Source organism: Theropithecus gelada, chromosome 7a (assembly GCF_003255815.1).
Source record: "Theropithecus gelada isolate Dixy chromosome 7a, Tgel_1.0, whole genome shotgun sequence".
NCBI lineage: Eukaryota > Metazoa > Chordata > Mammalia > Primates > Cercopithecidae > Theropithecus > Theropithecus gelada.
In genome coordinates, this window is record NC_037674.1 from 20,807,981 (window position 1) to 20,878,204 (window position 70,224).

The 70,224-nt window shown below is 42.0% G+C and overlaps 1 protein-coding gene and 1 non-coding gene across 3 annotated transcripts; both read right to left on the reverse strand.

Moving 5' to 3' along the window:
* Positions 1-13,501: 13,501 nt before the first annotated feature.
* On the reverse strand, positions 13,502-59,908 carry SLC30A4 (solute carrier family 30 member 4). Of its 2 annotated transcripts, XM_025390711.1 has the most exons (8): positions 59,694-59,908; positions 59,051-59,555; positions 48,256-48,402; positions 24,723-24,876; positions 23,031-23,232; positions 21,752-21,857; positions 20,839-20,973; positions 13,502-19,214 (listed from the first exon to the last, which is right to left on the reverse strand). In XM_025390711.1, exons 2-8 carry the CDS (start codon positions 59,439-59,441, stop codon positions 19,060-19,062), a joined length of 1,290 nt encoding a protein of 429 aa, XP_025246496.1. In that variant the 5' UTR covers positions 59,442-59,555; positions 59,694-59,908; the 3' UTR covers positions 13,502-19,059. The 2 variants fall into 2 exon arrangements, with proteins under 2 accessions (XP_025246496.1, XP_025246497.1); XM_025390712.1 differs by lacking the exons at positions 13,502-19,214; positions 20,839-20,973; positions 21,752-21,857; positions 23,031-23,232; positions 24,723-24,876 and adding an exon at positions 36,600-37,161.
* Positions 25,584-25,687, reverse strand: LOC112628200. Its single transcript, XR_003120368.1, has one exon. It is a non-coding gene; the product is annotated as a small nucleolar RNA U13 (small nucleolar RNA).
* Positions 59,909-70,224: the final 10,316 nt, after the last annotated feature.

Here is a 70,224-nt window from a genome sequence, read left to right on the forward strand (position 1 = left end):
GAAGGTTGGAGATGGAGGACGATGGAGCACGGAGGGGTGGAACTGAGAGCCCAAGCAGCCCAGTGAGCCCTGCTGGGGCCGGGCATAGGGTGGCCTGAGGCCTGGATAGGTGTGGAGTCACAGGGACAGCCCAGGATTTTTGGATTTTGGGATATTTGTGCTTTGCGGAGGGTTGTGCAGATAGCTTCTGAGGCCCCTGCCCCTGTTTTTCTGTGATTCTAGAGCAGTGGTGTTCAACAGAACTTTCTCAATAATGTTAATGTGCTAAACCTGTGCTGTGCAATATGGCAGCCACTAACCACATGTGACTGTTGGGTGCTTGAAATGTGGCTGGGGTGACTCAGGAACTGAATTTCTAAACTTATTGAATGTTTTTAACTCTTGTTTTAAATTGAGATATAACTGACATATCAGGGTCTGCACATATTTAAAGGGTACAGTTTGGTAAGTTTTGGGACATGAGTGCACCCCTGTGAAACCATCACCACAATCAGGACAGTGAACACATGCAGGACCCACACGGGTTTCCTCCCGCATCTTTGTAATCCCTCCCTCCTGCCCTTCCCTGCTCCCACTCATCCCCAGACAACTACTGACCTGCTTTGCGTCACGATAGATTGCATTTTTTAGAATTTTACTTTTGCCCCGTCTTACGATGCTGAGCATTTTTAAGAATTGTATGTAAGTGGAATCCTATGGTATTTACTCTTTTTTGTCTGTCCCTTTTGCTCAGCATAATTATTTTGAGATTCATCCATGTCGTTGTGTTTATCAATAATTAATTCCTTCTTATCACCCAGCAGTATTCCATTGTACGGATATGCTATGATTTGTTTATCTGTTCATCTGTGGATAAATATTTTTTCCCCAGTTTTTAGCCATTGTGAATAAAGCTGCTATGAACATCATTATATAAGTCTTTGGACGTATGCTTTAATTTTTCTTGGGTAAATACTGAAGAATAGAATGGCTAGATCATTTAGTAGAATTTAATTTTGATTAATTTTAAGTAACATTTAAATGGCCAAATGTGGCTAGTGATTACCATATTGGACAGCACAGCTCTGGATATTCCTTAATCCAGTGATTCTGTAACAGGGAAAGACTTCCACTCCTTCTCTAAAATCTGAATTTATTTGCTCATTATTCACTCAGCAAAGATTTATTGAGACTTACTTTGTGCCCTACATTGTGGTGGTTACTAAGGATGGGATGGGGCAAGCTGGACATGGGCCCTGTTCTCAAGGTGCTTATAGTCTAGTGGACTCAGTTTGGTTGGGCTATGAGTGTGTTCAACATTGAAGTCAGCTGAGAAATGGGAGGATGAATCCAAAGCAAATTTATAAAGCGGAGTGATTTCTGTTTCGGCATTGAGATGTCCCCAGGAGAGGTGTGGGGTTTGGTGAGGGATCCAGGCTCTCCCACTCCTACTGAGATAATCTGTAAAATGAGAAGCAGGTACAGGGATGAGGGAGGTGAGTTTGGAGGATGGGGTGTAGCTGTCAGTGAACCTGGTGTTTCAGGTGTGTGTGGGGTGCTTATTGAGAAGGAAAGGGGGGAGGAGGACGTACTGTGCTAGTACAGCTGTGCCTGTCCTGGGGATGTGGTGGGGGAACAGTGGGGGAAGATTCAGCTCCTGAGAAACTCCTAGCAATCCGAGCTCTCATTCTGTCACTGTGACACGACATACACACATCTCTTGTTAGGTCTCTCCCTAGAGAAAAACTATTTTTAGGCCATGATTGAGTGGGTGTGGATGCATTGAACCAAGAAGCTTCCGAAGAATTTTTAGGTCCTTCTGCTCATGACTCATCAGGTTCTGCTCCTAATTCTGCAGAAGCAGCTCCAACCATAGGCTTTTGGTGGAAAGATGAGGGAAGGGGCTGTGATAGGATGTCACTCCTGAGCTGATGACACGTTCTGAGCTGGGATGATTATGAGTGATGGCTTCTGAAGCAGACCCTGCATCCTACTGGTGTATTTAAGTCCGTGATTTTGAACCTGTTAGAAAGGTGCTTGGAAAGATGGTGAGGCCAGGGAAGCTTCTAATGAGGCTAGGGAAGCTCAGGAACCCTCAGTAGGAATAATGACAACCATAGCCACCATTTATTGAATACTAACATATGCCAGGCATTTTGCATGCATTATCTCATTTAATTCTCACAACAGTCCGATGAGGTCAGCTAATATTATGAATCCCCATGTCACTGAGTGCCCGGAAATGAGCTGTCTTCTCTCCCCATTCCCCCTGTTCTCTATTTTCTACTTAGCCCTTCAGAAATGCAAATACAACCTTTCACCTCCCCCTCACCAGACACTCCCTGCAGACAAGTTCTTCTGTGTGCTCCAAGACAGATCTCTCTTGAGAGTTGGCAGATTTGCAGACTGTGTCATGCCCACCACGGAACTTTCACCTCCAGAGGGTTGTCTTGGGACATTCATCCACCAGGAGGGCACAGCAAAAGCACATCCTTTTCCCACTTGGCCATTTTACAACTTCTGCCCAGGAAGGTGCCAACTCAACTGGATGGTAAATAAGGCACCAAAGTAGCAGAGGCACCCCCTGCCCTTATGCATTCCTCTCTTACTTTATCAAAGTGTCTCCTTTCCGCTCCAGAGGGGAAGCAGCACATTTGAAGGCAGGACACTTGGTGCTCCTCCCCAAGCTAGTGTGAAAGGAAATTAAATCTTGGGACCCTCAAATCATGAAGCTAAAGGAAAAAGTCAAGCCGGGAACTGCTTAGGGCCCTTTGCTCACTGAAATAAATGCATATCTGATTGCCTCCTTTGGAGAGGCTCGTCCGAAACTCAAAAGAATGCCGTTTGTCTCTTTTCTACCTATAGGACCTGTAAGCCCCCTCCTCCCCGCTTCCCCCTTTCCAGATCGAACCAGCGTTCATCTTGCACATGTCAACTGCTGTCGCATGTCTCCCTAGCAGGTATAAAAGGGAAAACTTTGCTCTGACCACCTTGGATACATGTCACGGGCGCACATCCTCAACTCTGGCAAAATAAACTTTCCAAATTAACTGAGACCTGTCTCAGATTTTCAGGGTTCACACCAGCTTTGCAGTAAATTCACTTTTTTACTCTTAGGCCTTGCTCTTGTTGGACTGTACATGCAACGAGCAACCAACCTGCATTTCAGTTACACCCACTTTACCAGTGAAAAATCTGAGCCCAAAGAGGTCAAATAATTTATCCAAGGTCACACCAGCTGAATCTAAATTCAAACTCAGGGTCAGTTCTTCCCCATTGCGAGGCTATATGTATGAAATGACCTGGCCTAAAACCCCTGATAACAGTTTCTTTCCATTGTCGACGAAAAGAGTCAAAATATGTAAAATATTTGAAGAGATTATTCTGAGCCAAATATGAGTGACCATGGCCCATGACACAGCCCTCAGGAAATTCTGAGAACAGGTGCCCAAGGTGGTTGGGGGATGGCTTGGTTTTATACATTTTAGGGAGACATGAGACTTCAGTCAAAAACATTTAAGAAATACATTGGTTCAGGCCCGGCACGGTGGCTCACGCCTGTAATCCCAGCACTTTGGGAGGCTGAGGCGGGTGGATCATCTGAGGTCAGGAGTTCAAGACCAGCCTGGCCAACATGGCAAAACCCCATCTCTACTAACAATACAAAAATTAGCTGGGCATGGTGGTAGGCACCTGTAGTCCCAGCTACTTGGAAGGCTGAGGCTGGAGAATCACTTGAATCTGGGCGGCAGAGGTTACAGTGAGCCGAGATCATGCCACTGCACTCCAGCCTGAGCAAGAGACAGAATGAGACTCCATTTCAAAAAAAAAAAAAAAAAAAAATAGAAATACATTGGTTCAGTCCAGAAAGGTGGGCCAACTCAAAGGGGTGGGTGGGGATTCTAGTTTATAGGTAGATTTAAAATTTTTCTGGTTGAATATTGGTTGAGTTTATCTAAAGACCTGGAAGCAACAGAAAGAAAATGTCTGGGTTGCAGTAAGAGGTTGTGGAGACCAAAGTTTTATCATGCAGATGAAGCCTTCAATTATCAGGCTGCAGAGAGAATAGGCTGTAAATACTTTTGATCAGACTTAAGATATGTGTTAATGTTTAATGCTGACAGGTATAATGAGGGGTATATGTCCCCCACTTCCAGTCATGGCCTGAACCAGTCTCTCAGGTTACATTTTATGGGTCCTGGCCAGGCGCAGTGGCTCACGCCTGTAATCCCAGCACTTTGGGAGGCCAAGGCTGGTGGATGACTTGAGGCCAGGAGTTTGAAACCAGCCTGGCCAACATGGTGAAATCCCATCTCTACTAAAAATACAAAAATTAGCTGGGTGTGGTGGTGCACACCTGTGATCTCAGCTACTTGGGAGGCTGAGGTAGAAGAGTCGCTTCAACCTGGAAGGTGGAGGTTGCAGTGAGCCAAGACTGTGCCACTGCACTCCAGCCTGGGCAACAGAGACCCTGTCTCCAAAAAAAAAAAAAAAAATTTATGAGTCTCTTGGCCAAGAAGGAAGTCCCTTTGAGACAGCTGGGTGGGAAGGGCTCCCTGGCAGAACCTCTGACAGCCCGCACACTGGGAGAAATGCACACTGGGGTGGAGCCCTAGGAAGTTAGCGCCCTTGGCAGGGAAGGAGCCTGGCCTCTCTCTCATTGCGGGATATGGTACCTGGGATTCAATCTGCGAGGCAGGAAGCACACTAGCAGGACTCTGGCTTTGCAGATTCCCTGTTTCCCTTTTTTTCCTTTTCGCCCAATAAATCCCATTTTTCTCACCCTTCAAATCGTCTGCGAGCCTAATTTCTCATGGTCGTGTGACAAAGACCCTGCCTGTATCTGAACTAAGGAAAAGTCCTATAACACATTCAGATGGTTGGCCTTAGAATTTCATTTTTGGTTTACACCATCCTTAGATTAATCCCTGAGGAGAGAATCTACCTGAATTAGACTAAATTAACTATGTGTCCAGTAGGGAGGCCCTCAATTTCTCAATCATAGAGTAAGGAGTGCCGGGGGTTGGGGGATGGGGAGGTGGGGAGAGATAATGTATCAAGAACTATGCTAGATGCAGGTTTTTTTTTTTTTTTTTTTTTTGAGAGTGAGTTTCCCTCTTGTTGTCCAGGCTGGAGTACAATGGCATGATTTCAGCTCACTGCAGCCTCCGCCTCCCAGGTTCAAGCAATTCTCCTGCCTCGGCCTTCTGAGTAGCTGGGATTACAGGCATCCACCAACATTCCCAGCTACTTTTTTGTATTTTTAGTAAAAACGAGTTTTCACTTATGTTAGTCAGGCTGGGCTCGAACTCCTGACCTCAGGCGATCCACCCATGTCGGCCTCCCAAAGTGCTGGGATTACAGACGTGAGCCACCGCGCCTAGCTATGCTAGATGTTGTATGCACTTTTAGTTAATCCCTAAAGCAACCTTGTGAATGAAGTTCAGGGTGTTATTCTGTTGTACAACTGAAGAAAAAAGGCTTAGAGAGGTTTCGACCCTTCCCAAGATCACACAGCTATTAAGTTCATACAACTGAAACAAAACCCACTTCAGCCTGGATCCAAACCCTCTCCTTAACATCCTACCATGCTGGTTCACTAACAAAGTGGACAAGAGAAGAGACGGTAAGAGCATAGCCCCCTCAGGGTCTTTATTTGCAGAAAAATTCAGAAATCCTCTGGTAGTTCTAGGAGAGATGGGGACAGAGTGAAAGTAAGTGTACATACAGTTGGGCCATTATTGATAGAGCAGGCTCCTTCCCACCGGGCCCTCCTCACTCACATCCGCCCCATCCACACAGCTTCCCCTGGAGGCAGGTTCTGTCTGTGGCCTGGGGCAGCCACCCAGCCTCCTCAAGAGGCTTATGAGAATGTCATGCAATTCTGCACTAGATCATGGACAGTGTTGGTCCCAGCTGGAGAATCTCACCATGAAGGTTAAGACTGGGAATGCTGGAGCCAGATCAATTTGTATTGGAATCCCAGCTCTGCTACTAATTAGCCAATCTTGGGACGTTACCTAACTTTTCTCTGCCTCAGTTTCCTCATGCATACAACAGGGGTGATAGTAATTCATAGGACTGTTTGGTAGGATTCGCTGAGTTAACACCAAAAAAGCTTTTAGAACAGTGCTTGGCAAGTACAGTGTGGAACACTCAATTGACATTTATTATTATTATTATCATTATACAGACAGCTAGACTGAGCCCTAGCAAAACAGAGTAACGTGTCCAGCGAGACACGTTTAGCAAAGCTGGGACCAGAACCAGTTCTTCTGTCTCTTATTTCATTTTATTTTATATTTAGATACAGGGTCTCACGATATTGTTCAGGCTAGTCTCGAACTGCTGGGCTCACGTGATCCTCCTACCTTGGACTCCCAAAGTGCTGGGATGACAGGGGTGAACCACTGTGCCTGGCTGTCTCTTAATGCAGTGTATATGTATATACTTGGTTAAATATTTTAACAGTGAAGATAAAGATTATTGATTTTTAAATCCATTAATACTTTGAAAGTATTGTCAGCCACTTTCATGTTGGCTCACACCTGTCATCCCAGCACTTTGGAAAGTTAACGCAGGAAGATCACTTGAGCTCAGAAGTTCAAGACCAGCCTGGGCAACATAGGGAGACCTCATCTCTACCCAAAAAATAAATAAATAAATAAATCAAAAAAATTAGCTGTGCATGGTGGCACATGCCTACGGTCCCAGCTACTTGGGGGGCTGAGGTGGGAGGATTGCTTGAGCCTGGGAGGTCAAGGCTGCAGTGAACCATGATCCCACCGTTTCACTCCAGCCTAGGTGATGGTGAGACCCTGTCTCTTTAAAAAAATAAAATAAAAAAAGTAGTAAGTGAGCTCTCCCACAGTTTCAAGCTGCAAAGAGTCACCTTATTAATTCATTTAAAAAATAGTCTGTTATTAAAAAAACAAGCTGTTATTAGCAAGGCTAGAATTGTTGTGAACCAGCTCAGCGCTACCACTGGGCTGACAGGGAGATGATCATGTTCTGTAAGGGACAATAACTGCTGGCCATTACCACTTTTAGTTGTAATTATATTATTGTCTGGAGTGTTTCAGAAATGTAGCTAATTTCTGTTGTAAACTTAAAGAGATAACACAAACCGTAAAGACTTGCATAGATACAGTATATAACTACACATAATCTAAGTATAAAAACCCAAGTCTTTGTAATTGGGAGATGGCAAATCTGGAATATTTTTATAGAAGGGCAGTTTTATGTTAGGGTTTCAGTTACATTACAGGAGACAGGTTAGAACCTTGACAGTGGGGGTTCTTAGGGCTCTTTAAAATTTTTCTGTGCAGAGATAGATATTTAATGAATCCCCAACTGTGGGGACATTCATGTAGCCTATGAGTGTTCACTGTCTCCCACACTGGAGATTCAAAGACCTAGGTCCTGCCCCAGTGGCTGTGGGTAATCGACACCATGGCTCTCCATGGTGACCAAGTGATGGAGGCACCAAACCATGGAGGCCTCCTTCACATGCAGGAGCAAGAAACCTTCTTGGAGATGATTCTGGAGGGAAGTCATTAAGGAGCCGTTGGTTTCAGTGAGGTACAGAAGTTGAGGAATAAGATCTTCTACGTAAAGAAGGGAGCAAAGATGAGCTGCAAGATGAGCAATGCTCACTTAGTCCAGTAAAAATAACAGCAGGCAATGCATTTGTGAAAATTAACTTGTGGCTAAGCACAGTGACTCACACCTGTAATCCCAGCACTTTGGGAGGCCGAGGTGGGTGGATCACTTGAGGCCAGGAGTTTGAGACCAGCTTGGCCAACATGGCAAAACCCCATCTCTACTAAAAATAGAAAAATTAGCCGGGCATGGTGGTGTGTGCCTGTAGTCCTGCTACTCAGGAGGCTGAAGCAGAAGAATTGCTTGAACCCAGAGGCGGAGGCTGCAGTGAGCCAAAATCGCACCACTGCACTCCAGCCTAGATGACAGAGTGAGACTCCATCTCAAAAACAACAACAACAAATAACAACAAACAAAAGAAAAATCAACTTGTAGTAATAATAGCTAACATTTGAGTTTTGTGTGTTCTCAGTATATTTGTGATATAGCTCAGTTAATCCTCGTAAAAGTCACATTAGAGACAGTTATTATCCCCATTTTCCGATGGAGAAACTGAAGCACAGAGAAGTTCAGCAACTTTCCCCAAATCTCACTGCCAGGGAGAGCCACAATGGAAACCCAGGCAGCCTGCTGAGTCCCTGACTCTGTGTGATCTCACAAGGAAAACATCTAAGTATTTGGTTTGGAGCTACCTAGTAACTAACCCAGATATCACCTGGATCTTACCCATTCCTCAAACAAGATAAGATCAATTTTAACCTCCAATTCTGTGACTTGTAAAAACTTCAGTGCCTTCCTGGGTGTTTCTGTGAATTACCAGAGGCTTATGTTTTTGTTTTGTTTCCAGTGGGTTCATATTGTCTATGCAGCATTTCCTAGCACTTTGGGAGGCCAAGGCGTGTGAATCACGAGCTCAGGAAATCAAGACCATCCTGGCTAACACGGTAAGACCCCATCTCTACTAAAAAATACAAAACATTAGCCGTGCGTGGTGGTGGGCGCCTGTAGTCCCAGCTACTCGGGAGGCTGAGGCAGGAGAATGGTGTGAACCCGGGAGGCGGAGCTTGCAGTGAGCCGAGATGGCACCACTGCACTCCAGCCTGGGCGATAGTGGGAGACTCTGTCTCAAAAAAACAAACAACACAAACAAAGTGCGCAGCAGTGTCTGGAATGCAGTCAGGGCTCAATAAGTGTTAGCAGTTATTTATTTCCTTGGTTAACCAAAAGCTGCCTATAGTTTGGTACGGCTGACACATGGGAACTAGGCTAGTGGTGGTGGGAAAGGCTGGAACTGCAGGGTGTCGAGATAAGCAGTGACCAGACCAGGACTTTGCATGTCATTACCAAGAGGATGGACTTTATCCTCCTGGTCACAATTTCTGAAGCCATTCCTAACGGGAGACAAGTGTGATCTTCCACCTACAGGAATGGGGCTATGGCCCAAGAAGCCCTCCAAAAACATAACAGTGTTTTGTTTCTTGTTTAACTTAAAAAACCCCACAGCTATTGTGTGTTCTATTTCCCAGCATGTTCAGTGGCAGGCAGATGATCTTCCTAGGTAATTCTTGGTTGAATAACTATAAAATGGATGACATTTGGAATAATCTCAGTCCACTTCAGAAAAAAAATTCCCGCTGGGTGCCGTGGCTTATGCTTATAATCCTAAGCACTTTGGGAGGCCAAGACGAGTGGATTGCTGGAGCCCAGAAGTTCAAGACCAGCTTGGCCAGCATAGTGAAACCCTATTTCTACTAAAAATATAACAATTACTTGGGCGTGATGGTGCATGCCTATAATCCTAGCTACTCAGGAGGCTGAGGCACAAGAATCTGTTGAACCCAGGAGGATGAGGCTGTAGTGAGCCAAGATCACACCACTGCAGCCTGGGCGACAGAGTGAGACTTTGCCTAAAGAAAATAAAAAAAAGAAGGAAAAAGAAAAAAACCATTTCCAACCTCTTGACCCAACCTTTTTTTTTTTTTTTTTTTTTTTTTTTTGAGACGGAGTCTCACTGTCGCCCAGGCTGGAATGTAGTGGTGCGATCTTGGCTTACTGCAACCTCCGTGCCCTGACCCCGCTCCCAGTTCAAGCGAATCTCCTGCCTCAGCCTCCTGAGTAGCTGGGATTACAGGTGCATGCCACCATGCCCAGCTTATTTTTCTTTATTTTTAATAGAGACAGGGTTTTGCCATGCCATGTTGGCCAGGCTGGTCTCAAACTCCTGACCTTAGGTGATCTGCTTGCCTCAGCCTCTCAAAGTGCTGAGATTACAGGCGTGAGCCACCGCATCTAGCCTGAACCAACTTTTTGAGATGTCAAAATTTCAATATCATGGTATCTTAAAGATGAGAAACACTTCTTTTTCTTTTTTTGAGACAGGATCTCACTCTGTCACCAAGGCTGGAGTGCAGCAGCACAATTTCAGCTCACTGCAACCTCGACTTGCTGGGCTCAAGGGATCCTCCCAAGTAGCTGCGACTACAGGTGCGCACCATCGTGCCTGGCTAATTTTTTGTAGAGATGGGTTTTACCATGCTGCCCAGGCTGGTCTTGAACTTCTGAGTTCAAGCGATCCTCCCTCCTGAGCCTCCTAAAGTGCTGGGATTACAGGGGTGAGCCACCACGCCCAGCTGAGAAACACTTCTAAAACCAAATACACGTCAATGACTAATACACTAAATTATATAACACTCTGTTTTAAGGTTTAAAAAATATCCAAAAAGATGATGGAATAGACTTGTGCTAACACTGAAATTCCAGTCAAGCTGTAAACTGAGAAAGAACGTGTTGGAACTAGGAATTGCCCCATAGCCTTCACAGGTGAGTATGATAGATTAATGAATGGAAGTCCAGGAAACACTTCTTACTTTCACCTCAGTCCTTCATGCCCCGACTGAAGTCAAACATTCACTGTGATCACTGTTCAAAGGTAACTACTGGTGTAACCATTGAAGGTGTTAGCAGGTTTCCTCTGGAAAGGAAGTGGGGTCAGATCTTCAAATGCTAGGAGAGTCAAGGGAGCAGAGATGGTCTGTCTTGCTTCAGGGCTAGCCTTGCTTTCATGAGGTCTCCAAAATTTTCCTACTATAAAAAATCCTACTCTCTTACCAAGAAATAGCTTGGTGTATTTTGGAGAAAAAACAATCCATACATATTTTTCCCATAGCATTAGCATTTTGTTGAAGTGACAAAAGTGTTAAACAAACAAACACCAACTAACCACAAACCAATGTGCAGAAACTGGCAAGTGAAACACAGACAATAGGAATTTGAAAATCAAACCAGAAAAAAAAAAATTTTAAGTCCAGGAGACATGGAAGCAATTTGATAACTCACACAGTATCCCCTTCATGTTTGTAGGGTAAGACCCATGGCCAACTTTAATTTGTAGTGCTCTGTAAAAGTTACATGAGAGCCTGTTAAACCAGAATGCTGCTTGAAAATGTTATCTTTGGTGATAAGACTGGATTTTTAAACCTCCTGTCTTAAACACATGACTCATGTACAGATTATATTTTGTCATAGGTTTCATACTTTCTATTTGTGCCTAGTCTATTTCATCATAGCTTATAGCAATTATTATGGGATCATAGGTGAAGTCGAAATATAACCCAATAATACTATCCTACGAATATACTAAAGTTTAGCATAAACAAGAGCTTGTAAGACCACAAATTAGTATTTAACATCTGACATGGACCAAAAAAATGACACATCAAAATAGAAATATGGCTAGGTAGATAATCAAATAATATGTTAACATCTCAGCCTTTACTAGTATATATATATATATATTTTTTTTTTAAACAAGGTCTCACTCTGTCACCCAGCAGGCTGGAGTGCAGTGGCATAGTCTTGGCTCCCTGCAACATCTGCCTTCCAGACTCAAGCAATTCTCCAGCTTCAGCCTCCCGAGTACCTGGGACCACAGACGTGCCACAATGTCTGGCTAATTTTTTTATTTTTTGTAGAGATGGGGTTTCACCATTGTTGCCCAGGCTGGATTCAACCCCTGAGCTCAAAGTGATCCATCTGCCTCAGCCTCCCAAAGTGCTGGGATTACAGGCTCAGTCTTTACTAGTATGTTTACAACTATATTTTATTACAATACGTGTTAAATATTGTTGTCCTTTGCTAGGAAACTTAAAAACCTTAAAGAACATCATTTGTGAGCTCTCAGTTGGCACAAATTACCGTTTCTTAACTTTTTGTGATAACAAGTGAAAACTCTAAAAATCAACTGAATAAGCTTTTATGTTGAAAAGTATTCTTAGGCCGGGCGCGGTGGCTCATGCCTGTAATCCCAGCACTTTGGGAGGCCGAGGCGGGTGGATCACGAGGTCAGGAGATTGAGACCATCCTGGTCAACACGGTGAAACCCCGTCTCTACTAAAAACGCAAAAAATTAGCCGGGCATGGCGGCGGGCGCCTGTAGTCCCAGCTACTTGGGAGGCTGAGGCAGGAGAATGGCGTGAACCCGGGGGGTCGGAGCTTGCAGTGAGCCGGGATCGCACCACTGCACTCCAGCCTGGGCGACTGAGCAAGACTCCGTCTCAAAAAAAAAAAAAAAAGAATACTTAAATGATCCTGCTGATCACGGTGTTCTAGTAAGAAAGTGCTCTGCTAGTGATGTTACAGCATATTGCACATAAATAATATTTGATATCTTGCTACTCTTTTCTTATACTCTGCCCCAAACCCAAAGGAAGATTAAAAAGAGAAAAAAGGTAAAGGTATGAAAGAACCTTTGGTGACTCAGGTGGCTTCAGATTTACGAGTCACAAAAACTTGCAAGCAGGTTCTAGGAGACTTCACTGCATCCATATATGCTGTTATAGTTTTTTTTTGTTTTTTTTTTTTTTGTGAGATGGAGTCTCACTCTGTTGCTTGGCTTGCTGCAACCTCCACCTTCTGGGTTCAAGTAATTCTTCCACTTCAGCCTTCTAAGTAGCTGGGACTACAGGCACCTGCCACCATGCCAAGCTAATTTTTGTATTTTTAGTAGAGATGGGGTTTCACCATGTTGGCCAGGCTGGTCTCAAACTCCTGACCTCAAGTGCCCACTCCGGCCTCCCAAAGTGCTGGGATTACAGCCATGAGCCACCGCACCCAGCTTGTTATAGTCTTAAAACAGCCTACACCAGGGGTTGGTAAACGTTTCCTATAAAGGGTCAGATAGTAAATATTTTATGTCACTATGCAACTCTCCACAGTAGCATGGAAGCAGTCATAGATAATACATAACTAAATTAGTGTGCTGTGTTCCAGCAACGCTTTATGGACACAGAAATTCACTTAAAATCCATATAATTTTCACATGCTATGAAATATTACTCTACTGTTTTTTTTTTTTTTTTTTTTGGTGGGGGACAGGGTCTGTCACTCAGGCTAGAGAGCAGTGGCACCATCACAGCTCAGTGTAGCCTAGACCTCCTGAGCTCAAGCGATCCTCCTATCTCTCAGCTTCCTGAATAGCTGGGATCACAGGCACATGCCACCATGCCCAGTTAATTTTTGTATTTTTTGTAGACATGAGGTTTCACCATGTTGCCAAGGCTGGTCTTGAACTCCTGGATTCAAGCAATCCACCTGCCTTGGCCTCCTGAAATGTTAGGATTACAGGTGTGAGCCACTGCACGCAGTGATTTATTTCTAATAGATGTAAAAATCATTCTTAGTTGTTGGGGCAAATAAAACAGGCTTGCAGGCCAGATTTGGCTTGGGAGGTATAGTGCGGACTGGTCCACATGATTGGAGAGTCAGCAGGTTCTTACTCTCAGACTTCCTGGTCCTCACCAGTCTATTTTGTAGTGGCTTCTTCCTTTCAGCCACTGTTGATGGGACTGTAAGGCCACTGCATGTGACTGACACCAAAAGAGAAAGGTTCTTTTAATAAATCTTTCCATACTATCTAGAAGATTTTTTTTCAGTTTTATTTCTTAAACATATAACAGGGCATCATAAAATGACATAATAAAACTAGATAGGTTATAATAGATTTTCTTTTGTTTTTAAGAACAATGTTTTTAGGCCTAGTAATATTACTTAATAAAAAGAACAGATATTTAAGGGACTGTACATTTTTATTTAATAAACCACATGGCAAAACAACACTTTAATAAATGTATAGGAAATTACAATTTGTAAGTTGCAAATACAGTACATATATATATATATACTTTGATCTTAATTAACATGGACAAACCCCAGCTTCAAAATCTTTCTAAAATCAATTATATGCAAAATACCTGGTTTCTGAAAGGGTGTATGATAAAGTATATACAATTTCTTAAACTGTGATATGGCTTATTTAATAACATGTATTTATTGAGAGAAGCATAAACTTTCCAAATATACAGTATCTTCCAGGTAGAAAGACGACATACTGGCACATTTCAATTTTGTGTTGCAGTTATTTGAGAATATACTAAATTACACTATTTAAATGGACATTGTCATAGATTTAACTGGGAAAGTCTTCATAAATGTTTTCCAGTCTTATCAGAAATCAAATTGGTCCTCAGTGATTGGAAGAGCAGGTTAAACCCTTTATAAGCGAGAATTCAATGACGGGTGGGCCCGAGTGCACACATGTAATTCAATACTGAGGAACTCCCACAACACTGTCTTCTAATTTGCATGCTCCCACGAACATCACAAATAATATACCTGATTGGCAATCAGTAAAACAAATCTCAAGCCCTGGCTGTCAAGATTCACACGACACATCTGGAGTTAGGTTTTGCAAACTGTATTTTGGCTACAGAGATATTGAGCTTTATCAATTATTTGGAGATCAGACTTGCCTCCCCTCAACATAGCATATAGTGATGTGTGTTCATTTATGACTAATAACCAACTGGCTCATGAGCTTGGCTTGGTTCAAAGACAAACTGAACCAAATGAACTAATCTTATATCTAGGAAACACTCTGTAACTTTAAATTTGCTATATACAAATCAGAGCCGACAGCAAAACCACCTAAAACCTTATTTCAAAGGGGCTCATATTCTGTAAGAACACCATATTATGTTGAACCAATAACATATATGCATAAAAGGAAAACAGATTTAGCTAACTGCTTGTTTCAGAATCAAATGATTAATTCTACAAAAGCTGTGAGAATGGCTGTTTTGAGAAACATGACGCAGAGTCTTCTTAGCAATGATATTCACTGGTGGTTGCGCAGTGTAGTCTCTTTGTCTACCACACTTACTCTACGAAGTCCAGCATGCAGAGAAATCTGGATCAGAAACAACCAGCCATTTTAAAAAGGTTCTTTCCTACCTGGAAATACATTTCTAAGTGCCTTGTCTCTGAAAGATGATTTTCCTCACATTAAAATGAGAGAGAAGCTCATGTGTCTGATCTTGATTATGTCTATTCTGGAAAGTCTACCAAAGACAAACACTGTCAGGTGGGACACCTGGGTTCAAGAGGAACACTAAGTCTCATAAGAGCAAGAAACTTGGTTTTAGAGAATGGAAATAAAGCACCCAAAGTTGAAAAAGAAAACAGTAAAATAAGAAAACTGGTGATGTTGCAAAAAACACTGATGGGAACTCTTAAGTTGTAAAAATCTGCACTCACATTACATAAGGCATAGCTAATGGAAACGTATGTAGGAATTACAATAGCTTCCAGTTCTGCGTATCAAAACCTTCTGAGATATGCTTTCTTCAATTACACTCCCATTACCTTTCTAAGGCAGCATATTTGTTAGTGGAATAATAGATCTTTTCCTGAAACAGATCAAAAGGCTGCATCTGGCCATAGTTGTAAAACACAGGTTTATGTACACAAGTAACTCTGATTATTTGCAAATATTAATTAAAATATGTCACACCAAAGAACTGCCAAGTTTTTATATTGTGGTCTGTGGCCCTGTCGTAATCTGTTTTCCCAGTGCAAAATTAACAATGCTATGTGTTCATCCAACTTAGTCACTGCTTTTCACAGGGCATAGAGCTCGTTGAGAGCTCAGCTGAGAAGTGTAATGAATGGTTGTAACTCAACAAGTGAAGGGTAGACCAAACGCTTTTTGTCAGAAGTCATTCAGTCCTTGGTCCTATCTGCTTTTAACGTCCTTTTCTGTGGGTTTTGTTAAGTTACAAAAAGTGAAATCAAATTCTCAAATCTCATAGACTCAGTAAGGTACAGATATAAACTAGGTAGTTCTTGCTACAAAAACAAAGTACAGGAAACTTTATGTGTACCTCACTTTAAGCAGAACACAATAGTTAAGATTTACAAAAGTTTAAATCTTAAACTTTTGGCCGGGTGCAGTGGCTCACACCCTGTAATCCCAGCACTTTGGGAGCCCAAGATGGGAGGATTTCTTTGAGCCCAGGAGTTCAAGACCAGCCTGGGCAACATAAGGAGACCCCATCTCATTAAAAAAAAAAAAAAAGACTTACAAAGGTTTGCAGTGTTTCTGTATTTTACAAAAGGATTATTTTTGGCTGGGCACAGTGGTTCATGCCTACAATCCCAGCACTTGGCAGGCCAAGGCAGGCAGATCACTTGAGCTCAGGAGTTCAAGACCAGCCTGGGCAACAAGGTGAAACACTGTGTCTACCAAAAATACAAAAAATTAGCTGGGTGTGGTGCTGCATGCCTGTGGTCCCAGCTACTTGGGAGGCTGAGATGGGAGGATCGCTTGAGCTCAGGAGGTGGAGACTGCAGTGAGCCGAATTGTGCCACTGCACTCCAGCCTGGATGACAGTGAGATAGCATCTTAAAAAATTAAAAAAAAAATTCTTTTCAATACTCAAATGAATTTTAGCCTGTTTTATCAAATACATTTTAAAGGAACAGGTCGATATAAAAAGCGAGATATGCCTTTATAAGATAAAGAAAAGTTTATAAGAAGCTCAATAGATATAAAAAAAGATTAGAGTATGATGAATATTTTTTTCCTTTCTACTTGCTAGATACTCAAAAGTTCATAAATATGTCCAGATGTCCACTGAAATATCTCTCATTTATTCTTACTTGGTTTCTATATGTAAGAATATTTTGATTTAAATAGTTTATATGCTCCTGAAATTTCTGAGAAATTCAAGTCATTATTTTAAATGACTTTTCAATAGGAATCCCATCATGTACATTTTCTTTTCCTTTTTTTTTTGAGATAGGGTCTCATTTTGTTACTCAGGCTGGAATGCAATGATGTGGACATGGCTCACTGCAGCCTCAACCTTCCGGGCTCAAGCACTTCTGCCACAGCTTTACAAGTAGTTGATACTATAGGTGTGCATGACACCTGGCTAATTTTTATATTTTTATAGAGACAGGGTCTCCACAAAAGACCATGTTGGTTGTGAACTCTTGGCCTCAAGTGATACTCCCACCTTTGCCTCCCCAAATGCTGAGATTACAGGCATGAGCCATTTGTGTCTGGCCACATAAATTTTCAGTTCAGTTCAACAAACATCTACTGGGTTTCATTAGAGAGACCATCAATCCTTTTATTGACACCATTAACTCCCAACAATCTTATAGGTAAATCTGGGTTTTCTTATCTTAGGTTTGCTGATAGTAAGGTACTTGGTAAGAAGATAAAATGTTTCCTATTCTTCATTTATATTGTAAGTCATCTGCATCCTTATCTAGAATTTCAACTCACAATTTGCCTGGTACATTGTTACCCTACTCTGATTCTTAGAGGAGCCCAAGAACCATATCCATTTTTGGTGTAAGAAACTGTCACTGTTGAAAAGGGACTCCAAATGTACATAAAAGATAATCTTAAAACCAATGGTTGCAAAATGAAAGATGAACAGTTAAGCTCCTTCTTTAACAGAGGCATTTACAATCAGGTTGCCTTCAGTTTGGAAACCTCTATGTTTAGTTTCCCTGCAACACAGATTTAATGTCCATCCCTATCTAGTGCTTTAAAACACACACATACAGGCCAGGCATGGTGGCTCATGCTGTAATCCCAGCACTCTGGAAGGCCGAGGCAGGCGGATCACCTGAGGACCTGAGGTCAGGAGTTTGAGACCAGACAGGCCAACATGGCGAAACCCCGTCTCTACTAAAAATACAAAAAAATTAGCTGGGTGTGGTGTACCTGTAGTCCCAGCTAGTTGGGAGGCTGAGGCAGAAGAACCACTTGAACCCAGGAGGCAGAGGTTGCAGTGAGCAGAGGTCACACCACTGCACTCCAGCCTGGGTGACAGAGTGAGACTCTGTCTCAAAAACAAAACCACACACATATATAAGGTCAAAAATCCTTTACATTTCTGTTTTCTCAAAGTAATGTCTTCCCCCCAACCCCTTGGACATTTCTGCTATGGTATTATTGGAAGACCTCAAAATTGTATTTTAGGGTTTCTGGAGTCCACGGAGAATCCTAACCCATATCATAAAACATTAAATATATAATAAAACATAACCCACATCATAAAACATAAAATTCTCTCTGGAGTAATGTTGTGAAACTGTATGTGAAAGGTGGGAATTATAAACTGAACCCTCTAGCGTTTACCCTGAAAGGCACACACAGATGACCTGGTGTGGAGGCAGGAACCAACGTACCACACTTTTTGTACAAATTGTTGGCAGTTCTTAAAGGGACAGAAGATTACTGTTTACATTTTGCAGTCTCTTGCCTTTTTAAGACAATTCCATGAATGATAAAAGTGATGTCGGGAAGACATAAACCTGAAACTTCAACAGCCATCCTCGCTCCTTTATTTTGTTTTAAATCATTATATAGTAATTTAAGTTTAAGACTAACTTCAGCCATTCAGAATAATATTGAAAGTATTTCCTAAATCATTTAATAACAGCGACCACAATAAGTAAAGATTTGGTTCTAAGATTACAAATAATCAAAAATGTTAACTTTGAGGTTCAAAACCCTGTAGCATCTGGAAAAGGCTGTTTATAAAGTATAACCATAACAATAACATTAAAACTTATTTGTGAAATAAAACATTTCTGAAACACTTCGAATACATGCTTATTCCACTTTTGGGATAACTACTAGTACTTTCTGAAATATGTTGGGTAGTGATTTCTGTAAAAAGAAAGCAGCAATTCCAAAGCTGGGTGTCGAGATTATTGTACATAATAAAAAAATTCAGTTTTCCAGCACTGGCTTAATATAAAATGGACTTAAAAAGTATTTTTAAATGCAAATATTGAATTCTTGATGCTTCCTTTAAGATATGTACTCTGTCAAATTAATGAAGTATGATCTTGGATTGTCTTCTATGAGGTATCTGTAGAGTCACATCTCATTCTGTAAACAGTGTTTGGGAAACATCTTCATCTGAAAATTATGGCAAAGTCTCCTTTTACCATTAAACAGAGACTAGCACTGTCAGGCTGGGGTGACTGTTTGAGAGACTGATGCTTGATATGGACACAGCTGTCAGGGATTCCATTTTCTCATTTAGGTTTGCATTTATTGCTCTCAAGTCTGTGACTGCAGGATAAATAAGGCGGGAGTCCCCAAAATGTATAAAATTAGGGACTAGAACTCTGACAATTTGCACAAGTTCTGTCCACTTCTTGCCTGTAACTCTGAAGCTGAATAGTACATCTATACATGCCAAATGTGTTCAATAATAAATGGTTTGCTTTGGACTGTACTTCCTCCCATTTAGATGAACTTCCAGGAACTGCAATGTCAAGAAAGTATCATTACTATCCATTGTACAGTTACATCTTGAATAAGATACAGGGAAAAAAACAACTGAAACATACTGGGAATATATTTTAATTAGTCTGATTTCTACCCCCTCTAAGCTATTCTGTTAGATAAGTATGTCAATTTACACATCCTTAATGGCTTCTCATTATTCTAACTTCTCCAGTCTACTCTCACGTAGAGAAAGAATACCAGACATCAATTACAATCCTGTCATTAAAAGATCTTATGCACATTAAAAGTAAAACCTCATGCATGTATTATTTTGATTTAAAAAGCATCAATAGCATGAATCTGTGAAATGACTCGAAGAAATAAAAACGTTAAGAATCTAGCTTTTCCGCCGGGTGCGGTGGCTCACGCCTGTAATCCTAGCACTTTGGGAGGCTGAGGCGGGCCGATCACCTGAGGCCGGGAGTTCAAGACCAGCCTGACCAACATGGAGAAACCCTGTCTCTACTAAAAGTACAAAATTAGCCAGGCATGGTGGTGTATCCCTGTAATCTCAGCTACTTGAGAGGCTGAGGCAGGAGAACCACTTGAACTTGGGAGGCGGAGGTTGCAGTGAGCAGAGATTGTGCCATTGCACTCTAGCCTGGGCAACAACAGTGAAACTCTGTCTCGGGGAAAAAAAAAAAAAAAAAAAAACTAGGTTTTTCCTTTTTAGAAAAGAGCATGGGAAACATTCTTTCTTTCTTTTCTTTTTTTTTTTTTGAGATGGAATTTCGCTCCTGTTGCCCAGGCTGGAGTACAATGGCGCCATCTTGGCTCACTGCAGCCTCTGTGTCCTGGGTGCAATCAATTCTCCTGCCTCAGCCTCCCAAGTAGCTGGGATTACAGGCACATGTCACCACGCCCAGCTAATTTTTGTATTTTTAGTAGAGATGGGGTTTCATCACATTGGTCAGGCTGGTCTTGAACTCTTGACCTCTGGTGATCCACCTACCTTGACCTCCCAAAGTGTTGGGATTATAGGGATGACCCAACGTGCCAGGCCAGGAAATATCCTTTTTTTTTTTTTTTTTTGAGATGGAGTCTTGCTCTGTCACCCAGACTGGAGTGCAGTGGCGTGATCTCGGCTCACTGCAACCTCCACTGCATGAGTTTAAGCAATTCTCCTGCCTCAACCTCCCGAGTAGCTGGGATTACAGGCATGCACCACCACGTCTAGCTAATTTTTGTATTTTTAGTGGAGACGGGGATTTCACCATGTTGTCCAGGCTGGTCTCGAACTCCTGACCTCAGGTGATCCACCCGCCTCAGTCTCCCAAAGTGCTAGGATTACAGGCGTGAGCCACTGAGTCGGCTGGGAAATATTCTTAATGCCTTTAATCTGAAGGTTAAAATCAATTTGTAATATCTCTAAGAGACAGAAAATTATTGTTCTGGTATCAATACTGACCTGCAACTTACCCTTTAAAGAGCCTTTTGTTTAAAGGCTCTTAACAAAAGCCTTTGTTTTTTAAAGACAAGGCTTTTGTCTTAAAACAAATCTTTTCAGCAGAAAAGTCTTCCTACATAATTATAAGCAGGGATGTTTAGTTTCAAAGGCAGAAGTCCACCAACCCCAGGCCCATTTACTACCAGCAACATACTTAGCTGTATGTGAACTATGGCAGTAGATTTTCCTGAAGTGAGAGACCAGATATTTAAATCTTCGACTGAATATACATCTTCTATTTTCATCAAGGCTTCTTTGACATAGTCTACATTCAAATGGCTTGGCACACCTATTAGGAATATATAATTTAAAAGTAAAATTTATTTTAGAAAAAAGGAACTTTTACATTACTGATAAGACATTTCTCAAAGAAAACAAATGGCTTTGCTAAATTCAGTTTAAACAAATACTTTAAAACATTAATACTTTAAGATAAACCATGTACACATATATTTTTATTGAAAATGTAAGATATATACAAGAGGGTAATGCATACTTTAAAGACATACTCATTCTCACTAAAAAGGAATGCCAATCAAACCAGAATACTTCATTAACAGATAAGCTAAGACAAAAAGGAAAAAAGAAGGAAAGAACATATAATGATGATAAACCTATTGTTAAGAACTTTTATTTTCATGCTTACACATAATATCAGTAAGGGAAGGAAGCAGTAAATACAACAAAGTCACAAGTTAAGTGGGAATTAAGGAATTAATACATAATCTAGAATTGCATTTTTGTCCTAGTGCTACAGTTTATTAGCAACATGACCTTAACCAAAGTATGTTATCCCTCTGAATCTCAATTTTCTTATTTGTAAATAGGGATAATTTACCACATTATCTGCCTTACCTACTCTGCTTAGCTATTATAAGTGTCAAATGGGTAAAAGATGGGAGAGTGCATTGATTCTTAAATGTTATATACATGTAAGGTACTGTTATATAGCCTAATAGGTATTAGTAGAAAGTAAAAGATGTAATTCCTATTCAGAATGTCCCCTGACTCCCAATCTGCTTTAGGGATGTAATAAACTCATAATGAGGATATTAGTGAGATCTTACCTTCTAGTATTATAACTACTGTATCCCATATGATTCGAAATGTTGTAAAAGCCACAAGTAATGAAAATACGTATGTACAGATGGGATCAGCAATCTTGTATTCTGGCTAAAGGGTAATAGATCAAAATTTATGATTAAATATAGACAGACATAAAACAGACTACGAAGCAAAGCAAGGAATATGTCCCTTCTTCCTTGATTTTCTTTAGCAGAATTATAGAATATCTTTAAAACTTGGATATTGTAATTGAAAAGCATCTTCACTCTATCCTAGACTATTTACATTACTTGCCTCATAGGACTTATTTCCAGAAATGTAATCACTTGTTCTATTGCTCCTTGTGCCGTCTCTAAATCTTCTAGAATATCAGAGCGGGAAAGAATTTTGCGTCTGTGTGTGTGTGTGTGTGTGTGTGTGTATTTTTAAAGACAAAGTCTTGCTATGTTGCCCAGGCTGGTCTTGAACTCCTGGGCTCAAGTGATCCTCCAGCCTCAGCTGGGATTACAGGCACAGCCACTGCACCCAGCTCTGGAAAAAGTTTTAGCAGCCACTAGTCTAAGCCCCTTACAATAAAGAAGAGGGAACTCAAGTTTAGAGTTGAGGCATTTGCTCTCAAGGTGAAAGCATTAATGGCAGAGCCAAGACTAGAACCCACCCAGGTCTCTGGATTTTTAGTCCAGTGCACATTTTACTACTAGCAATTCAATCACGAGTTTTAAAATTGAGTTATCTGGGCAAGCATGGTGGCTCACGCTAGTGATCTCAGCACTATGGGAGGCTGACGTTGGTGGATCACTTGAGGCCAGGAATTCAAGACCAGCCTGGCCAACATGGCGAAACCTTGTCTCTACTAAAAATATAAAAATTAGCTGGGCATGGTGGTGTGTACCTGTAATCCCAGCTACTTGGGAGGCCGGGGCACAAGAATCACTTGAGCCTGGGAGGCAGAGGCTGCAGTGAGCCAAGATAGTGCCACTGTACTCCAGCCTGGGCGAGAGACTGAGACTTTGTCTCAAAAATAAATAAATACATAAATAAGAAAATTGAATTATCCAGTGAAGGCACTACAAAAGCCAAATATAGATAAGTTACCCTGTGATGTGATATCATCTTGTTTACTGCTAACAAAAGAACTATAATGACTGTCAAGTAAACTTATATCAATGTAAAATGAATAGAACTGGCATTGATGTCCAGTATACTGATAAGACAATCAGCCTTAGTTTTCATGTTGAAATTAAATACATTTTAAAATAGAAAAATTACCAATCATATTACCTTGAATCGTATGATGTATGCAGCTATTAGCACACCAACACTCTGTACCAAATCTCCCAAAGCATGTACAAATGCAGCTCTCACTGCCAGGCTATCCTGCCCATGGTTGCGTTCACACCCAGAACCTGTGGTAGGGGAATTTGAAGGCAGGGAGTGGGAATGGGAGTGATGGTGACCAGACTGGTTCAACAGAAACCCCATTCTGTTAAAAATAAAAGAAAACATTATTATTTTTCCTAATATTGACAAAAACATTTGTTACTAGTCAGAAACTAATGAGGTAACATGGAACTCATTTATTTAATAAATTTGGAGCAACTATTATTTATCAGGTACTGTTCTAGGTGCTGGGGTCAAAACAGTGATAACACAGACATATCCCTATCCCCATGGAGCTTATGTTATAGTAGAGAAGGCAGAGAAGCCAACAAATAAATACATAATGTACAGCCAGGCAATGTGAAATGCTTTGGAGAAACATAAAGCATTGTAAGGGAATGGAGTATGATAGGCAGAGTGGTAAGGGAAGGCCTCTCAGATTATCTCTGAGCAGATACCTGAAGGAGGTCAGGGAGCAAGTGGTAGAAGAGTGTTCTAGGCAGAAGAATAGCAGAGCAAAGGCCCTAACATGAAAATGTGCTCCGTGGACTTGAAAAAAAAAAAGACAGCCACTGTGGCCAGAACAAAGTGAGCAAAAGTGCTAGGAGATGAGTTGTAGAGGTACACAGAGTCTTATTAACAAGGCTGCAGTAAAAATTTGATTTCATTCTAAGTATAAATAGAAGCCACTAGGGCAGGGATTGGTAAACTGTGGCTGGTAGATCAAATTTGGCTCACCGATTTTTTTTTTTTTTTTTGTACATAAAGTTTTATTGGAACACAGCCATGTTCATTTGTTTACATGCTAAGTGTGGCTGCTTTTGTTTTATAACAACAGTGTTGAGTAGCTTTGAAAGAGAATATATACATCTCAAAGCTTAAAATATTTACTATCTAGCCTTTTACAGAAAAAAATTGCTGACCCTAGTCTAAATGATTAAATCTGTAACTTCAACTTTATTATTTTTTGTTTGTTTTTGAGACAGGGTCTTGCTCTATTGCCCAGGCTGGAGTGCAGTGGCCCAATCAGAGCTCAATGCAGCCTTGATATCCTGTGCTCAAGTGACCTTCCCACTTCAGCCTCCCAAGTAGCTGGGACCACAGGCACGAGCCACTGTGCCAGGCTAATTTTTATTTTTAGTAGAGATGAGGTCTCACCATGTTAGCCAGGCTGTCTTGAACTCCTGAGCCCAAGTGATCTGCCCGCCTTGGCCTCCCAAAGTGTTGGGATTATAGGTGTGAACCACTGTATATGGCCTAACTTAAAACTTTAAAAAGTTTCTCCCCTAAAAAGTTTTAAGGGAAAAAAATTGATAGCTTAAGAAAAAAAATCTAGTTAACACAAAAGTATTCTAAAAGTTAAAAACAAAAAACTTTGTCCTACCTAAATTCATAATTTTGACTCAATCTCCAATATACCTGGGTAAACTAATGAGGAATTTATAATGTCCATAGTGTTTTATTTATCAGAAAAATTAATGAGCTATATCATTTTAAAAATATCAAAATATCACTGAATATTACTGAATGCATATGCAATAGTCTCTGAGTTCTCAGTACTTGAAAATATTAATGTGAAAAAATACAGCTTACATTACATTAACTGCAACTCCAACAGCTGCGGTGATGAGCATTATATCTCCATTTATTTCATAGTTCATATGGATAGTTCTTTGCACAGCTTCATATAAGAGGAATCCCATAAGTATATACACCAACAGCACACTAATCATAGCTGACAAAACCTCTAGAGGGAAAAATACATATAACAAATACATTTTCAGCATGGTTATTACACTTCATACCAACTAAACATTATACAGTCTTTTTTATATTCTTTCCTCTAAGGAGATAAAAGCACTATATCGTTTCTGTCACGTCAATTTTCTTTTTTATTTTTTTGAGACAGGGTCTCACTCTGTCACCCAGACTGGAGTGCAGTGACCTGATCATGATCATGGTTCACTGCAGCCTTGATCTCCCAGGCTCAAGTGATCTTCCCATCTCAGCCTCCAAGTAGCTGGTACTACTGTAGGCACAAGCCACCACACCTGGCTAATCATTTTTCTTACTTAAAATGTGTTTAGCACTTACAGAAAAAAAAAAATGTTTAGCAGCTTGACTGATCTAGATCCTCCACTAATTTACCCTTACCTCTCCCTACCCTCCACTCATCTCTCTCCAGGGTCAAATTATGCATATTTACAGACCATGCACAAGGTAAAAAATGACAAAATGAGAAAAAATATTTGTAACATATGTGATCATGACTAATTTCTTGATATAAAAAAGTACACTCAAAAGTCAGTAACAGGCCAGGTGTGGTGGCTCATGCCTGTAATCCCCTAACACTTTGGGAGGCTGAGATGGAAGGATCCCTTGAGCCCATGAGTTTGATATCAGCCTAGGCAACATAGTGAGACTCCATCTCTCTTTGTTCTTCCCTTCCCTTCATGTCAAATGGGTAATGTGCCAACATTATAACAAGGTTCCAGGGTGGCACATGTCACACATGTATGCGAACACTTAATTACCAAGCTCATGAACTACAAGAGGATCAAGACTCTATCTCTAAAAAAAATTTTTTTAATTAGCTGGACATGGTGGTGAGTGCCTATGGTCCCAGCTACTCGGGAGGCTGAGGTGGGAGGATTGTTTAAACCCAGGAGGTCCAGGCTGCAGTGAACCATGTGCTACTGGACTCCAGCCTGGTCTCCAGAGTGAGACCCTGTCTCAAAAAAAAAAAAAAAAAAAATCAGTAAGAAAATTCATAGTAAACAGAAATGGCCAAATTCTCAAAATCAGTCATAATAAATGAAATTCAAATAGGAATAAGATTTATTTCCTCCTACAAAACTGGCAAACTTTTTTTTTAAAAATCAAGTTTGATAATAGCCAGAGTTAGCAAGGATCTACTGGTGGAAGTATCAAATAGTATTACCTTTTTGGAGAGCCAATTGGTAAAACTAATCAAAACTTAAAATGTATACATTCCTTGATCTAACAACTGTACTCTTAGGACTCTACCTGATAGAAACACCTCCACGTGTGCAAAGATACCTACAAGGCTTTCACTGTAGCATTGTCTGTAGTATCCAAAAAAAAAAAAAATCTGGAGACATCCTAAATGTCCACCAAAGAGGAACTTCATAAGTTATGATTTATATCTATATATAGTGGGGATACCACACAACCATTTATTTTTCTAAAAAGGAAAAAAAGAAAAATATCAAATTGATAATCACAAGAAAGTATTACATTTGGGAAGTGGTACTAGAACTTTAGGGGATTTATTTTTCACTGTATTATTTTTGGTAATATTTGAAGTGTTTTAAGTTTTTACCATAAACACATATTACCTTTAAGCTAAAAAAATTTTTTTAAGGCATGCAAATATTCATGCCTTCATGAAGGCTATTAATTAAATGCTGTATATAATAGCAAATTATTGGAAACAACCAAAAAAGTGATTAGTAGGGACCCTGTAACATGGAATATTATGCATGTATAAAGAAGAAAAAAGCTTATTCTGGTAAGGAATAATGCCCAAGACATAGTATTATGTGAAAAAAAGCAAAGTACACAACTGTGTATGATATATTACCATTTGTGTAAAAAAAAAAAAAAGAAAAAGAAAAAAGAGAATATATGAATAATCACCTGTAAATGCAATCTCCAGAAGGATTATACAAAATACTCATAAAAAACTGGTTATCTCGGGTGAGGAGAACTGGTGGCTGGGAGACAGGGATGACCTTGCCCTATATATGCTTTTGTACCACTTGAATTTTCTACTATGTAAATATAAAGCAAAATAATTTTATATATTTTCAAAACAACAAAAAGAGCAACGTGAAGTATATTTAAAAACAATAAGGCCAGATGCGGTGGCTCATGCCTGTAATCCCAGCACTTTGGGAGGCCAAGGCGGGCAGATCATCTGAGGTCAGGATTTCAAGACCAGTCTGATCAACATGGCAAAAGCCTGTCTCTACTAAAAATACAAAAATCAGCTAGGCCTGGTGGTGGGTGCCTGTAGTCCCAACTACTTGGGAGGCTGAGGCAGGAGAATCGCTTGAACTCAGGAGGCGGAGATTGCAGTGAGCCGAGATCATGCCACTGCACTCCAGCCTGGGTGAAAATTAACATTATTATGTGAAACAAGCATTAACCCTCAAACAATAAAAGCAAGAAAATAATTTAAGGAATATTTTTCCTTTAGAGAAACCTGACGCTAATCCTGTAAGTGTTAATAGGTAAAATAATCTGGAAAACTGTTACGTAGGACAAATCATTGCTCAAAAGTTGTTTAAGTATATTGGACTTTGACACATTTTCATTCCAACTTATAAATTATAACACAAAACAATTATCTAGCAATTATAGGCTATTTCCTGAAGACACCTAATGTAGCTAAAACTCCTATAAAAACTGCCAGGCACGGTGGCTCACGCCTGTAATCCCAGCACTTTGGGAGGCCGAGGCGGGTGGATCACAAGGTCAAGAGTTCGAGACCAGCCTAGCCAATATGGTGAAACGCCATCTCTACTAAAAATACAAAAATTAGCCGGGTGTGGTGGCAGGCTCCTGTAGCCCCAGCTACTCGGGAGGCTGAGGCAGGAGAATCGCTTGAACCCGGGAGGGCAGAGACTGCAGTGAGCCAAGATCATGCCACTGCACCCCAGCCTCCCCGACAGAGCGAGACTCTGTCTCAAAAACAAAAACAAAGAAACACTCCTATAAAAACCTGTGCATCAACAGAACAGATACTAGAATAAAACAAAGACATACCATTTCTATTCAAAAATCATGGAACACCTATTACTAACATACAGATAATCATACTTTGAAAGAGATATATTAATATACTTTTAAAAGAGATATAAGCTGGGCTGGGCGCGGTGGCTCAAGCCTGTAATCCCAGCACTTTGGGAGGCCGAGACGGGCGGATCACGAGGTCAGGAGATCAAGACCATCCTGGTTAACACGGTGAAACCCCGTCTCTACTAAAAAATACAAAAAACTAGCTAGGTGAGGTGGCGGGCGCCTGTAGTCCCAGCTACTCCGGAGGCTGAGGCAGGAGAATGGGGTAAACCTGGGAGGCGGAGCTTGCAGTGAGCCGAGATCGCGCCACTGCACTCCAGCCTGGGCGACAGAGCGAGACTCCGTCTCAAAAAAAAAAAAAAAAAAAAAGAGATATAAGCTGAAAGAGAAAAGATCAAATGAAATATACAAAGTTATGGAGAGACCTCTATATTAAGTACAGACTATACGCTTTTTGAGGATATGGTCCAAGTCTTATTCCATGTCATATTTACTGTAGTACTTAGGAGAGTAGTTCACATATAGCAGGTATTCAAATATTTATAGATGATTTTGTAGAATGAAATTAGTCAAGGGTTAAGCAAGGGAAGATGATAAAAGGCTATACAATTAAGAAAATGAAGCTAAATATGAATAATAGGTTATTACTTAATCCCCCAAAAAACAAAAAGTAGTAAGTTGAAAGAGAAGGCGTAAGCCAAATAAAAAAAAGAAAATACATGGGATTTCTTGTCGAAGTTATAACTGCTGATGGTAAAGTACACATATAAAAATACTGTAAAGAGGTTGGTGGCAGTGGCTCATGCCTGCAATCCCAGCACTTTGGGAGGCCGAGGTGGGTGGATCACCTGAGGTCAGGAGTTCAAGACCAGCCTGGCCAACATGGCAAAACCCCATCTCTACTAAAAGTACAAAAATTAGCTGGGTGTGGTGGCAGCCACCTGTAATCCCAGCTACTCAGGAGGCTGAGGCACAAGAATTGCTTAAACCTGGGAGGTGGAGGTTGCAGTGAGCTGAGATTGCACCACTGCACTCCAGCCTGGGTGACAGAGTGAGACTCCGTCTCAAAAAAAAAACCACAAAAAACAAAAAAAACAAAAACAAAATAAAACTGTAAAGAAGAAATAATTTTAAAAATTCAAAACTGTAGAATCTCGTGTGCTTGTGGTAGCCTCCTACCACCAGGAGAACTTTAACCAAGTATCAAGGCTGAAGCCAGCAGTTAGCTCACCATAGTTTTTAAGGTGCCCTAATCAAAATTTTAATACAAAAATTATAAAGCATGTGGTGGCTCACATCTGTAATCCCTGCTACTTGGGAAGCTGAGGGGGCAGGATAACTTGAGGTCAGGAGTTCAAGACCAGCCTGAGCAACATAGTGAGACCCTGTCTCTCCACCCAAAATTGGCCAAGTGTGGTGGTGTATGCCTGTTGTCCCAGCTACTTGGGAGGTTGAGGCGGGAGGATCACTTGGAGTTTGAGGCTACAGTGAGCTATGATAGTGCCACTACACTCTAGCCAGGGTGAGAGTGAGACCCCTGTCTCTCAAAAAAAAAAAATTACAAAGCAATACACTTTACATTTACAAAGATTCACAGCCACACAAGTTAATGACATAGAGATGTGCTTGGTTATGAAAATTTAAAACCCATAATTAAAAATTAGTTCAAAACCCCTTATATAAATTAGGTTGTCTATACTTTCCAATTTTTCTGGGATAGTCCCAGTTTATGTTTGCTGTTCTGGCATAATTATGAATAGTGCCCCGTTTCACTCTCAAAACTGTTCTGGTTTGGATGATAAATTACAGTTACTCTAGTAGGTCTGTCAGATATAATATTGGATGCCCAGTTAAATTTGTATTTCAGACAACAAATAATTTTTTAGTGTAAATATGTCCTATTCAATATTTCAGATATATTAGGCATGCTGTGAGTATGCTAAATCTGGCAAACCCCACACTCCAGTGATTTTACTAAACCACTTAAAAATCACCTTTTTGTGAATTCTCAGATAAGGCAAACCTACATTCAAGATAAAGTGAAATGAAAGTCAAACAAAAAGCATGAACAGAGCTCCCTGGCAGAAGGACTCCCACCCTTACAAGGCCCACTATATTCTGGCAGCCTGCGGCTGAAAAGTCAGTCCTCTATGCCACAGTTTTCACCCACATGAGCAGGATAAGAGATTCTAATACCTGCCTACAGTTAACAGTAAAGGAATTCAGCTGATTTCTAGAAACTCCCAAAATAGCATATTAAGATACTGCTATCAATGATATTCCTTTTCTAGTCATTAATAAAGAATATGCCTCATTAATAAGGAATATCGTTCCCTTGGTGAAAAGCAAAGACACTCGTCTGTTATCTTTTATTCTAATCACCTGCCAAAATGTCTTCTGGGATACAGTAGTAATAAATGCAAAAGGGAAAAAAAGAAAGTAAACTTTTAAGTAGATTTTTAGGGCTAAGACTTATAATTGGAAGTGTAAAGCACAGACAATACTATCTAAAAATTCTAAGAGCAGAAATATAATCATTTATTCTGATAAAACAAAAAACTCTTTCATTTGAATACATTAAGCTTTGGTGAAATACCATAAATAGGACTAACTTAGGGTTTAAAAATTTTTCCTTCATGATATTCTTAACATGATGGAATGCAGATAAAAATAGGCAAGATTCTGCTCCCTCCCACTCCCCTATTTAAGAGAGAGGGAAGCTTTCAATCAACAACCAAATTATATTATTTTATATATATAATAATATAATTATATATATCCAATTTTCTCCTTCTTGCTCTGGGTTGGTCTTCTGTCACATAACTTACAATAAAGTTTTCCACGACAAAAGGAGTACATATCGGATGACTACTTCATTTTCTTAAAAGAGATGCAGGAACTTTCACAATTAAAATTCTGGATTTCGGCCGGGCGCGGTGGCTCAAGCCTGTAATCCCAGCACTTTGGGAGGCCGAGACGGGCGGATCACGAGGTCAGGAGATCGAGACCATCCTGGCTAACACGCTGAAACCCCATCTCTACTAAAAATTACAAAAAACTAGCCGGGCGAGGTGGCGGGTGCCTGTAGTCCCAGCTACTCGGGAGGCTGAGCCAGGAGAATGGCATGCACCCTGGAGGCGGAGCTTGCAGTGAGCTGAGATCCGGCCACTGCACTCCAGCCTGGGTGACAGAGCAAGACTCCGTCTCAAAAAAAAAAAATTCTGGATTTCTGTGAAAGCTACCACCCCATTAACTTCAGGTAAATTCGTTTTTTTAAATAGAGGCCGGGTATCACTATGTTGGCCAGGTTGGTCTTAAACTCCTTGCCTCAAGCAATCCTCTCACCTCAGCCACTTTAGGTGAACTTGAATGGTCATATTTCAGTCAAAATAGAAATTTAGCATTTAAAAGTCTTGAAAAATGGCCGGGTGTGGTAGCTCATGCCTATAATCCCTGCACTTTGGGAGGCTGAGGAGTGCAGATTGCTTGAGCTCAAGAGTTTGAGACCAGCCTGGGAAACATGGTGAAATCCTGTCTCTGAAAAAAAAAAAAAAAAAAAAAAAAAAAGTCAGGTGTGGTAGCACGTGCCTACAGTTCTAACTACTCGGGAGGCTGAGGTGGAAGGATAGCTTGAGCACAGGAGGTCAAGGCTGTAGTGAGCCTTGATCATGCCACTGCACTTCAGCCTGAGCAACAGAGAAAGACCCTGTCTCAGAAAAAAAAAGATTTTTATGAAAATACTACAAAACCCATTAGTATAGTTTTGTTTTGTTTTGTTTTGCTTTGCTTCTGTCTGTCACCCAGGCTGAAGTGCAGTGATGCAATTTCGGTTCACTGCAACCTCTGCCTCCCAGGTTCAAGCAATTCCCTTGCCTCAGCATCCCGAGTAGCTGGAATTACAGGCACATGTCACCACGCTCGGCTAATATTTTTTGGTATTTTTAGTAGAGACGGGGTTTCACCATGTTGGCCAGGGTAGTTTCGAATTCCTGACCTCAGGTGATCCACCCATATCGGCCTCCCAAAGTGCTGGGATTACAAGCGTGAGCCACCACACCCAGCCTAATATAGTTTTAAAATATATTTTGCCAACTAAGTCTACACATATATATAATTAAATCACTGTACTTGGCTGAACTGGAGCATGAAAGGAGGCAGTAAGATGAGTGATTATGTGTATTTGCTACAAGATCACGGGTCTTTTCATTCAGCTGAAATATAAACAAATGTTTATAGTCAATGATCTAATAAAAACTAAAACACACCCTGAATTTCATATATAGAGAATAAACAGTTTGAATGGCTAATAAATGCTAAAAGAAAAAGTTAAATAGGAGAAAACATAGATGATTATCAAGTTTTAATAGTGCCATAAAATATGAAAATTGTTTACTGTATATTTTAAAACATCAATACATTGCCAAAACTAGGAGTTTGCAAGGTTCACATGAAAAACACTGGAGTCCTTCTCTGTCATCCTGTTATTTTCCATCAAGTACCTTATTCTTCCTCTTCCTAGCATTTATTACAATTTGTTATCATTTTTATGTTTGTATACATACGTACTACCTATTTCCCCACCTATACTATTATTCATTCATTCAACAAGTAACTATGAGGCACTATAACAATTTGCTTCAACTAGGTAAACCACACACAACCCAAGCATATTTATTTTCAGGGGTGTTATATAAATGTACTGACCTACCATAACTGTTAACTTTGCTAACGCTATGATGCCAGTAAGGAGTACCGTTCACTTAACAAAACTCAGTCAGTTTCACTTAAACTATGTAACACTTGTCTTTCCATTGCTGAAAAAAACTATATATAGCAAACATTCAGAGGTCTATAAAAATGAATAGGGAAGGAGAGTGGAGCTATATTCTCTCTTCTACTTCCTTCTGCGCTATTTTTCTTTTCTACCTTCTTCCAATAGAGGATAGGAAGGAAACAGAAGGAAAAAGAGTGGGCTATATTGGATTTGCCTAGGACTTCTAAACTAGTACACATTTGTGCACCCCTAATGAGAAAATTCAAAACTCGAAATGCTCCAAAATTTGAAACTTTTTGAGCACCAATATGATGCTCAAAGGGGCATTTTAGATTTTGAATTAAGGATGCTCAACCTGCATTTGTATTTCAACTCAGGCTAAAGACATCATATAGGATTTCCAGTGGCCCACTGTCACCACCAGAATGGCAAGCTAAACTCCAAAGTTTGTCTTTCGATCTTCTCCCCTTCCATTATAAATAATCTCCTACTCCTGCCTTATTGCTCCCCCTACACCACACCCAAGGTGCCTTCTACTCTCAAGGTGATGTCTAGCTATCCATCGTGGACTACCTCACTCATGCCTTCTTTCAGTTTCAATAAAAACTCCCATCCCTAGGAAATTCTAGGAATTTATTCTTTTCCTATAGATGTTTATTTGATGTGATTAAATTCTCACTAAGACGTGAATAATTAATAGGCATAACTTTTGTCAGTGGTGGGAGGAAGTTTGTCAAAATCAATCACTAGGAGATTATGGGTTTTTTTTTTTGGCTGTGTGTTTGTGGGAAGACTTTTTAGCTGAATACTTTTCTATTCCTAGAGCATGAGGGGATTAAAAAACCCAACTACACAGAATTAGCATTGTAACCAGGTACCTAACCCAGGACAATGCATCATCTAGCTAGCTCTGCCAGGGTTTCTGCTCAGTAAAACTACACATCATTAGGAAAGACACCTATCCTATACTGTCACTTAGCCATGAGCCGAGGTTTTGGTTTTTTTTTTTTTTTTTTTTTTTTGAGACGGAGTCTCACTGTGTCACTCAGACTGGAGTGCAACCTTCAGCTCACTGCAACCTCCGCTTCCTGGGTTCAAGCGCTCCTCCTGCCTCAGCCTCTTGAGTAGCTGGGACTACAGGTGCATGCCATCATGCCTGGCTAATTTTTTGTATTTTTAGTAGAGACTGGGTTTCACCATGTTAGCCAGGATGGTCTCAATCTCCTGACCTCATGATCTGCCCGCCTCGGCCTCTCAGAGCGCTGGGATTACAGGTGTGAGCCACTGTGCCCGGCCCAGGCTGAAGATTTTTATTACCATAGTGCAAATCTTGCTTTTTATTTCAAATACAAACAACTCTGCATGCTACAGTCCTTTCACATGATTGTTATCTTTATCTTATCTAATTCGCACAACCTCTTCAGCCCACCATCTGGAAGAAAAACCATATAAATATAGTCAATTACTTTCACCAGAAGGACAGAAGGATAGAAGGATAGAGGCAGAAAGTAAGCAAGGGGGTGGAGCCTGTTCTCTTTAGAATGGCATCTCCTCTTTGTCTGGAAGAGAATGCTATTCCTCCTGAGAACTTGTGGGATTTCTCCTGCAGTGTGGTTTCATTACATTCAAAATTATATTAGCTTCCAGAATAAGATTACATGCCCACAATCAAATAAATCCAGGCATTTAAAAATAACTCACATATGGCTCCTACCCTGCTCTCCATCTTCCTACACAAAGCTGTGATTGTAATTCATTATAAAACAATGAAATAAAATAGATGAAAAATAAAAACCTGAATGATTTTATACAATCTGTAGTCTCACATGAAGGAAAAGTAGCAACAAAACAGAACTGACTCCTGGAATAGCCACTGTATCCCACAAATCTAAGACTACCCTTCTTTCACCTTGACTGATTTTTGCTAAAATGAACTGTTATATTGCAAATAAATTACCAAAGACTTACAAGTTTAAAAAGCATGTCTTTAAAAACTGTTATTTAATCATCAGAGTGAATCATCTTTTTTCCTACTATTTAGCTGAGATAAGAATTCTGATTGGGGGAGAATAACAGTAGGCCATTCTGGACCATGGTGCATCTTGAGAGATACGAAAAATCTGGGTAAGATGATATACAGGCAGGAAGAAGAGGTAAGGAAAACCAGAAGGCTGAAGTTAACTTTTATTGGGAATTTACTCTGTGCCAGAACCATGTTAGGTACTTTATTTTCCTTACCACATTATTTACTTTTCACAATTCTGCAATACAAATATTATCACCCCTAGTTTACAGAAGAAGAAACCTCTAGTTCAAGAGAGTAACTTACTCTCCAAAAGGTCATATAGATGGATCTCAGATTTGAACCAAAGATGATTTATTTAACCACGAAGTTCTAAGTGGTAAGTACTAAAGCAAACAAACAGGACCCGCCGGCTTGAGTATTTTTAGTCTATTCTGTGAACATGACCACAGTTTTAGAATTAAAGAAAAATATTTTCAAGTTCCAAATATTTAGTCCCCAAATTACAAAAACACCACTACTCCAAGTTTGGCAACTGGTTTCATTTACTCCCAAAACAAATGATTTAAGGATTATGCACTGTTCTAAATTGTCTGTTTCACAGCTTTCATGCCCTTATTTATTCAGCCTGAATACGCAAACTTACGTTTTTGTCCTGTTTTAGACAGTCTTGCTCTGTCCCCTAAGCTGGAGGGCAGTGGCATGCTCATAGCTCACTGCAGCCCTGACCTCCTGGGCTCAAGTGATCCTCCTGTCTCAGCCTCCTGAGTAGCTGAGACTATAGGTGCGTGCCACCATGGCTGGCTAATTTTTTAAAAAGTTTTTGTAAAGATAGGGGTCTCGCTTTATTGCCCAGGCTGGTCTCAAACTCAAGGGCTCAAGAAAACTTCCTACTATGGCCTCCCAAAATGCTGTGATTATAGGAGCGAGCCACCACGCCTATCCAACAATTAGTGCCAGACACAGAGAGTTTAATATTACCTGTTCCTGTCCTGATTTACTCATCATCAAGGAGACAGAGTTTCACAAAAATAGCTACAAAGGCCGGGTGCGGTGTGGCTCATGCCTGTAATCCCAGCATTTTGGGAGGCCGAGGCAGGCGGATCACGAGGTCAGAAGATTGAGACCATCCTGGCTAACACGGTGAAACCTTGTCTCTACTAAAAATACAAAAAAAATAAAAATTAGCCAGGCGTGATGGTGAGCGCCTGTAGTCCCAGCTACTCGGGAGGCTGAGGCAACAGAATGGCGTGAACCCGGGAGGTGGAGCGTGCAGTGAGCCCAGATCGTGTCACCGCACTCCAGCCTGGGCAACAGAGCGAGACTCTGTCTCAAAAAAAAAAAAAAGCTATAAAAGATGTGATAAATGCTGTTAACCACATATAAATTGTTATGAGAACATGAAATAAACTTAGAGGATGATACTACTAATATCTGTCATTCACAGACACAAATCCTTTTTTAAAAAAAAATCCAAACTTATAAACAAATCAAACAGGGGTGATTTCATTCTAAAAACAATTCTTCATTACATATTTTTACATTAGTGACTTTTTACTTTTCTTTTTTTTGAGACGCAGTTTCACTCTTGTTGCCCAGGCTAGAGTACAATAGCACAATCTCGGCTCACTGCAACCTCCACCTTCCAGGTTCAAGCGATTCTCCCGCCTCAGTCTCCTGAGTAGCTGGGATTACAAGCATGTGCCACATGTATTTTTAGTTGAGATGGGGTTTCTCCATGTTGGTCAGGCTGGTCTCAAACTCCAAGCCCAGGTGATTTGCTCGCCTCGGCCTCCCAAAGTGCTAGGATTACAGGCATGAGCCACCACGCCCAGCCTATATTTTTTTGTTTTTTTGAGACAGGGTCTTTCTCTGTCACCCAGGCTAGAGTGCAGTGGCCTAAACATGGCTCACTGCAGCCTCAACCTCCTGGGCCCAAGCAATCTTCCTATCTTAGCCTCTCAAGTAGCTGGGACCACAGACGTGTGCCACCACATCTGCTAAATTTTCTTTTGGGGTCTCACTATGTTGCCCAGGCCGGTCTCCAACTCCTAGGCTCAAGTGATCCTCCTGTCTTGGCCTCCCAAAGTGCTGGGATTAGAGATATGAGCCACAGTGCCTGGACTATTAGTGACTTTAAAAGGTTCCATTCATCAGGCCTGGTGCAATGGCTTATGGTTGTAATCCCAGCACTTTGGGAGACTGAGGTGGAAGGATAACTTGAAGCTAGGAGTTCAGGACCGGCCTGGGCAACAAAGCAAGACCATGTCTGTACAAAAAATTAAAAAATGAGCTGGGTATGGTGGTATGTGCATGCAGTCCTAGCTACTCTGGAGGCTATGAGGGTAAGATTTCTAGAGCTCAGGAGTTCAAGGGTGCAGTGAGCTATGATGGTGCCACTGCATTCCAGCCTGGAAAACAGAACAAGCCCCTGTCTCAAAAAAAAAAAAAAAAAAAAGACTCCATTCATCTAAAGATAATTTACACAAAAATTTCAGAAATACATCTGCCTGTTTGTCTACTATCAGTTTCTATACCCCTTCACATGTATAATATACTTTTATTGAATACTACTAGATAATCCAAATTAGATACATGTATCAGCTATAATTTGACATTAACCACAATATTAGAAGTAAATATTAAAAACTCTTTATTACACAAGGAGAAGCAAAGGTACAGTAAAACTATTTACCCTAGATCAACAGGACAAAAGAAAACCCGAAATTAAGTTTCATTTCCTCATTTTGTATTTTATTCAATAAAAGCTAATCCTTTTAGAATATCATGGACTCACTGGGCACGGTGGCTCATGCCTATAATCCCAGCACTTTGGGAGGCCGAGGCGGGCGGATCACAAGGTCAGGAGTTTGAGACCAGCATGGCCAATATGGTGAAACCCTGTCTCTACTAAAAATACAAAAACTAGTTGGGCGTGGTGGTGGGCGCCTGCAGTCCCAGCTACTCGAGAGGCTAAGGCAGGAGAATCGCTTCAATCTGGGAGGCACAGGTTGCAGTGAGCCAAGATCGAGCCGCTGCACTCCAGCCTGGGTGACAGAGCAAGACTCCATCTCAAACAAACAAACAAACAAACAGATCGTGAACTCAAAACAAAAAAACAAACAAAAAAAAAACCAGGCCGTGCATGGTGGCTCACGCCTGTAATCTCAGCACTTTGGGAGGTGGGAGGCCGAGGTGGGCAGATTACCTGAGGTTAGGAGTTCAAGACCAGCCTGACCAACATGGAGAAATCCCATCTCTACTAAAAAGACAAAATTAGCCAGGCGTGGTGGTGCATGCCTATAATCCCAGCTACTTGGGAGGCTGAGGCAGGAGAATTGCTTGAACCCAGGAGGCAGAGGTTGCAGTGAGCTGAGATTGTGCCATTGCACTCCAGCCTGGGCAACAAGAGCAAAACTCAATCTCTAAAAAGTTAAAATAAAATAAAATAAAAATAAATAAAAATTTAAAAATAAGAAAAAATAGCTAATCTTTGGGTTACAGAAGAAACAAAAATGATTCCTTCTTCACTCCAGACCATTTGGAGGAGCTGAGAGGGGAAGTCATAGTCTCCAGAGTAACTAAATGGACAGTACTTGATCATGTAAAGCTAATTCTCTATTAAGAAAATTCCAGCCGGGCGCGGTGGCTCAAGCCTGTAATCCCAGCACTTTGGGAGGCCGAGATGGGCGGATCACAAGGTCAGGAGATCGAGACCATCCTGGCTAACCCGGTGAAACCCTGTCTCTACTAAAAAATACAAAAAACTAGCCGGGCGAGGTGGTGGGCGCCTGTAGTCCCAGCTACTCGGGAGGCTGAGGCAGGAGAATGGCGAGAACCCGGGAGGCGGAGCTTGCAGTGAGCTGAGATCCGGCCACTGCACTCCAGCCTGGGCGACAGAGCGATACTCCGTCTCAAAAAAAAAAAAAAAAAAAAAAAAGAAAATTCCAGATTCAGTTTAAACTATACAGAAAGAACTAATGGGAAGAGGAGAAAACTAAAAGGTGAATAGCACATAACAACATCACTGTTTTACCATCAAGTAGAATTGCCCCTTCAATTTCTTTTATTTCTACCTTTTTAGCAAAACTATTCTCACTTGGGTGAGAACCCATTTTTATTGGTACTTCAAAACTATTCGTAGGCAAAAGTCAGTGTCAAAAACATTTAGTAACTCAAAAGAAACAAAAGGTGAAAGTAGAGACTGACAAGAATCTCTCCGGCTTTCTCCCACTGGGCTCATCGTATTTCTCCGTTCCATTACGTAAGGGACTAAAACTGACAAACTGTTTTATCACTAACACCTAAAAGCAATAAATGTGATTTGTTACCATATTATGATGAAATTTAACCAAAAAATTTTAAAGATCGGATATCCTACAGTTTACAGTGACATTTATGTATATATGCCTAAAAGCTACATATAAACCTTGAATTCATTGAAAATTATTTCCAAAGAATAAATGAAGGCTGCTTTTGAAGTGCCAGGCATTTTTCTAATTACTTTACAAATATTAACTCATTTAATAATTGTAATAACTCTATTTTGAGGTAGGCACTATTATTAGCTTCCTTTTACAAATAGAAAATGGAGGCACAAAGATGTCAGGTAACTTGCCCAAGGTCAAACTGGTAGGAAGTTAGGGGGCCAGGGCTTGAGCCAAACTATTAGTCTCAGGGTCTGTTCTCTCGACGACTTCTCTGTTGTTTCTCATGGGTCCTTGTCAATACCAATCAAAAGTCTATAATCAGCCAGGCGCGGTGGCTCATGACTGTAATCCCAGCACTTTGGGAGGCTGCGGCGGGCGGATCACCTGAGATCAAGAGTTCAAGACTAGCCTGGCCAACATGGTGAAACCCCATCTCTATTAAAAATACAAAACTCAGCTGGGCATGGTGGCACACGCCTGTAATCCCAGCTACTTGGGAGGCTGAGGCAGGAGAATCGCTTGAACCCGGGAGGTAGAGGTTGAGGTGAGCTGAGATCACGTCATTGCACTCCAGCCTGGGTGACAAGAGCAAAACTCCATCTCAAAAAAAAAAAAAAAAAAAAGGAAAACAAAAAGTCTACAATCAATAGTCCATACATAAATATAAACCAATCTAAAGCCTACAGAGGCCGGGTACGGTGGCTCAAGCCTGTAATCCCAGCACTTTAGGAGGCCGAGATGGGCGGATCACGAGGTCAGGAGATCGAGACCATCCTGGCTAACATGGTGAAACCCCAACTCTACTAAAAAATACAAAAAACTAGCCGGGCGAGGTGGCGGGCACCTGTAGTCCCAGCTACTTGGGAGGCTGAGGCAGGAGAATGGCGTAAACCCGGGAGGCGGAGCTTGCAGTGAGCTGAGATCTGGCCACTGCACTCCAGCCTGGGCGACAGAGCGAGACTCTGTCTCAAAAATAAATAAATAAATAAAGTAGAAAACACATCCATATAACAACTAAAATGGCAATTACAGCTAAGCTATGGTTTGATATTTACTATTGTCAGATAGAGTATAAAATTTCATTCTTCAGTATAGAAGAAATTTCCAGGAAATCTAATTTTCTGCTTCCTCGTGCAGAATGCCAAGACAATATCCTGTGTTCAATTTTTATTCAAAAGGAGCAACGGAATATTACTTCTTTCTGAAGAGTTAAGTGGTTGTTCTCCTTCTTTAAGCTCTGACATTTTCAAACCAGAAGCTTCTATATACTGTTATAAAGTGATCTCCTGGAGGTGGAACTCTATATAGAATCACTGCCTCCAGGTCTAGAGTTGGGTATACAGTATACTACCTATTGCATAAAAAAGGGTGGTAAGAAGCAGGATATGAACATATATATGTATTTCCTTATGTTTTCAAAAGGAAGTGCTGGAAGGATAGGCCAGAAACCAATTAAAAGGGTCTACTCCTATGGAATGGGATGGGGGGATGGAGTGGAGGGGAATGAAAGCAAGACTTCTCTGTGTTTTCTTTTAAAAAATAATTTTTGGCCAGGCACGATGGCTTATCCCTGTAATTCCAGCACTTTGGGAGGCCAAGGTGGGTGGATCACTTGAGCCCAGGAGTTTGAAACCAGCCTAGGAAACATGGCAAAACCTCGTCTCTACAAAAAGTACAAAAGTTAGCCAGGCATGGTGGTGCACGCCTGTGGTCCCAGTCCCAGCTACTCGAGGGGCTGAGGTGGGAGGATTGCTTGAGCCTAGGAGATCAAGGCTGCAGGGGGCTGAGATCACTCCACTGCACTCCAGTCTGGGCAACAGAGTAAGACCCACTCTCAAATAAATAAATTAATTAATAAAATAAAATTTGACTTTTGCAACATGTTTTGCATATTTACAAAATAAGTCAACAGAGAGAAAACCCATCCCTGTCCCACGCTGCCATGTCATCAAAACAAAATCAACAACAATGGTAACAAACCAAGTTTCTTTTTTTCTTTTTTTTTTTTTTTTTTTGAGACGGAGTCTCGCGCTGTGTCACCCAGGCTGGAGTGCAGTGGCGCGATCTCGGCTCACTGCAAGCTCCGCCTCCCAGGTTCACGCCATTCTCCTGCCTCAGCCTCCGAGTAGCTGGGACTACAGGCGCCCGCCACCACGCCCGGCTAGTTTTTTGTATTTTTAGTAGCGACGGGGTTTCACCATGTTAGCCAGGATGGTCTCGATCTCCTGACCTCGTGATCCACCCGCCTCGGCCTCCCAAAGTGCTGGGATTACAGGCTTGAGCCACCGCGCCCGGCCTCAAACCAAGTTTCTTGTAGGGATTCCCTCTGTAAAGTTCTTCAGGACCTGAATCTCCAAGTCTGGAATTAAAGATCACATAAGCTACCCTACTTAAGTGTGTCCAAATGTAAATATATCTCTCTCCATAGAACTTCAAGAGATTACTCTGAAGCAATGGTACTGTGGAACTCAGGAACACCAACTGCTTTGGTTTACAGCTTTATTAATCAAATTCTATGTATCTTTGAATCTTCCTCAAGCAAACTAAGTTTTTTCTCCCAAATCTCTACCATTACTTCATAGAGCAGAATAAGTGAAATAAGGTCTATATCTAGATATCCCCTCATATCTAGAGGGGATACAGGGGATTTAGAATACAAAACAGACAAAAGAAGATCCCAAAAGTTTCAGTGTGAAGCTTGAGTACCTCCTTAGCTCTGGAAATACCCATCTATCTATATCTTTAACAATTCCCTACCTTTCATTTTTTTAGATGACTTTAAAAAATTGAGATAAAATTCATGTAACAAAATTCACCATTTTAAAATGTACAATTCAGTGGTTTTCAGTACATGTACAAGGTTATGCAGCCATCATCACTACTAATTCCAGAACATGTTCAACACCTCAAAAAGAAATACCATATGCATGAAGTGGCTACTTCTTTTTATTTTTTAAGTTATATTTTTCTGAGGTTCTTAATAGTAAGACTTGGCTGGGGGCAGTGGCTCATGCCTATATTCCCAGCACTCTGGGAGGCCGAGGTGGGTGGATCATGAAGTCAGGAGATCCAGACCATTCTGACCAACAATGTGAAGCCCTGTCTCTACTAAAAATACAAAAATTGGCTGGGTGTGGTGGCGTGTGCCTGTAGTCCCAGCTACTCAGGAGGCTGAGGCAGGAGAATCGCCTGAACTCAGGAGGCGGAGGTTGCAGTGAGCCGAGATGGCGTCACTGCACTCCAGCCTGGGGGACAGAGCGAGACTCTGTCTCAATAAATAAATACATAAATAAATAAGGCTTTGGATTTCCTAGATTGTTCTTTTATAGTTTTTAACTTTTTCACTCCAGCCTGGGGGACAGAGCGAGACTGTCTCAATAAATAAACAAATAAATAAATAAATAAGGCTTTGGATTTCCTAGATTGTTCTTTTATAGTTTTTAACTTTTTCCTCCTGTTCCTATCACATCTTCTTGTTCTGTAGTCTGGAAGACTTTCTTGACTATATTTTCTAGTTTTTTTTTTTTTTTTGGTGATGCGATCTGGCTGTCACCGAGACTGGAGTGCAATGATGTGATCTCGGCTCACTGCAACCTCCACTTCCTGGGCTCAAATTATCCTCCCACCTCAGCCTCCCGAGTACCTGGGGCTACAGCGTGTGCTACCACACTCAGCTAATTTTTGTATTTTTGGTAGAGACGGGGTTTCGCCATGTTGCCCTGGCTGGTCTCAAACTTCTGGCCTCAAGCGATCCTTCTGCTTTGGCTTCCCAAAGTGCTAGGATTACAGGAGTGAGGCCTTTTTTTTTTTAGAGGTAGAGTCTTGCTCTGTCCCTCAGGCCTGAGTACAGTGGTACAACCACAGCTCACTGCAGCCTCAAACTACTGGGCTCAAGCAATCCTCTTGCTTCAGCTGGGACTACAGAAACATACCACCATACCTAGCTAATTTTTAAAATTTTTGTAGAGATGGGCTCTCACTTGGTTGCCCAGGCTGGTCTTGAAGTCCTGGCTTCATGCAGTCCTCCCACCTCAGCCTCCCAAAGTGCTAGGATTACAAGTGTGAGACACTGCACCCAGCCTAGGCCTTCTGTTAAAAATAAAAATTTTGGCCAGGCACAGTGGCTCATGCCTGTTATCTCAGCACTCTGGAAGGCCAAGGCAGGAGAAACACTTGAGCCCAGGAGTTCGAAACCAACCTGGGCAAAAAAGTGAAGCTCTGTCTTTACCAAAAAATAAAAATAAAAATAAATAAGTAAATAAAATAAAATAAAATAAGATAGCAGGGCCCAGTGGCGTGTGCCTATAGTCCCAACTACTTAGGATAAGCTGAGGTGGGAAGATCCCTTGAGCCCAGGAGTTTGAGGTTGCAGTAAGCTATGATGGTGCCACTGCACTACAGCCTGGGTGACAGAGTGAGACCCTGTCTCAAAAAAATAAAATAAAATAAAATAAATTTTAATTTCGGGAATGGCTGGGTGCAGTGGCTCACGCCTGTAATGCCAACACTTTGGCAGGCTGAGGTGGGTGGATCACTTAAGGCCAGGAGTTCGAGACCAGCCTGGCCAACATGGTGAATCTCCACCTCTACCAAAACAAATACATATATATATTAGCCTGGTGTGGTGGGGCATGCCTGTGGTCCCAGCTACTTGAGAGGCTGAGGCACAAGTTGCTTGAACCCAGGAGGCGGAGGTTGCACAGTCAAGATCCCACCACTAGGCCAAGCGCAGTGGCTCACGCTTGTAATCCCAGCATTTTGGGAGGTTGAGGCGGATGAATCACGAGGTCAGGAGTTCAAGACCAGCCTGGCCAACATAGTGAAACCCCATCTCTACTAAAAATACAAAAATTAGCCGGGTGTGGTGGTGCGCACCTGTAATTCCAGCTACTCCAAAGGCTGAGGTGGGAGAACTGCTTGAACCCCGGAAGCAGAGGTTACAGAGAGCTGAGACCATGCCATTGTACTCCAGCCTGGGTGACAGAGTGGGACTCTCTCAAAAAAAAGATCCCACCACTGCACTCCAGCCTGGGTGACAAAGCAAGACTCTGTCTCAAAAAGAAAAGAAAAGAAAAGAAAAAAAATAGGCTGGGCGCAGTGGCTCATGCCTGTAATTCCAACACTTTGGGAGGTCGAGACAGGCGGATCACCTAAGGTCAGGAGTTCAAGACCAGCCTGGCCAACATGATGAAGCCCTGTCTCTACTAAAAACACAAAAATTAGCCAGGTATGGTGGTCCACACCTGTAATCCCAGCTACTCCGGAGGCTGAGGCACAACAATCACTTCAACCCGGAAGGCGGAGGTTGCAGTGAGCCAAGATCACGGCACCGCACTCCAGCCTGGGTGATAGAGTGAGACTCTCAAAAAAAAGAACTGGTATAAATAAAAAATAAATTTCAGGAATAATTTTAATTTCAAAGAGCTATTCTTGTATTTATTTTTCTAAAACATTTTACTGTTTTATTATTCTGAGCACATTAATAAGATAATTTAAAAACTTTTCTCCTGGTTCTGTTCTTTTCTTTTGAGACGTTGTCTCACTCTGTTGCCCAGGCTGAAGTGCAGTGGCTGGATCTTGGCTCACTGCAAGCTCCACCTCCCAGGTTCAAGTGATTCTCCTGTCTTAGCCTCCCAGGCAGCTGGTATTACAGGTGGGCACCACCATGCCCAGCTAGGTTTTGTATTTTTAGTAGAAACAGGGTTTCACCATGTTGGCTAGGCTGGTCTCAAACTCCTGGCTTCAGGCGATCAGCCCACCTTGGCCTCCGAAAGTGCTAGAATTACAGGCGTAAACCACCGCGCCCAGCCTCTTCTGGTTCTTTAAGTTACCTCTCTTTCCTTTAGGGTTAATTTTTCTGTTAGTTTAGTTTTGATCATTTTAGTTCATGCTGCTGGTTCTTCCCACATGCTGGAAGATTCTTGGTTGTCTATTCATACTTAGGGCAGAAGGATAGGGAAACTATCCTTTGTAAAAAGGAAACACTGGAAGGATAAGCCAGAAATGAATTGAAATAATATTTTTTGGTAGAGACAGGGTCTTCCTATGTTGCCCAGGCTGGTCTCGAACTTCTGGGCTCAAGGGATCCTTCTGCATCAGCCTCCCACAATGCTGGGATTGCAGGCATAAGCCACCATGTCCAGCCTAAAATGGTTATTAATATGGGGTGTAGGGCAGGGCAGAGAACTATATTCCTTTAGGGTGAGTAGATGGAGAATCAGGATATGAGGTGGCAGAACTCTGAATTCTAGTAAAAATAAGACTTATTTTGGAACATCAACATCCACACTAATTCTCAGTTTTCCCCAAACATTTTGTTCAGTTTTTTTTCTAGAAGAAATATCTGGTGTTTTACCTGGGGGAAAGTGTAAGCTGCCTGAGTAGAAGTAGGAGTAGGAAGGGAGGCAGGGGCATAGTGACCACTGGGAATGGCTTCCCATTTATTCAATTAATCTTCCCTGTTTTCAGCCCCAATTCTCATTTCTGCTCATCTCTGTCCCTAAGCCTTAAGATCTGTTGGGCTGGTCCAGTTCCTAGTTCAGAGTATGTTCTACACATTGCTTCTTGGCTTGTTTTCTCCTTCAACCCACTCCTATCTACTTTACAACTTCCAAAAATTTCTGGAAATTTGTTTATTGGTAACCCAATCATGTAATTCTCTTTGGTGTTTTGGTACCTCTATGTTTTTATTTTAATGGACTCTCAGAGAGACATGAATCAAATGGTGCTGTCTGGTCTACCTTCCTGGAACTTAGTACTTTTAAGGAAAGGGAAAGATTTGACTTTCTATAGAAAATTCCAGAGACACAATAGGACCAGTCAGTTCTATTCTCTCTTATTTTTACACAGTACTTATTTATGAAGAAGCAAAGTGACTATGTAGAACAAACACTAAGTACTTCTTTAATATTTAACAGAATTTTCATCATTATGGGTTCTTATATGTGTAGCATCTTCTATATTCTGTTATTGCATGTTTCTGAGGGAGTGCTTTCATCAGAATTCCAAGGGGTTTATAACCTAAAAGAGTTTAAGAACCACAGGACTATATAAATGTACTCTCTCAAACAGTGTTAAAAGATTCCCATTCCATGATGATATGTTTACATTTTAGATCTTAACTGCAGGTATTTAAATCACAAAAAAATTAATATTTAAAAATAATTTTGAAGCTGTTTAAAAATCCCAAGGCAACCAGTAAACAAACGACTATATAATAGGTTGAGAAGCAGTGGGGTTTCTTTTAGGAACACATTCTTTTTTTTTTTTGAGACAGAGTCTTACTCTGCTGCCCAGAATGGAGTGGACTGGCATGATCTAGGCTCATTGCAACCTCTGCCTCCCAGGATCAAGCGGTTCTCCTGCCTCAGCTTCCTGAGTAGCTGGGATTACAGGCGTGCACCACCATGCCCAGCTAATTTTTTGTATTTTTAGTAGATACAGGGTTTCACCATGTTGGCCAGGCTGGTCTTGAACTCCTGATCTCAGGTGATCCACCTGCCTCAGCCTCCCAAAGTGCTGGGATTACAGACGTGAGCCATCACACCCACCACGAACACATTCACATGCATTATGCAGTAGCTTAACAAAAGAAAAACTTCACTTGGGGCTTTAGCTCTTTTGTACAGTAGCTGAGAGTACTGAGGGCTGGGGATGCTAAATAATTTTTCAACCCAATGACCTGGATAGCTACTTGGAATATCACCATTTAGGTACAGTGTCAAATTTTGCACCAGAAGACCTAGTCACTAAGTAAGAAGTCCTAGATGCTGTGGGCCGGTCATGGTGGCTCACACCTGTAATCCCAGCACTTTGGAAGGCCAAGGTAGGAGGATGGCTTGAGCACAGGAGTTTGACATCAGCCTGGGCAAGGGATGACTCCCTTGTAGGGAGACCCTGTCTCTACAAAAAACACAAAAATTAGCCGGGCATGCTGGTGCACACTGATAGTCCCAGCTACTCGGGAGGCTGAGGTGGAAGGATCACTTGAGCCTGGAAGGTGGAGGTTGTAGTGAGCTGAGATCACACCACTGCACTCCAGCCTAGGCAACAGAGCAAGAAGATCACACCAATGCACTCCAGCCTGGGCAACAGAATAAGACTCTGTCTTAAAAGCAAAAACAAAAAACAAATACAAAGAAAACACAGGTAAAGAAACAAAAAGTTTACTGCACTCCAGCCTGGGCAACAGAGCAAGACTCTGTCTTAAAAGCAAAATCAAACAACAAATACAAAGAAAACACAGGCAAAGAAACAAACAAAAAATCTACAGTCTAAGATTTTTTTAGGCTAAAAAATAACAAAGAAGATGAGGAATTGATTGATATATTAGCCAGGAGCATCAGTATTCCTACAAAATGAAATTATCAGATATTAACTCTAGTTCTTTGAGGCAAGTTTTGCTGAAGCTACTTAAATGTCAACTTTTGCATTCTGACTCTGGATAAATGTTACTTCATATAATAGTTCAGGTAATTATTTTATATATATTTTCAAAATAAGCAAAAAATTTAAAAACAGTAATACAGTAAGAAGCAGAGCTGTGTAGATCACAATGTATGATTTTAACTCTATAAACTTTAATATTGTTCAAAACAGGCAAATAAAAATATGTGTGCATTTGCACACTTATGTTGATACAATGGCTGCAGTCAAGTTCAGCCACACAGTATACATTTACATGTGATAGCTCTGCTTAAAATCTAAGCCATGGTAGCTTTGGCTGAAATATCTGAAGTAAAAGGGAGAAGCTAATGCTCACTAATGGGTTAAACCCATGTGGTTTTGCTTTGTTCAATTAACTGAAAGTAAACTTTTTTCTGATGATATCTTCAGGACACAGGGAACAATGTTTGAAGATTAATGATTATCATATAATTTTATATGTGTAAACTGTTTAGCTGACTGGGCTGAATGTACCCTGGCAAAGATGTTTTTGAATAAATCTTGTTTATCTATTTTCATTTGCTTTGTTCAAACAATGTATCACTGGAACGAGTTCAGTTAATCAGGGTTATAGTTCATTGTGGTTTTACTATAAAACATTATAAAACAAAAGAAACGCCAACTACCTACCTAAGCGATGAAATCCAAAGGTGAATCTTTTGGTTGGTGATTTTGATGATAGCCACAAAGCAAGCAGGGTGAGTATGATGGCGCTTAGGTCAGTTAACATATGAAGTGCATCTGTCATGATTGCTAGGCTATTTGCAATGTATCCACCTTAGAGTTACAAGTAGGAGGAAAAAAGGAACAAGTTAATTTTTTTAAAAAGCAAGCAATCAAACTAGAAATATGCAATATCCTACAAAACATGAACTTCTAACTAAATCTTTGTCCCATTACAATTAAATCAAGGTATTCTGAAATTGTATTCAAAATATTAGATACAGGTACATTTTTCTGGTGAAATATCAACTTCTTTTCTTTCTTTCTTTTTTTTTTTTTTTTGAGAGGGAGTCTCACTCTGTTGCCCAGGCTGGAGTGCAGTGGTGCAATCTCTGCTCACTGCAACCTCTGCCTTCTGGGTTCAAGTGATTCTTGTGCCTCAGCCTCCTGAGTAGCTGGGACTACAGGCATGCACCACCATGCCAAGCTAATTCTTGTATTTGAGAGGGTTTCACCATATTGGTCAGGCTGATCTCAAACTCCTGACCTCAAGTGATCCGCTCGCCTTGGCCTCCCAAGTGCTGGGATTACACGCATGAGCCAATGTGTTCAGTCAGAATATCCATTTCTAGTAACACATTCTGCAAGGAGTCAATGACCTTTAGAAAGTTAAGAACCACAAAGAAAATATATAGAGAGAGATTTTGTGTCTTGGTACTGAAGCTTTTGTTCAATTTACTAATTCTATTAGACAGTGAATTAATAACCATAATATCTAAATATTACAACAAAGCTGAAGAAAAGGATGTTCACTTGTTGAGGGGCATTTGAACATAAAATTAAAGTGAGGAAACCTACAAAATGTATGTTAGTTCGATATAAAATATGTAAAAATTACCTGATTCACTTAGCAGTATCTCTGAAGAGGGGTACAAAAGGTGGTATTGAGGATACAATTTTTGTTATTGATTTTCCAGGCATTTAATATATATATTACACATTGTTTCACTGTGTGTCTGTATTGTCCCATAATGGACAACCAATTTTCCTAGCACTACTCATTGAATAAGCTTTTATGTGTATCAGAATCACCTGGAGGGCTTGTTTAACTACAAACTGCTTAACCCCACTCCCAGAATTTCTGATTCAGTAGGTCTGGGATGGGGATGGGGATGGCACCTGAGAATGCATATTGCTAACATGCTCCCAGGTAATGCTGATACTTCAAGTCTTGGAACCACACTTTGAGAATCACTGTTATAATGTACAGCAGAACTGCATGATCAGGTTAAGTGTGCTGAGCTGTGGATCCTCCTCATTCCTGGGCTGGGTGTGTAGAGACAAGAGCAGCAGGAGACTAGGGGCTGATGATCTTTTAGTCACATCCATTTACCCCAGTGTGCTCTATACAAATAGCATTTTTATGTATTCCCCAACATGAAAAAGCTGGAAAGCACCAAGAGAAGGTTGGAGGTAAACAACATGAAGCTTTGGAGTCTCAGAAAGTCTGAATGAATTAATCTTTTTGAGCCTCAGTATACTCATCATTTTATAATGAGGATAATTCCTTAAAGCAACTCTGTCCAACAGAACTTCAAGATGATAGAAATGTTCTGTATCTGAGTTGTCCAATGGTGTAATCACTAGTCACATGAGGCTTTTCAGCATTTGAAAAATGGCTAGTAAGGGTGGGGCACAGTGGCTTATGCCTGTAATCCCCCCTGTTTGGGAGGCCGAGGTGAGAGGACTACATGAGCCCAGGAGTCTGAGGCTGCAGTAAGCTATAATGGCACCAGTTCACTACAGCTTGGGTGAGAAGAGTGAGACACTGACTAAAAAAAGAAAGAAAAATGGGGCCAGGTGCAGTGGCTCACGCCTGTAATCCCAACACTTTGGGAGGTTGAGGCAGGCGGATCACCTGAGCTCAGGAGTTCGAGACCAGCCTGGGCAACATGGTGAAACCCCATCTCTACCAAAAGAATAAGTAAGAAAGAAAAAGAAAAATTGTTGGTGAACCTAAGGAATTTAATTAATTAAACTTTTTTTTTTTTTTTTTTAAAGAGTCAGGGTCTCGCTCTGCCACCCAGGCAGGAATGTAGTGATGTGATCATAGCTCACTGTAGCCTCAACCTCCTGTGTTCATGTAATCTTCCCACCTCAGCCTCCTGAGTAGCTGGGACTACAGGCATGCACCACCATGCTCAGCTAATCTTTTTATCTTTTTTTTTTTTCAGGAGATGAGGTCTTGCTATGTTGCCTAGGCTTAATTATTTAATTAACCTAAACTTAAAAAGCTACATGTTGGTGATATCAGCCAAAAAAAAAAAAAAAAAAAAAAAAAAAACAAAAAAAAACAACCTCAAAAAAAAAAAAAAAAAAAAAAAAAAAAAAACACGGTAAGGACCTCTGAAAATCATCTTCACAAAAAGAATGAAAACATTGACAAAAATAGTCAAAATGAGCTTTTTCAGAACTTCGGAAGTTAGCCAAAAGCTTATACACATAGCACTTAATCAAGAAAAATAGCTGAATCTCAACAAGAACAGTTACCTTTGTGGTGTTTTAATTTGCGGTGTACCCGTTTGTTGTCCTCCAGCTCTATGGTAGCCTTGAAAACCAACAGGCCACAATCACTGTGAAAACCTCATGTTGGCAGCCACTGGAGGATACAAAATGAGTTTGGAGCTCCTTCAATGCCCCATTCCCAGAGAACTGTCATTATTTGACCTGCCTAGTAGTTCCCTAAAGGATGTGCAAGGATGCTTTTATTTGACTGGACACTTGAAGCTGGCCTTGTATGAACAGCCCCCATCTCCCCATGCTTGTCAAAAATCAGAGGCAACTAACACTGCAGCTTCCTGAGGTAGGTAATGATGGTTCCCTGTGTTCAGAAATTTCACAATGTCTACCCTGGCATGGATCTTTTTTCCCCCAATTTGCTCTTTCAATCTAGAAATTTGTGGCCAGGTGCAGTGGCTCACACCTATAATCCCAGCATTTTGGGAGGCTGAGGCAGGTGGATCACCTGAGGTCGGGAGTTCGAGACCAGCCTGACCAATATGGAAAAACCCTGTCTCTACTAAAAATACAAAATTAGTCGGGTGTGGTGGCACATGCCTGTAATCCCAGCTACTTGGGAGGCTGAGACAGGAGAATTGCTTGAACCTAGGAGGCAGAAGTTGTGGGGGGCGTGGAGGTTGTGGTGAGCTGAGATTGTGCTACTGTACTCCAGCCTGGGCAACAAGAGTGAAACTCTGTCTCAAAAAAAAAAAAAAAAAAAATTATAGAAATGGGTATCCTCGGCCGGGCGCGGTGGCTCAAGCCTGTAATCCCAACACTTTGGGAGGCCGAGACAGGTGGATCACTAGGTCAGGAGATTGAGACCATCCTGGCTAACACGGTGAAACCCCGTCTCTACTAAAAAATACAAAAAAAAAAAAAAAAAAAAACTAGCCGGGCGAGGTGGCGGGCGCCTGTAGTCCCAGCTACTCAGGAGGCTGAGACAGGAGAATGGCCCGAATCCGGGAGGCGGAGCTTGCAGTGAGCTGAGATCCGGCCACTGCACTCCAGCCTGGGCGACAGAGCGAGACTCCGTCTCAAAAAAAAAAAAAAAAAAAAGAAATGGGTATCCTCCAGTTATGGGAAAACTTCCTAAACTATAAACTATAGTGTTGAAGATTTCATCAACTTTGCTTTCTCTCTTTCTCAAACTCCTTCCTGTTATTTGGAGTTTAGACTGAATTCTAATTTTTTTTTTTTTTTGAGACAGAGTCTCACTCTATCACCCAGGTTGGAGTACAGTGGTGCAATCTCAGCTCACTGCAACTTCCGCCTTCTGGGTTCAAGCAATTCTCCTGCCTCAGCCTCCTGAGTAGCTGGGATTGCAAGCATGTGCCACCACGCCCGGCTAATTTTTGTATTTTTAGTAGAGATGGTGTTTCATCATGTTGGCCAGGCTGGTCTTGAACCCCTAACCTCAGGTGATTGCCCGCCTTGGCCTCCCAAAGTGCTAGGATTACAGGCATGAGCCACCACACCTGGCCTCTAAATTGTTTTTGCCCTTTCTCTCCAATTATACAACTTTTTGCTCAATTCTATGAGACAGTACCTTAATTCATCTTCTTTTTTTGAGACAGGGTCTTGCTCTGTTGTCCAGGCTGCAGTTCAGTGGCACAATCATGGCTCACTGTGGCCTGGACCTCCTGGGCTTAAGTGATCCTCCCACCTCAGCCTCCTTTGTAGCTGGGACTATAGGCATGTGCCACCACACCTCACTAATTTTTTATTTTTATTAGAGACAAGGTGTCACTATGTTGCCCAGGCTGGTCTTGAATTCTTGAGCTGAAGCAATCCTCCTGGCTTAGCCTACTAAGTTGCTGGGACTACAGGAGCATGACACCATGCTTGGCTTTTTTTTTTTTTTTTTTTTCCCTCAATTTTTAGTAAAGATGAAGTCTCACTATACTGCCCAGGCTGATCTCAAATTCCTGGGCTCATGTGATCTTCCCACCTCAGCCTCCCACAGTGCTGTGATTTCAGGCATGAGCCACTGCACCCAGCCCTTAATTTATCTTCTAACTTTTCTGTGGAGTTTAAAAGAAATTTCAACTATATGTTTTTACTGTGCAAAAGCTCTTTTCTTTATCCTGAATTTCTTTAATTTTTTTGAGACAGGATCTCACTGTCACCCAGGCTGGAGTGCAATTGCACAAACACTGGGCTCACCACAGTCTCAACTTTTTGGCATCAAGTGATCCTCCCACCTTAGCCTCCTAAGTAGCTGGGACCACAGGTAGGCACCACCATGACCTACTATTTTTCTTTCTTTGTTTCTTGTTTTTGTAGAGACAGGGCCTTGCCATGTTGCCCAGGTTGGTCTTGAACTTCTGGGCTGAAGTGTTCCTCCTGCCTCAGCCTCCCAAAGTGCTAGTATTATAGGCATGAGCTACTGTGGCCACCCTGAATTTCTATTTTAAAGCAGTCTGTTCTTGCTTCATGGATACATGATCTTCTTTTATCTCTGAGTATACTAATTATATAATTTTACTATTATATCTGACTGGCTCTTAAATAGGTTTAACTAGTTTTCCTTATTTTAGCCGCCTTCTTCACCCACACTTCCAGAGGTACCTGGTACAACCAATCTGGAGCCTACTTAGGATTTTCTAGTGCAGTAGTTCTCAGATATGGTCCCTGAATCAGCAGTGTTAGCATCTCCTGGCATCTTGTGTTTTAACAAGTTCTCTACGTGATTCTGATGCACACTAAAGCTTCAGAATCACTGCTATAGTATAAACTGGGTTGGTTCTCAGCCTTCCCCACTGCTGGCTTAGATGTATGCTTTCCTGAGTCTACTAAGTCAGTTACCTCTTTATCTGTTTCCTTTCCAGTTTCCAAAATTTTTGTAGCTATCTTTTCCTCTCCAGTTGTCCTCATATGCATGGATTTATATCTTAAAAAAAAAAATCTTTATTGTATAAGAGGCCAGGTATGGTGGCTCATGCTTGTAATCCCAGCACTTTGGGAGGCCAAGGTGGGCGGATCACTTGAGGTCAGGAGTTTAAGACCAGCCTGGCCAACATGGTGAAACCCTGTCTCTACTAAAAATATTAAAAATTAGCTGGGTGTGGTGGTGTGCACCTGTAGTCCCAGCTACTCAGGAGGCTGAGGCAGGAGAATCACTTGAACCCAGGAGGCGGAGGCTGCAGTGAGCTGAGATGGTGCCACTGCACTCCAGCCTGAGTGACAGAGCGAGACTCCATTAAAAAAAAATCCCCTGATTGTATAAGAGAGGCATCAGGAACAAGCAAAATTAGATGCATGAGTTCAATTTGCCATCTTTACCTGGAAGGTTATATTCACTCTCAATTAAGCATTTTCATTTTCAATAAAAATGCAATTGTAACTCTGTTACCAAATCCAAAGGATATTTTAGTTCTCATCTAATTAGGCCTCTCAACAGTTTCAACCTATTTATTTCCACTTTGAAATACCTTTTTTTTTTTTTTTTTTTTTTGAGACGGAGTCTCGCTCTGTGGCCCAGGCTGGAGTGCAGTGGCCGGATCTCAGCTCACTGCAAGCTCCACCTCCCGGGTTTACGCCATTCTCCTGCCTCAGCCTCCTGAGTAGCTGGGACTACAGGCGCCCACCACCTCGCCCGGCTAGTTTTTTGTATTTTTTAGTAGAGACGGGGTTTCACCGTGTTAGCCAGGATGGTCTCGATCTCCTGATCTCGTGATCTCCTGACCTCGGCCTCCCAAAGGGCTGGGATTACAGGCTTGAGCCACCGTGCCTGGCCAATACTCTCTTTTTTTAAAAAAAAAATTTTGGAACACCTTTTTCCCTCTGCCTGACTTCTAAAGTTGGGAGTTCCTAGAGACTTGAGCTCTCTAGGTAATTTTACCTATTCCTACGGCATTATATACGTATCTCTCTCTACCTTGACCTCTCTTCTAACCACAGACTCATGCTCTTGCTTCCAAGAATATACACTCCAGTCCATTCTTTTTTTTTTTTTTTTTGAGATGTAGTTTTGCTCTTGTTGCCCAGGCTGGAGTGCAATGACCTGATCTCGGCTCCCTGCAACCTCCGCCTCCCGGGTTCAAGTGATTCTCCTGCCTCAGCCTCCCGAGTAGTTGGGATTAAAGGCATGTGCCACTGTGCCTGGCTAATTTTGTATTTTTTAGTAGAGATGGGGTTTCGCCATGTTGGTCAGGCTGGTCTCGAACTCCTGATCCATTCTTCACGTAACAGCCAGACTAATCTTTCAAAAAAGGTAAATCTCATCTTGTTACTCTCCTGCTTAAAACCTTATCTGGTTTTCCACTGCACTTAAAATAAAAACTACACTCATTTAACATGGCCTACCAGGACCTGCCTGATCTCTTCCTCCTGCCTCTTTCCCTCATGGTTACACACTGAAACCAAACTGGCCTTCTTTCTAATTCCTTTTGAAGAATTGAAGGCTTTAGGACCTTGGTACATGCTGTTCTCTTCTCCTGGAAAACTCCTTCACTCTGTTTGGGTAACTCCTACTATTCGTTTTTTTGGCTTAAATGTACCTGGTCCATGCACAAACTATGTCCTACTGGTTACTACATCTTATTGTACCTTGTTCTTTTTCTTCCTAGCACTTAGGACCATCTAAATTTTAAATTTACTTAAGTGTTTAATGTTTGTCTCTTCCATTAGATTCTCCAGATAGTAGGGATCGTAATAGTTTTGTTCTGCATTGTATATTCAGAACATGTAGCACAGTGCCTGGCACATAGTGTAAGTACTCAAAATATACTTCCAAAGAGACGAAAAGAATGGACCTTGACCAAGGTCTCAAAGCAAGTTAAGTGGTAAAGCCAACCAAGTCTATCTCAGATCATTAAATTATTTCTTTTTTTTCCCTTCTTTTTGAGACAGAGTCTCACTCTGTCACCTGGGGTGGAGTACAGTAGCCAGATCTCTCAGTTCACTGCAACATCCGCCCCCTGGCCTCAACCGATCCTGCCACCTCAGCCCCGGAGGAGCTAGGACACAGACACACACCACCAGGTCAGGCTAAGTTTTTGTAATTTTTGGTAGAGAGGGGGTTTCATCATGTTGCCCAGGCGGTCTTGAACTCCTGAGCTCAAGGGATCCTCGGCCTCCCAAAGTGCTGGGATTACAGGCATGAGCCACCGCATCCAGCCAAATTGCCTCTTTTTTTATTACTCCATATTTCCTATATGAGACACTTCCTATACCTGGCCAAACTGCTTCATTTTTTAAAATTATTTCATTTAATGTAGTCTCACTCTGTTGCCCAGGCTGGAGTGCAGTGGCATGATCTCAGCTCATTGTAACCTCTGCCTCCCGGGTCAAAGCGATTTCCAGCTAATTTTTGTATTTTTAGTACAGACGGGGTTTCACCATGTTGGCCAGGCTGCTCTCGAACTCCTGACCTCAAGTGATCTGCCCGCCTCAGCCTCCCAAAAGTGTTAGGATTTCAGGTGTGAGCCACCGTGCCTGGCCAAATTGCTTCATTTTTTATTTCTCCATACTTCCTACATAAGATGCTTTATTTCTTTTTCTTTTTTTTTTTTGAGACAGAGTCCCATTCTGTCGCCCAGGCTGGAGTGCAGTGGTGCAATCTTGGCTCACTGCAACCTCCACCTCCCAGGTTCAAGCAATTCTTGTGTCTCAGCCTCCCCAGTAGCTGGTACTATGGGCACGCTGTGATGCCTGGCTAATTTTTTTGTGTTTTTAGTAGAGACGGGGTTTCACCATGTTGGCCAGGATGCTTTCTTCCTAACCTCAAGTGATCTGCCTGCCTCGAAGATGCTTTATTTATAAGCGCTTCGGACACACTTTAATAAATGCTGTATTGTATACAACTGAATTCCATATAACATTCTGAATAATATTGTTAATGCTTACCCTAAGTATTACTATCATCTCTGTATTGTTTAACAAAATATTTCCACATTTGAGAATAAAGTCAGTATTTGAAAGGAAATACTTATTGTGGCTTTCATAAAACAACATTTACCAAATAACAGATTTCAGAATTGAGAAGTCAAGACAATTATATCTTAATGATTTTTACTTAGGTGAAATAAACTCTGAATTATTAATCACTTTAAGGAGGGATGCTGTGATTAATGTTATTTTAACTTCAAATATTCAATGTTAACTTCAAAAATCATTAAACCTGAATGACTTGATATTCTAGTTGTGTTAGTTTGGGCAAGTCACCGAATCTTAGTCTGCTGAGACCATGGTGTTTCATCTGGGGCACAGTTTCACTCGTCTTTTAATTTCTTTACAGCTTAAGCATTTATAATTATCTAACAGAATAAAAATTAACTAATTCAACAAGCTTATTGAGTATCTACTTTGTGCCAGTCACTGTTCTAGGTGCTAGGAATTCAGCCTATATTTCAGTGGAAACAGACAGGTAACATTAAATGAGTAAATAAATAAGATATCTCAGATGCTGAGGACTTTGAAAGTTGAAGAGGGAACAGGGGACAAAAGGGATTTACTTTAGTCAGTCAGAAAAGGTCTCTCAAAGGTGTTTTTTTGTTTGTTTTTCATTTTTGGTTTTTTTTTTTTTTGAGACAGAGTCTTATTCTGTTGCCCATGCTCGACTCACCACAACTTCCGCCTCCCAGGTTCAAGCGATTCTCCTGCTTTAGCCTCCCGAGTAGCTGGGATTACCGGTGCCCGCCACCACGTCCAGCTAATTTTTGTATTTTTTTTTTTTAGTAGAGACAAAGTTTTACCATGTTGGCCAGGGTGGTCTCAAACTCCTGACCTCAGGTGATCCACCTACCTCGGCCTCCCAAAGTGCTGGGATTAAAGGCGTGAGCCACCGCACTCAGCTGGGGTGTCTTTTTAAATAGGACAAGAATGAGAAGAAACTGGCCAAGAAAAGATTTGGGAAAGGCAGTCTATGTAAAGCAGTGTTTTTCAAACTAAGGCCCTGACCTACTGCAGTGGACACATGAAATCCATTTAGTGAGCTGGGACCACAATTGAAAAACTATTTGTATACATCACACGAAGGAAAACTTTTGTTTCAGTTATAAGTATATTATACACATGTGACCTGTGTGTATTCTCATACATATGAAAGCATGCATGCCTAAATGAGTCACAATATGAAGTGTATTTCTTACTCTAGTGAGGTCAAAAAATGCTTGAAAGCCACTGAGATAAAAGGACTAGCCACTCTGAACGCCTTAGAGGCAAAAAGAGCTTTGGAGCTGGAGGAGGAAAAAGAAGACCAGCATGGCTGAAGTGAGCCCTGGGGAGGAGTGTTATGAAAGGAGGTAGGAAATGCATGTAATTTTTCCTATATAGAACCCTACAGTCAAGCATCTTAAATCTGGACTCCCACCTGTTTTTGTCATGGTTCATCATTAAGAGATAACATGTGAGAATCATCTCCCTGCTTTAATGTCACTTTGTAAACTGTTACTGAAAAGTTAGTAGTTACACCGATGTGACTGAAAATAACCTCTAAATTAAGAATGTATCTTATATTGAGAACGGATTGTTCGTATAATTAAAAAATGAACAAGAAAACAGGCTCATAGAAATCTTGCGGAGTTCTCTGGTTCATTTCAGGCCCTCCTTATAATGTAAAATTTTCATGTTAGTCGGTAATTAATTTTACAAATCTCTTGGCTATAAATACAAAAAGAAACAGCATAAAAGAAACCACTTAGGTCAAATGTAGAGGGAAAAAATGCTGGGACTGTAGATGTGGCTCTTCCACTAACTCCCTGAGTGACCCTCACGACTTATTTCACCGGTTTGAGCCCTGGAAACCCTTACATGTTTAAAAAAACAAACAAACAAACAAAAAAACAGGAGGTGAAGTAGGTGTTCAGTAAGGTCCCTTCATACTGTAAAATTCAATGATCCTAAGTAATTTACGATCATTTACTATTTTAAACGTTGCAAAAATTAACCTGGTATTTTACCAGAACTTTGTAAAAAGAGGAAGTTACACGACATACAATGAAGATAACGTCCTTAACTTTACGGTAGATGACAGTGTTTGAAGAACTAGAAGATAAAGTCAAAGTTATCTCGGGGAGTTTATGTTGTACTTAGATTGAGCTGCACTTTGGAACCGTGTGGCCTTTTCACATGAGATCAGTGTCTCGATAAATACAAACTTCCTGAAAAGATGGGTTAAACCTCAAAGCCTGTGTAACTACAGCTTGACAAAGACTCTCGAGGAAAGGTAAACGGAAAGTGAGTTGGCAACACAACTCACCTACAAGTTCTCCAATCATGAAAAGCAAGTAAAGAACGGCAGCAATGGTCAACCTGGTCTTCACCTTTCTCTGCTTCAGTATCTCTCTCTGTTTGCTGCAGTTGTCACAGGAGTCCACCTTCAAACTCAGCTGACTGTTGGTCAAAGGTAAGTCTTGGTCCAGTAAGGAATCATCGTCGGCCTGGAGGGTCGGGTGCGCCCCGTTAAGAGGCCTTTCCGGGGCTTCGGAACCGTCATCGGCCACCACAACTCGAAGTTTGTTGAATCGAGAAAGCCCCTCGTTCCCCACCTCATCCGAGAAGTCAAAGGCGCTGGTGTCATTTAAAAACAGCGGCGCATCATCTTTCCTGAGCAGAGATTTGAGGCGCTTCCACGCGCCAGAGCCGGCCATGGCAGAGGCTGAGCGGCCGCGGTGCGGAACGGCTTGGGGGAGGCGGCCGGCCGGCGGCGCCTACTTCACCGGAGCGCCAGTTCTCGAGGGCAGTACCGCGCGTCCCTCCCCATCCTGTGGAAAACGAAACACGTTATAAATTAAAGGCGCCCAACCCCGTCCTCAAGTTCCGAAGCCACTGGCGGCGGGTCGCAGGGCCGGCCCCGAGGCTCCGCCAGGGCTCCGCGAGGGGGCGGCACATCTATTTAATACCTGGGGCGCTGCCGCGGAGCCGCAGCTCATCTCCCCGCCCCCAGCCGGCTCAGCGAGGCCGGCTCGCGCTGCTCCACCCGGGGCAGCGGGAGAGGCGGATAGTGCTCGCGTCCGCCGCGCCGGCCGCTGGAGGCTGGCTCCCAGGTCTGACAGGTTCGGGGCCGGACGCCCACAGCCGCCGCCTCTCCGCGCCCTGCGCGAGGCCACGCGCGTGCGCCGGGCGAGGCGCGCGAGGGAGGGGTCGGCGCCAGGACACGCAGGCCTGGCGCGCAGGGCTGGGGCGCCCGCGAGGGGCGGGGGCGCGCGGCCCGACCCGACCCGCCCCTCGCCCCGAGGCTGGCTTGGGGGACCCCGCGCCGCCTCCGCCCAGGGATCACTCACTGGCGAACCAAGGGGACTCCGGACGGCCCTTTCCACCTCCCCAGGCTGGGAGGCAAGTGCGGTCGGAGGGTCACGCCGGGGGCTGGGCGTTGCTGCTAGGAGTTCCCTTCACCAAAAGTGGGTCTCAGGATTCTTGGGTCGGGATCTGGGTTGCGGGTGCTTGGCAGAAGACAAACCCAGCACTTTTCTTGCTAACTGGAAAGGCAAGCAGCTTTTCTCTCCTCGAATTGCTTGTCTCTGGCAAATTGGCAACATGTGCTGCAGTCAACTGGAGAGGGCAAGGCTGTCGTCAGCAGTTCTGTGTCCTACTGTTTTTCAGCAAATATGTATTGTCCTCTTTGTGCTCTCTGCCATGTTCCTTTTTCCTTCAGGGTATTTACGATATGGACTAAACCCAAGCACAGAAAATCTAGTACAGGCATACCTCGGAGATGTTGCGAATTTGGTTCCAGACCACCGCAATATGGCAATAAAGTGAGGTGTCACAAATGTTTCATGTCCCAGTGCAAATACAATCATATATATAATGTAGTCTATTAAGTGTGTTATGTCTAAAACAATGGGCGTACCTTAATTTAAAATATTGGGAGAGAGGGAGGAAAAAGTATATGTACTTTGGTTAATTGCTCTGAGGAAGGAGGGTCGCTTGAGCCCAGAAGTTGGAGATTACAGTGAGCTATGATTGTGCCTCTGCACCCCAGCCTGGCGACAGAGTGAGACCCTGTCTCTAAAAATAAACGAGTAAATAAAATACATGACTGCTAAAAAATGCTAACAATCGGCTGGGCGTGGTGGCTCATGCCTGTAATCCCGACCCTTTGGGAGGCTGAGGCAGGCACATCACCTGAGGTCAGGAGTTCAAGACCAGCCTGACCAACGTGGAGAAACCCCGTCTCTACTAAAAATACAAAATTAGCCGGGAGTGGCGGTGCATGCCTGTAATCCCAGCTACTAGGGAGGCTGAAGCAAAAGAATCGCTTGAACCCGGGTGGCGAAGGTTGTGGTGAGCCGAGATTGTGCCATTGCACTCCAGTCTGGGCAACAAGAGCAAAACTCCGTCTAAAAAAAAAAAAAAAAAAAAAAAAATGTGCTAGCAATCATCTAGGCCTTTAGCAAGTCATTTTCTTTTCTAGTGGAGGGTCTTTGCTCCATGTTGATGGCTGCTGACCGATATGGATGGTGGCTGCTGAAGGTTGGGATGGCTGTGGCAATTGCTTATAATAAGACAACAATGACATTTGCTACATCTGTTGACTCTTGTTTTCATGAAAGAGTTCCTGATGGCGTGTGATGCTAGTTAATAATATTTCACCCACAGTGGACCTTTCAAAATTGGAGTCAATCCAGTTTTCTCAAACCCTGTCTCTGCTTTATCAACTAAGTTTATGGAATATTCAAATCCTTTGTTGCCGTTTCAATAGTGTTCACAGCATCTTCACAAGGAGTAGATTCTATCTCAAGAAACCACTCTCTTTGCTTATCTATAAGAAGTAGCTCCTCATCTGTTCAAATTTTATGAGATTGCAGCAATTCAGTCACATCTTCAGGTTCCACTTCTAGTTCTCTTGCTATTTCCACCACATCTACAGTTACATCCTCCATTGAAGTCTTGAATCCCTCAAAATCATCCATTAGGGTTAGAATCCACTTCTTGCAAAATCCTGTTGATGTTGATATTTTGACCTCCCATGAATCACGAATGTTCTTTTTTTTTTTTTTTTTTTTTTTTTTTGAGACGGAGTCTCGCGCTGTCGCCCAGGCTGGAGTGCAGTGGCGCGATCTCGGCTCACTGCAAGCTCCGCCTCCTGGGTTCACGCCATTCTCCTGCCTCAGCCTCCTGAGTAGCTGGGACTACAGCCGCCCACCACCGCGCCCGGCTAATTTTTTGTATTTTTAGTAGAGACGGGGTTTCACTGTGGTCTCGATCTCCTGACCTTGTGATCCGCCCGCCTCGGCCTCCCAAAGTGCTGGGATTACAGGCGTGAGCCACCGCGCCCGGCACGAATGTTCTTAATGGCATCTGGAATGCTGAATCCTTTCCAGAAGTTTTTCAATTTACCTAGGTCCATCAGAGGAATCAATGGCAGCTATAGCCTTATGAAAGGTATTTCTTCTTCATTTATTTTTTTTTTTGAGATGGAGTTTCACGGTCGTTGCCCAGGCTGGAGTGCAATGGTGCAATCTCAGCTCACCGCAACCTCTGCCTCCCGGGTTCAAACGATTCTCCTGCCCCAGCCTCCCAAGTAGCTGGGACTACAGGCATGTGCCACCACACCTGGCTAATTTCTTTTTTTTTTTTTTTTTTTTTTTTTTTTTTTTTAGGGGGTCCCCCCCTTTCCCCCCGGCGGGGGGGGGGGGGGGGGGTCCCGGGCCCCCGCAAGCNACATAAAAGGATGAGAGGAATGAAAAAGAGGGTTTCTTTTTTTTTTTTTTTTTTTTTTTTTTTTTTTGAGACGGAGTCTGGCTCTATCGCCCAGGCTGGAGTGCAGTGGCGCAATCTCGGCTCACTGCAAGCTCCGCCTCCCGGGTTCACACCATTCTCCTGCCTCAGCCTCCTGAGTAGCTGGGACTACGGGCGCTGCCACCATGCCTGGCTAATTTTCTGTATTTTTAGTAGAGATGGGGTTTCACCGTGTTAGGATGGTCTCGATCGCCTGACCTCGTGATCCGCCCGCCTCGGCCTCCCAAAGTGCTGGGATTACAGGCGTGAGCCACCGCGCCCGGCCGGCATTTTTAGTAGAGACTGGGTTTCACCATGTTGGCTAGACTAGTCCCGAACCGCCGACCTCAGGTGGTCCGCCTGTGTTGGCCTTCCAAAGTGCTGGGATTACAAGCGTGAGCCATTGCGCCAGATGAGCTATAGAGCACAGGTAGAGTAGATTTAGAATAATTCTTAAGGGCCCTAGAATTTTCAGAATGGTAAATGAGCACTGGCCTTAACTTAAAGCTATGGGCTGCATTAGCCTCTAACAAGAGAGTAAGATTGAAAAACTTCTGGAAAGGATTCAGCATTCCAGATGCCATTAAGAGTAGGATTGTCCTTTTGAAAGTCTGAAGCCAGGCATCAACTTCTCTCTAACTATGAAAGCCCTAGGTGGAATCTTCTTCCAATAGAAGGCTGTTTCCCCTGTATTGAAAATCTGTTGTTTAGTGTAGTCACCTTTAATGATTGTAGCTACACCTTGTGGACAGCTTGTTGCAGTTTCTCCATCAGCATTTGCTGCTGCTGCTTGCACTTTTATGTTATGGAAATCACTTTTTTCCTTAAACCTCATGAACCAACCTCTGCTAGCTTCAAACTTTTCTTTTTTTGTTAAAAAAAATTATTTTATTTATTTATTTTTAAATAGAGACAGGGTCTTACTATGTTGCCCAGGCTGGTCTGGACATTTCTACTTTCCTTCAAGAACTTTTCCATTTCCCAGAGTCAAGCGATAAAAGTTTAAAACAAACAAACCCAAACAATCAAAAAGAACTTTTCATTTGCATTTACAACTTGGGTAAGAAAAGGCATAGCGCAGGCGTGGTGACTGACACCTGTAATCCCAACACTTTGGGAGTGGCCAGGCGGATCACCTGAGGTCAGGAGTTCAAGACCAGCCTGGTCAACATGGTGAAACCCTGTCTCTACTAAAAATACAAAAATTAGCTGGGTGTGGTGGCACATGCCGAGTAGCTCCCAGCTGCTCAGGAGGCTGAGGCAGGAGAATCACTTGAACCCGGGAAGTGGAGGTTGCAGTGAGCCTCATACTATTACACTCCAGCCTGGACAACAGAGCAAGACTCCGTCTCGAGAGAAAAAAAAAAGAAAAGGCATAGCTTTCAGCCTATTTCAACTTTCTTTCTTTTTTCTTTCCTTCCTTCCCCTTCCTTCCTTCCTTCCTTCCTTCCTTCCTTCTCTCCTTCCCTTCCTTCCTTTTTGGAGTGCAGAGGCACAATCATGGCTCACTAAAGCCTCTACTGCCTGGGCTCAGGCAATTCTCCCACCTCAGCCTCCCAGGGTGTTAGGATTATAGGCGTGAGCCACCATGCCCATCCCTGTCTCAGCTTTCCATATGCCTATCTCACTATGGTTAATAATTTCAAACTTTTGATTTAAAGTGAGAGATATACAACTCTTCCTTTCACTTAAACACTTAGAGGTCATTGTAGGGTTTTTAACTGGCCCAATGTTAATATTGTGTCTCAGGGAATAGGGAGGGCCAAGGATAGGCAGAGTGAAGGGGGACGGCTGGTCAATGGAGCAGTCAGAACACATACAACATGTATCAGTTAAGTTTGTCATCTTATATGGACAAGGTTCGTGATGCCCACAAATAATTACAATAGTAATATCAAAGATCACTGATCACAGATCACCATATCAGATATAATAATAATGACAAGGTTTGAAATATTAAGAGAATTACCAAAATGTGACACAGAGACATGAAGTGAGCCCAGGTTATTGGAAAATGATGGTGACAGACTCGCTTGACACAGGGTTGCCATAAACCTTCAATTTGCAAAACTGGCAATATCTGAGAAGTGCGAGAAAGTGAAGCACAGTAAAACAAGGTATGCCTGTAGAGATGTCCTTTGGCTTTTGGATCTGTTTAACGAAAACAAAAAACAACAAGATGCGGTAACTCACACCTGTAATCTCAACACTTTGGGAAGCCAAGGGGAGAGGATCTCTTGAGGTCAGAACTTCAGGACCAGCATGGGCAACATATTGAGACCCCATCTCTCCAAAAAATTTTTTTAAAAGCCTCCAAGGAATTGGCAGTTGCAGTGAGCTATGATTGTGCCACTGTACTCCAGCCTGGGTAATAGAGTGAGACCCCATCTTTAAAACCAAAACGAAACAAAACCAAAAAAAGAGGAAGAAGAAATAATTGCGTTTTTTTTTTGTTTTTTGCTTTTTTGAGACAGGGTCTCGTTCTGTTGTCAAGGCTGGAGTGCAGCGGTACGATCTCAGCTCACTGCAGCCTTGACCTCCTGGGCTCAATCTATCCTCCTGCCTCAGCCTTTTGACTAGCTGGGACCATAGGCGCTTGTCGTCATGCCCGGCTAATTTTTGTATTTTTTTCCTTGTAGAGATAGTGTTTTGCCATGTTGCCCAGGCTGGCCTTGAACTCCTGGGCTCAAGTGATCCTCCTGCCTCAATCTCCCTAAGTGCTGGGATTACAGGTGTGAGCCACCACGCCCAGCCAATATTTAAATTCTGAGTAGTAGCTTCTGAGTTAAACCTAAATTATAATGTCACAATGGAATGGCAATATGCACCCCTAGCAAAGTCTTAAGAGTTTTTTTGTTTGGTTGGGGTTTTTTTTTTTTTTTTTTTTGAGACAGGATCTTGCTCTGTCACCCAAGCTGGAGTGCAGTAGTGTGATCTTGGCTCACTGCAACCTCTGCCTACCTGGTTCCAACAATTCTCATGCCTCAGCCACCCAAGTAACTGTGATTACAGGCAAGCACCACCATGCCTGGCTAATTTTTTTATTATTTATTTATTTATTAATTATTATTTTTTGAGACGGAGTTTTGCTCTTGTTGCCCAGGTTGGAGTGCAGTGGTGCGATCTCTGCTCACTGCAACCTCTGACTCCAGGGTTCAAGCAATTCTCCTGCCTCAGCCTCCTGGGTACCTGAGATTACAGGCGCCTGCCAGCACCCCCAGCTAATTTTTTGTATTTTTAGTAGCGATAGTATTTCATCATATTGGCCAGGCTGGTCTCAAACTCCTGACTTCAGGTGAACCACACGCCTCGGCCTCCCAATGTGCTGGGATTACAGGCGTGAGCCACTGCGCCCAGCATAATTATTCTATTTTTAGTAGAGACGAGGTTTCACTATGTTGGCCAGGCCGATCTCAAACTCCTGGCCTCAAGTGACCCACCCACTTCAGCCTCCCAAAGTGCTGGGATTACAGGCATGAGCTACCACGCCTGACTGTTTTAGAGATTCTTAATCTAGATTTTCTGAGCGGGTTTTAGGGAGTTTGGGAGGCCTTAAACTTATGTGCAAAATTTTGTGGACATGTATATTTTCTGGAATAAGTCTTTTAGCTTTCATCATATTCTCAAATTGGATTGAGTCAAATTAGGTTAAAAACAATAACATTGTCAGGAGAGCTCATCTTAAAGGTCGAGCCCCTAGCTTCTACTTGAGTTGAATTGTAGGGCAAACTCCTATTTATCCAGCGTTTTTTTTGTTTGTTTTTTTTTTTTTTAAAGACGGACTCTGGCTCTGTCGCCCAGGCTGGAGTGCAGTGTCGTGACCTCGGCTCACTGCAAGCTCCGCCTCCCGGGTTCACGCCATTCTCCTGCCTCAGCCTCCCCAGCAGCTGGGACTATAGGCGCACACCGCGATGCCCGGCTAATTTTTTGTATTTTTAGTAGAGACGGGGTTTCACCATTTAGCCAGGATGGTCTCGATCTCCTGACGTCGTGATCCGCCCACCTCGGCCTCCCACAGTGCTGGGATTACAGGCATGAGCCACCGCACCCAGCCATCCAGCGTTTATGAATGTTGTATTTTTATAACAGTCCACATGTATTACCAAATTTCAAGTCACAAGAAATACAATAAAAAGTCACATGAAACATCATTTTCCTCTGAAGATTGAAATGGCACTTTAGAATCTTGTATGCCTCAGATGCAAGAAATAAACTCCTTTAAATATGACTCCTCGGATTTAAATGCCCACCATATTTCTACAGAGCTGCAGCCATGGGAATCAAGGTAGGAAACCTAGATCAGAGATTCCATGTTCCCTAGACCAGGAAGGGAAAACTATTTCCCGGTTAACCAGGGCACTCTGGTAATAATCAGCTGAAAGGAGAAATCTTACTGGGAGTTGCTTTCCTAACTCCAAGTATTTTAATCCACCGGGTTTGGGAGTAGGTTTTTTTGTAGTTGTTTTGAATTTCACTTTGTTATACTGTCTGAAATTCTAATGAGAGATACAAATTAATAAAGAAAGTATTTTAGGAGTGTAGGATCATTTTCTCTTGAGTATAAATCCTTCAAAGAAGATTCCATTAAAGGAAAGTGGATAGATGTTTTTAAGAAAAGGCAAGAGCATGGATTGTTTGGGGTACTTACAGCAAGCTTTGTTGAATAGGCCTGCAGTTCTGCATCCCAGTTTGTTTTTATTATTTTTCTCACTGGGTACCTGGAGAAAGTGATGGGAGGACAACAGAAACTCTATATGGTGATTTTAAAGTATATCCACAAATTCTGTGATACTCTATCCATCAAGAGGTGGAGCTCAATTTCCTTCCTATTGAGCGTGGACTGCACTAAATGAGTTGCATGTGTCCTATAATGAATATGGCAGAAGTGACTCTGTGTGACTTATAAGACTAGGTCATAAAAGGTATTGCAGCTGCCTCCTTATCCTCACACTGGGATCACTTGCACTAGGAGGAGCCAGCTACTGTGTCATGAGGAACTCAGGCAGCCCTGTGGAAAGGCCTGTGTGATGAGGAACTGAGGCCTCTTGCCAACAGCCGTGTGAGTGAACCATTTTGGAAGGGGACCCTCCAGTCCCAGCTAAGCCTTCAGATAACTATAGACTGGGCAGTGCTAACTAAAACCTCGAGAGATCCAGAGCCAGAGCCACCCAGCTAAGCCATTCGCAGATGACCCACAGAGACTGCCTGAGATAAGAAATGTTTGTTTTAAGATGGTAAGTTTTAAGATACTTCGTTACACAGCAATAGATAACTAATATGTTACGTATCAATTTTCCTCTGTACCAGGAAAGACACTTTTCTTATTCCTTTATCACATGGGCTCTTGTTCCTCAGCCTGTCCTCAGACTAGTGGCATGATTCTATCATTGAGCTTCAAAATGGGCTAAATACATAGACTTCTGCAAATAGGCTTGGAATGTAACTGCAATTTGCAACCTTATTTCTACGCACTCAGAGTTTTTAACAATAGACAAATGAACTTTTGAAACAGTGCCCACTTATAATCTCGGTACTGCCTGCAATTCTGTTTGCTAGCTATTGCTCAGTAGGTCATTCTTTTTTAAGAGACTTCATATGGTTTTCTAGTCTGAAAAATTTATTTATTTTTTATTTTAGTGAGACAGGTCTTACTATGTTGCCTAGGCTGGTCTTGAACTCGTGGGCTGAAGCGATCCTCCTGTCTCAGCCTCCCAAGTGTTGGGATTACAGGTGCGAACCACCAAGCCCAGCCTGAATAACTTCTTTGCATGTCAGATGGAAAAGGTTGCCAGCCATTTAGCTAGTCTCTCAACCAGGCAACTCATAATATGCAGATTTAGGCAACAGCAGAAGCCTGTCAACTGAATTGCAAAACACATACCTTGGGACAGTTGAATGGGATGGACACAAAATTTCCTATGTCAAAATTTGTTTTCTGGTTCACATATCTCTTGAAAAAAATGGCTGGTTGTTGTGGCTCACGCTTGTAATGCCAGCACTTTGGGAGGCTGAGGTGGGCAGATCACCTGAGGTCAGGAGTTCGAGACCAGCCTGGCCAACGTAGTGAAAACCCAGTCTCTACTAAAAATACAAATTAGGGCTAGGTGTGGTGGCTCACGCGTGTAATCCCAACACTTTGGAAGGCTGAGGCAGGCAGATCACGAGGTCAGGAGTTCGAGACCAGCCTGACCAACATGGTGAAACCCCTATCTCTACTAAAATACAAAAATTATCAGGGCATGGTAGTGCATGCCTGTAATCCCAGCTACTCAAGAGGCTGAGGCAGGAGAATTGCTTGAACCCGGGAGGCGGAGGTCGCAGTGAGCCGAGATCATGCCACTACACTCTGGCCTGGACAACAGAGCGAGACTCCCTCTCAAAAAAAAAAGAAAAGAAAATTAGCCAGCTGTGGTGGCGGGTGCCTGTAATCCCAGCTACTTGGGAGGCTGAGGTAGGACAATCTCTCGAACCTGGGAGGCGGAGGTTGCAGTGAGCTGAGATTGTGCCATTGTACTCCAGCCTGGGTGACAGAACAAGACTCCGTCTCATTAAAACAAACAAACAAACAAAAAACCTACTGAAAATAATATCATAGCTAGGATACTTAAGGCTTGTGTGCCAGGTACTATGAGGGCACCTGACTTACATTAACTAATTTAATCATTACCACATCACTGTGATGAAGGTAGTGATTGAAAGCATGGGTCTTGGAGTCAGACAAATTGTGTTTGAGTCCTGGCCTCACCACTTATAGTTGTATGGTCTCTGGCAAACTATTTAATCTCTTTTTGCTTCAATTTTCTTACATATAAAACGGATATAATAGTACCCACTTCACAAGGGTTGTAGTATGGATTAAATAAGATAATGCCAGTAAAGCATGTAAAACTTAGCATACATAATTCCTAGCACACAGTACGTGTTCAATCAATGCCAGCTATTATTATTTTTATTTTTATTTTCCTTTTTTTTTTTTACTTTTGACACAGCCTCAGGAGGTCCTGAGGACATGTGCCCCAAGCTATTATTTTTTTATGTAGATGAAGACATAGAGTCTCAGGGAGGTTAAGTATCTTGGTCAGGATCATGCAATTAGCAAATAGAGCAAGAACTCAATTTGGATCAGCTTTGTTTCTGAGCTCAATCTCTTAACCATTACCCCACACTATCTGCTCAGTTTCTTTCTGCCCAAAGTGGAACGATCTACAGAAAAGCATCTAAACTCCGAAGCATGTCAGGAGAGATGCCTGTTTCGCATATCAATGATTTTTCAGAACCTTGAGACTTCAGTATCATCCTGTGAAATCCCCATTGAAAATCAGCAAAAAGAAAGTGGAAAAATTTTTTTAAATTGAAATATGGGAGAAGGTGCTCCTTGGTTGAGGTTCAAATTCTGCATATTCCCCATCCCGAGAATGCATCTCTATTGGAGTATGTGGCCGTAGGAGGTTCCCATAGATGTTTTAGAATGTGTCCCCTTATCTTCTTCAGGAGGGGATGAAAGCTGTTGAATGCATGGAACAAGGATTAGTGATGTGATACACAACTACAGTGAGTGTAATTGTTTATTCCTTCTATGAGTTGTTACCAGAAAGGAGTCCTGATCCAGACCCCAAGAGAGGGTTCTTGGATCTCGTACAAGAAAGAATTTGAGACAAGTTCGTAAAGTGAAAGCAAGTTTTTTTTTTTTTTTTTTTTTTTTTTTTTTTG

Bases quoted from the DNA above. Each gene is read 5' to 3' on its own strand.
- SLC30A4 (XM_025390711.1), bottom strand. From the start codon at position 59,441: ATGGCCGGCTCTGGCGCGTGGAAGCGCCTCAAATCTCTGCTCAGGAAA. The intron at 23,233-24,722 runs GTAAGCTGTATT...TATTTTTAACAG, and splicing joins GGAGTTGCAGTTAATGTAAT to AATGGGGTTTCTGTTGAACC. The intron at 19,215-20,838 runs GTATGTTGCTGG...TTGACATTGCAG, and splicing joins CATAGTTCACATACAGCTAA to TTCCTGGAAGTTCATCTAAA.